Here is a 70249-nt window from a genome sequence, read left to right on the forward strand (position 1 = left end):
GCCAAGGGGCAGTGGCTCCTCCAGATGTGGCCCCAGAGCAGCGACACCCCTGGAACAGCCAGGCTTCCATCCCAGCACCAGTGGGAGCTGCTTTCCAGCGTGAGCAGTGGGTTACACTCTGCTGGGATGGGACCACAGTGACAAATCCCTGTCACTGCAATAGGGTGGAGGGCGTCCAGCTGCTTCCTGTGTGAGGATTCCTGTCGGGAATGTCATGAATGTGTCCCTGATTTATTTCTCTCGACAGTCTAACGGGGGTTTGACACTTCCCCCCTCGTTATCAGGCATTCCTGGGGCATGGCCGTGCCTCGGGACAGCTGCAGCCTCCAGGCCAGGGAAAAGGGGAAAGGCTCCAGGAAGCTGCAGCAGAGCTTTGGGCTGCTCCCAGTCCGGATTTCCAGGAGCGCTCATGGAGCGCAGCTGGCGGGATTTGAGCTCTTCCTGCCCTCCACCGCCACCGTGGGCGCTCCCACCCCGGCCCATAGCAGGGAATTGGGAATTCTCCTGGAGATGATGGATGGTGGCACGGAGGAAGGATAAAGAGCGCTGACCCGGCGTGCGTGGGGGCCGCTCGCTGACCCGGCCGAGCGCAGATTTTGGCCGGGGGCTGCCGAGTGCTCCCCCCGCGGCTCCCGGGGGATGAGGATCACGTTCCTGCCCGCCTCGGGGGAGCGGGATCCGAGCGGGGAGCGGGGAGCGGCCGGAGCCTCCCGCACAAGCCGCGACCCCGGCCCCGACCCCGGCTGGATGCTGGGGCGCTGGGGCGAACCGGGGGGAATGGGGGGCTCCAAGAGGAGGGGGCTCCGAGAGGAGGAGGCTGCAAGATGGGGGGGCTCCAAATGGGACTCTCCAAGATGGGGGGGTGTCCAAGATAGGGGTCTCCAAGATGGGGGCTCCAAGATGGGGGGGGGAGGTTTCCAAGATGGGGGGGATCTTCAAGATGTGGGGGGCTCCAAGAGAGGGGGGTCTCAAGATGGGGGTCTCCAAGAGGGAGTGGCTCCAAGATGGGGGTCTCCAAGATGAGGGGGGCTCCAAGATGGGGGTCTCCAGGAGGGGATCCCCCCCTCATTCCCGGGATGCCCCCGCGGGACACCCCCGTTCCCCCCGGGATGCCGTTACCGGGGGAGGGGGGCGGGGGCCTCAGCCCTGGCCGGATTTTGGGTGAGATCTGATTGGCCCAGGCCGGGGCCGGCCGCTGCCGGGCCCCGCCCCTCGGGCCGCTCGCCGTCCCGCCCCGCGGGGCCGGGGTCGCCCCGTCCGCTCCGTCCGGCCGCGCTCGGCTCCTCCCGCTCGGCTGCTCCCGCTCGGGGCTCCCGTGGCCGCCGCGGGGATGCGGGCGGCGGCGGCGCTGCTGGCGGCGGTGCTGGCGCTGGGGGCGGCCCTGCCCCGCCCGGGGCTGCTCCCGCACGGCCCGTCCCGCGGCGATGCCCGGCTCCGGCCCGGCGACGACGAGAGCTCCCCGGGGCTGCTGCTCCGCCGCGCCCTGCGCCTCTACGGCCGCGCCGCCCGCCGCCTCTACGTGAGTGCCGCTGGCTCCGCTCCCCTCGCCTTCCCTGCCCTCCTTCCTTCTCCCCGGCCGCTCTGCCCCTGCCCCGCTTCCTCCTCTCCAGCATCTCCCTCTGTCCCTCCGTCTTCACTCCGTCCATCTCTCCACGCTCTGTCCTTCCCTCCTTCCAGCCCTGTCTCTCTCCGTCTTCCCACTCTGCTCCCCTCCATCCCTCCTTCCCTCTGGCTTTTCACCCCTCCGTCTTTCCATCCTTCCTCCCACTCGCCCCCTTCCTCTCTTGCCTTTACACCCCCCCCTCCTCGTCCTCCTCCTCCTGCCCGCCCCTGCCCCTCCATGTGCACCTTCGCTGTCCCGCCGCACGTGTTTTCTCCATCCATCCATCCATCCATCCATCCATCCATCCATCCATCCACCCATCCATTTATCCCTCCATTTCCCCCTTCCCGCGGTCTCCAGCCCGGTGTCTCCGGAGGAACAAGAGGGCTTTCTCCTCAGTTTTCTCCCCCGCAGCTGTTCCCCGGCCGCAGCTGGGACGGCCCCCGAGCCGCAGCTCCCAGGGGGATGCAGAACCCCGAGGTCTTTGTTTTCTGCCCGGCCCGGATGGGGCCACGCGGCCTCGGGGCTCTCCCTGCCCCGAGCAGGGGGGACAGGGCCAGGGGACAGCAGTGGTGGCACCTCTGCTGTGGTGTGGTGGCACCTCTGCAGCTCCTGAGCGCCCTGCACCGCTCTCCCCGCAGGTGGGGACCAACGGGGTCATCTCCAGCCAGGATTTCCCCAGGGAGACCCAGTACGTGGATGACGATTTCCCCACGGACTTCCCGGTCATCGCCCCCTTCCTGGCCGACCTGGACACCTCTGGGGACAAAGGGAACATCTACTACCGCCAGGATGACTCCAGGGACGTGCTGGACCAGGCGCTGGGATACATCCAGGCCGGCTTTCCCCGCTCTGCTGCCGCCTTCGTGCCCACCAATGCCTTCATTGCCACCTGGGAGGAGGTGGGCGCCTACCAGGAGCTCTCCCAGGACACCGAGCCCTCCACAAAGGTGAGGCCAAGGGGCTGAGCTTGGTTCCCATCCAAAGGTGAGGCCAGGGGGCTGAGCTTGGTTCCCATCTGAAGGTGAGGCCAAGGGGTTGAGCTTGGTTCCCATCCTACACGTCACAGGAGGATGAGTTTCTCTTGCGTGGCGCCCAAAATTTCTTTCTGAGCAGCTTTGTGGTGGCTCCATCCATCCATCCATCCTTGGGTGAGCACCAGGAGGAGCATGGAGCTTTCCCCCTCTGCTCAGAGCTCTGGCAGTGGTGGGGCTGTTGGCCAGCAGACGTTTAGAGGTTGCCTTCATGGCTGGAGGTGCTTGAACAAGGACATGGAGTGATAGGACAAGGGAGAATGGCTTCATGTTGCTTGGATCAGGTGTTAGGAAGGAATTCCTGGCTGTGAGGGTGGGCAGGCGCTGGCACAGGTGCCCAGAGCAGCTGTGGCTGCCCCTGGAAGTGCCCAAGGCCAGGTTGGACAGGGCTTGGAGCAACCTGGGACAGTGGAAGGTGTCCCTGCCATGGCAGAGGTGGAATGAGATGAGTTTTAAGATCTCAACCCAAACCATTCCACGATTCTGATTCTTTTCGGACAAAGCTTTCCAGTGCTGGCTAATCTGGCTTTGCAGGGCAGAGGGTGGCTGGGGGCACCCTGGTTTAGGTCACCCATTGTGGTCCTGACCTTTACTGGTGGCTCAGGGTTGGTCTTTCCTCCTGCCCCGCGCTGACTGCGCTGCTGGTGAGCACCCGGCTCTGGAATTTCCACCGTGGGCTGGTTCTGTGCCTGGAAAACAAGCTCAGAGGTGGCCTGCCAGCTCGGGGGGCGACCTGTGCTCTCCACCCACGGGGCTGATAGGGCTCCTGCGTGGGTGGACCTCCAGCACTGCCTGTCCCTGTCGCATCAGGCCGATGACGTGCTGAGGAGGTGACAGCGACGCTCTGCCAGCTGCAGGGACTCCAACAGGGCTGAAAAGGATGAGGAAAACTGGTGATGGGCACCCAGAGCTGGGTTAGGGGTGCTGGGCTCTCCCCCAAAGCCCAGCAGCAGCCAGCAGGTCCCCAAGGGCCACCAGGAGCCATCCAGGGCCCTTCGGCAGTGCCTTGCTGAGAGGGAAGCCAAGCAAGGCAAGAGGCTGAGGTTTGGAAGGAGACAAGGCACATTTTTTCCTCTCATTTAAAAGTTGGGAAAGCAGCTGAAGAGATGCCATCAGGGGCCTCACAGCGACCTCGTGGCCATCGAAAACGCAGCCTCCTCTTCTTTGCTCTTCCCCGTTGTGGTTTTTTCCCCCCTCTGAGAAGTTTTGGATCAGGCTTTAAAATGAAACCGGTCTTGTTAGGAAACGAGGAGCTCCAGGGAAAGCTCCTGACATGCAGCTTGTGCCTGTGCTTTGCTGAGCTCCCCCTTCACCAAAACTGCTAAAAATCTCCCCAAACACCACTTTTTTCTTTTTTTTTTTTAATTCTTTTTCCCTGACCAAATGTGGTGTTTATGGAAACGCTGCCCTCCTGCTGCTCAGAACCAGGACTGACTCCAAAACATTTCCCCCTGCCCTGGAAAGTCACAGCTCTACTTTTTGAACCCCAAAAGTAGAAAACTGGGTTAGGATGGGGAGCAGAGGATCCCCAGACCCTCCTTTTGGGGGTCCTGCCTGGGTGGGAGCTCTGGCAGTGCCGTGTCCCCTCCAGCTCCTTGGGACATTCTCCTGCTCCCTGCAGTGACATTTTCCCGGGCTGCACAACGGGACAAGGCTGACCCTGCTTCTCTGGGATCAAAACTTGCCCTTTTGGGCTGGAATTTGCCCTTTGCAGCTCTTTGCTGGGGGCTTCCCCCCCTCCTTCCCTTCGCCCCGCAGTGCCAGCACATGGATGTCACCCGGCGTGTCCCCCCTGCCGCCCACCCCACCCCAGCCCTGCAGCTGCTGCTGCTGCAATTTGGCTGCGTGGGGGAGGAATCCAGCCCCGGGGGGGTTATTCCACCCCCCTTTCGGGGTCTCTGAATGCCCGAGTGTGTGACAGGCACAACAAGGCTCTTTATATCCCGCGGGGCTGCCGGGAAACCCAGCGATGCTCCGGGGGCCCTGCGCCCCAAAATCAGAGCGGGGGGAGCCCCCCAGCCTGCCTCCCTCCGTCTGCTCCGGGGGGTGAAACCGGGAATTCAGTCACTTTTCCTTGGCCCCAAAATCAGAGCGGGGAGAGCCCCCCAGCCTCTCTCTGCTCCGGGGGGGTGAAACTGGGAATTTAAGAGAATTCAATCACTTTTCCTTCGCCCCAAAATCAGAACGGGGGGAGCCCCCTAACCTCGCTCCCTCCCTCTGCTCCAGGGGGTGAAACCGGGAATTTAAGGGAATTCAATCACTTTTCCTTCGCTCGGGCGCCGTTCCCAGTGGGAAGGGCTGCTGCTCCCTGCTCGGAGCAGGAGCTCTGTGGGGTTGGTTTTTGGGAGATTGGGATGCCGGGTGGCTCGGGAGGAATGAGGCAGGAGGAGCAGGACCTCTGTCGAGTTGGATTCTCGGTGTTTTTGGGAGATTGGGTGCAGGAGGAGCAGGAGCTCTGTGGGGTTGGTTTCTCGGTGTTTTTGGGAGATTGGGATGCTGGATGGCTCAGCAGGAGGAGCAGGAGCTGTCTGGGGTTGGTTTCTCACTGATTTTGGGAGATTGGGATGCTGGGTGGCTAAACAGGAGTAGCAGGAGCTCTGTGGGGTTGGATTCTCGGTGTTTTTGGAGCGGGTGGGATGTAGTGGAGTTGGTTTTTTGGTGTTTTTGGAGCAGGGGGATGCCGAGTGGCTCAGCAGGGTGGTGCAGGAGCAGGAGCTCTTTGGGGTTGGTTTCTCGGTGTTTTTGGGAGATTGGGATGCTGGGGGTTCACCATGGCTGTGCAGGAGGAGCAGGAGCTGTCTGGGGTTGGTTTCTCGGTGTTTTTGGGGCAGGTGGGATGTTGTGGGGTTGGTTTCTCGGTGTTTTCGGGGCAGGTGGGATGCCGGGTGGCTCAGGAGAAATGAGGCAGGAGGAGCAGGAGCTGTCTGAGGTTGATTTCTCGGTGTTTTTGAGAGATTGGGATGCTGGGTGGCTCAGCAGGGCTGTGCAGGAGGAGCAGGAGCTCTGTGGAGTTGGTTTCTCGGTGATTTTGGGAGATTGGGATGACAGGGGGTTCACCAGGGCGGTGCAGGAGCAGGAGCTCTTTGGGGTTGGTTTCTTGGTGGTTTTGGGGTGGGTGGGATGTCATGGGGTTGGTTTCTTGGTGATTTTGGGAGATTGGGATGTCGAGGGGTTCACCAGGGCTGTGCAGGAGGAGCAGGAGCTCTGTGGGGTTGGTTTTTGGGACATTGGGATGTTGGGTGGCGCAGCAGGGCTGTGCAGGAGCAGGAGCTCTGTGGGGTTGGGTTCTCAGTGATTTTGGGAGATTGGGATGTTGGGTGGCTCAGCAGGGCTGTGTAGGAGGAGCAGGAGCTCTGTGGGGTTGGTTTCTCGGTGTTTTTGGGGTGGGTGGGATGTCGTGGGGTTGGTTTCTTGTTGTTTTTGGGACACTGGGATGCCAGGTGTCTCGGCAGGGCTGTGCCGGCTCCGGAGCCGCCCCGTCCGGGGCCTGTGCCCGCGGTGCCCCTGCCTGGCACGGCCCCAAGGCTCGCAGCGCTGGCAGGGCAGGCGGCCAGCCCGCCTATAGCGGGATGTATGGGAAGCTGGGATGTTTTTTCCGCAGGAAACCGAGCTAAAATTGTTCTCAGGGACGAGCGGGGGTGTGGGCTTTCCTCTGGAGCGGGGGGTGTGGGTGGGAGGACGGGAGTGAGGGGCTCCCAGTGCAGGGGTTGCATGGCTGGGGATGCTCCTGGGACAGCCTTGCCCTGAGGGATGGCCTGGCTGTGCCATGGGCTCCTAGGAGGATGCTGAGCACCTTCCCAGGATGTGGCATTGGGGTTTGGCTGGGCATGAGCAGCCCCAGCTCCTGCTCTTCCCCAGGAGGCCTCTGCTTGATCATGGAATGGGTTGGGTTGGAAGGGCCTTAAAGAACATCCAGTGCCACCCCTGCCATGGCAGGGACACCTTCCACTGTCCCAGGTGCTCCAAGCTGTGTCCAGCCCAGCCTTGGGCACTGCCAGGGATCCAGGGGCACCCAAAGCTGCTCTGGCAATTCCAGCCCAGCCAGGAATTCCTAATTCCCAATCTCCCACCCATCCCTGCCCTCTGGCACTGGCAGCCATTCCCTGGCTCCTGTCCCTCCATCCCTTGTCCTCAGTCCCTCTGCAGCTCTCCTGGAGCCCCTTCAGGCCCTGCCAGGGGCTCTGAGCTCTCCCTGGAGCCTTCTCCTCTCCAGGGGAACATTCCCAGTTCTCCCAGCCTGGCTCCATGGAGGTGCTCTCTGTCTCAGGGCCCTTTTGGGGTGTTTGCACGCCCTGTGGTGTGTGTGGGGCTGCCTCTCACATCCCTGCTCCCCTTCCTTCACTGCTCTGCTGTGTTCCTGCCCCTCAGTGCCACCCATCTGTCCTGCTCTCCCTTTGGCAGCTCAACACCTTCCAGGCAGTCATAGTCTACAACGATGAGGACACCTACAGCATCTTCCTGTACCCCGAGGGTGGCCTCCAGTTCCTGGGGACGCGGCCCAAGGAGTCCTACAACGTCCAGCTGGAGCTGCCAGCCAGGGTGGGCTTCAGCTGGGGGGACAGCGACGACCCCAAGAGGGACGGGCTCTTCCACAGCCTGGCCAGCAGCGAGCGGGCTCTGAGGGGCCTGGAGAGGTGGGTGCAACCTGGGGGGCCGTGCTGTGGGCAGGGGGAGCAGGGCCACCTTCCCCCAGCCCTGGAGCCTTTCAGAGCCTGGAAGAACCTGGAGAGTGACCTTGGGGTGCTGGGCTGCACCCAGGGCTCAGCCCCACGTGCACAGGGGCTGTATTGGGGTGCTGGAGGGGCGCTGCCACCTTTGGGGTGGCTTTTCCAGCATGGCTGTGGTGATGTTTGTGTGTGCTGTGTCCACAGGGAGAGCAACACGGGGATCCCCGGCGTGTGGGTTTTCCACGTGGGCAGCACGGAGCACGTGGAGCCGGGGGGTGGCCAGGGAGCTGCTCCTGCTGTGCCTCAGAGCCCCCCTGAGCCCCCCAACCCTGGCACGGCCAGCTACACCCACCGTGTCTCCAGCCACGCTGCCATGGCCCAGCGTCACAGCCACGGTGGCCCGGTGCTGCTGGGCTTTGTCCCTGCCAGGAGGGACACCCAGGAGCCCGGAGGGGACGGTGGCACCGGGCAGAGCTTCTCTGCCAACCCCTCCTCCTACAGCTCGGGCCAGCACGGCGTGGGCGTGGAGGAGGACGTGCATTTCAACCCTGATGGTGAGTGGGGACAATGACCCAGTGCGGACAGTGACCCCTAAAACGGCCCCTGGCTGGAATTTCACCCCATCCCAAGGGCTGGTGCTGGAGGAGGAGCTGCTCCTGCAAAGCTGCTGCCCTTGCAGCTCCTCTGAGCCCCATCCCGCTGCCAAGGGAGCCACACAGCCCTGCCTGTGGGCGTGCCAAGGGGAAGGAGGGAGGTCTGGAGCTTGGGATGGGGTGGGAAGCTCAGGGGACAGGTCCCAGAATTGGCCTTGCCACCCTCCCCGCCACCGAGCCAGCTGTGGGGCTGCCGTGGCACGTGCCTGGGGGAGCAGAGCCCCGTCCCAGCCAACTGTCTCCCAAAAATACCGCCAGGAATTTGATCTCGTGCCCTCTGTCAGATCCGTCTGAAATCAGGCAGCAGGTTCCAAACCCTCCACCCCCCTCTGCATCCCGGGTGACTCCCTTGGGAACCGCCACCGCCAGCTGGTTGTTTCTAGCTTTTGGTGCCAAGAGGGCAAAACACCCACTCCCCGTGTGAAGGGTGGCTTTGTCACCGCGTCCCCAAGCTTCTCCCCTTGTTCCCAGTGTTCACCTACAGCGCAGCCAGCAGGGAGACGTGCGCCCAGCACCACGGGCAGTGCTCCCCTCACGCCTTCTGCACCGACTACGCCGCCGGCTTCTGCTGCCACTGCCGGGCCTCCTTCTACGGGAACGGGCGGCAGTGCCTGCCCGAAGGTACGCGGGGCGGGCGGCGGGCACGGGCAGCCCCTGTGCCCCCCTGCCCGCTGCCAGGGGTGCCCCTCTCCCCACCCAGGCGCCGTGCATCGCCTCAACGGCAAGGTGAGCGGGAGCCTGAGGGTGGGACGGGCGTCCGTCCGCTTCCAGGACGTGGATCTGCACGCCTACATCGTGGGCAGCGACGGCAGAGCCTACACAGCCATCAGCGGCGTGCCCCAGCCCGCTGCCCGCGCCCTGCTGCCCCTGCTGCCCCTCGGGGGGCTCTTTGCCTGGCTCTTCGCTCTGGAGGAGCCTGGCTCTGAGAACGGCTTCAGCATCACCGGTGAGAGGGGATTTGGGAGGTGTGTGGCTGCTTGGGGTGGGTGGGGGATCAAGGTTCGGGGCAGCTCTGTGGTTTCTCCAATCCCGCTCACCTCTTGCTGTGACCCCCCCATGCTGGAGTGGCTGGGAAGGACACTTTGGGGTTAGTTTGGGGTTTGGGGTTGTCCCTACAAATGGTGCCCGTTCCCTTTTCCTGCTCAGGTGCTGAATTCACCCAGAACCTGGAGGTGACGTTTTACCCCGGCGGGGAGACGGTCCAGGTCACTCAGACAGCCGAGGGCCTGGGGCCGGACAATTATTTAAGCCTCAGGACACACATCCAGGGTGAGGTGCCATTCCTGCCAGAGAACGTCACCGTCCACATCACTCCCTACGAGGAGCTCTACTCCTACTCCAGCTCAGGTAAGACCTGTGCCCACCTGCCTTCAGCCCCCTGCACACACACCCAAAAACACCCGAGCCACATCGATGCTGACACCGTTTCTCCCACATCCCTGGGGTTCTCCGTGCCATCGGGCAGCCGTGACATCCTCGGGCCATCGGGAGTACGTGGTGGCGGCGGGCACTGCCAACCAGACCCTGTCCTACCGCCTGCGCCAGAACATCACGGTGGCGGGGTGCCCGCACGCGCGGCCGCCGGCGCGGCAGCGGCTCTCGGTGGCGCGCGCCTTCGCCCTCTTCGACAGCCACGAGCACGTCCTGCGCTACGCCCTGGCCGCCCGCATCGGCCCCGCACCAGGTGAGCTCCAGCACCCACCCCTGGGTGTCAATCTATGTGCCAACCCAGGCTACCAGCCCTCAGAGGGGTGCTGCCATCTCCCAGTGCTGTCGTGTGCTGGCTTTGCCCAAAATCAGCCAAAAAAGAAGGGTTTTCCAAGCAGTTTGAGTGCAGCGCTGCTGGCGCTGTGTGGCACAGCCATGGTTCCCTGCATGGGACAATGGTGTTGCGGCACATGGGGTGTAAGTGGGGATGGTCACTCCCAGTGTCTCCCAGATCTTTTATTCCCCCCAACATCCCTGTGTGCCTCTAAGAGCGTCAGGGATTTGCACGGTCGGGACAGACGGAGAACAGAGATCTCTGAAGCCAGGTCGTGGAACTTGGGGTTTATTGCAAAGGGCCTGGGAGCAGGGGCCTTTTGGGATTTGGGGTTTATTGCAAAGGACCTGGGAGCAGGGGCCTGCTGGGAGCTGCCAGGCACAGCTCAGAGCAGGACTCAGAGAAGAGAGGGATAGAGAGGATGAGAGGGTAAGAGTGTAAAAGAGGCAAGAGAGCCAAAGCATAAGAGAGTAAAAAATGTAAGAGAGTAAAAGGCAAGAGCTAAGAGAGCAAAGTTCCCATTACAATACCATAAATCATCTTCTGTGCTGAATATTCTGATTCTCACTAACCAATCCAGTACAAGATACAAATCCTATAGCATTTCCATATAGCCTATAAGAATCACTACATCACCATACTGTGCTACATTTTAAACCCTAAAAACTCCTCTTTGGGCCCCTTCTGCCAAGCTAGCGGGGTCTGTTCTGACCCTTGGACCTGCCTGCAAGCAGAAGGTCTTGTTTCATCAAAAGGGGATTACCTTCAGCCGGCCATACCATTGTTTTCCAGTTGTTCAGGGATCTCAAAGCTTGCTTTCATTTCAATCTTGCTTATAGCTTCTATATTCTCAAAATCTTTTGCCAGGCAATCATATTGATAAGGCTTTCCTGTTCCATTTTCCCCAACATGTGCCCACAGACGATGCCGAGAATCCCGGGGTGAGCCCGTGCCACGATGGCAGCCACGCGTGCGAGGCGCCGGCGCGCTGCCAGCCCGGCGTGGGCACCGAGTACACGTGCGAGTGCTCAGCTGGGTACCGTGGAGATGGACGGGGCTGCCGAGGTCAGCAGGGCTGGGGGGCAGCTGGGGGGGCGGCTCTGGTGCCCACAGAGCCACAGGTCCCTGGGCAAGCGCTCCAGGAGCAGACAAAAATAGGAGGGAAAGAAAGGAGATACAGGGAAAAAGCAAAACCAGTTGAAAAATAATTCCTGCGTTTCGTAAATCCAGCAAGCTTTGTTGTTGCTTTCCTATCACTCCAAGCTTTGCACTGCAAATTTATCTTCCAATTTTAGAGTCCCTTTCTACAAGAAGCTGCCCAGTGCCAGTGAGTTGCACTGCACAGTGATGATGGCGAGTAATTCGAGGATCCTGCCTTTCAATAAGGAATAGGTTTCCCTCTCCTAAAATCCCAGGTTAAGTGACCAATCTGATCACTTAATTTCAGGAGAAGGAAACCAAGTTTTAAACCACAAATACTTGAGAACATTGGTGTGTCTTGAACAAATGCTTCTTTGTCACAGCTATACACCAAAAGCGATTTTGCTCTTTTTTTCCCTCCTATTTTGAGCTGATTAGAAAGTTAATTCCGTAGCTGATTAAGTTCGGTGACAGACATGGGATGGGCAGCGTGGGGCAGGATATTCCCTGTCACACCACGAGCAGCCAGACCATGAGGATGGGGCATCGGGGTGCCTGGCGTCTCCTCTTTTCCCCAGATGTGGATGAGTGCAGCGAGGGCCTGAGCCAGTGCGGGCCCTTCTCCGTGTGCCTGAACGAGCCGGGCAGTTACCGCTGCGAGTGCCGCGGCGGGTACCAGCCAGCGGGGGACGGGCAGGCGTGTGTGCGTAAGTGCTGGCCCCACCGGGGTGTGCCCCACTCCCGTGCCCTATGGACGTGCCCTGAGCACCCCTCCCGTGTCCCCACAGCGCTGGCGCCGCCGAGTGACCCCTGCGAGGCCGGGCGGCACCGCTGTGCCCCGGGGGACCGGGCGCGGTGCCTGTCCCGCGGCGATGGCCGCGCCATCTGCGAGTGCCTGCCCGGCTACACCGGGGATGGCATCCACTGCTCCGGTAAGGCGGGCACGGGAGGGACCCCACAGCGCAGCTCTCGGGGTGTCCCTGTCCCTGCTGATCCTGTTTTCCCCTGCACAGACGTGGATGAGTGTGCTGAGAGCCCGTGTCACCCGGCCGCCATCTGCTACAACACCCCCGGCTCCTTCTCCTGCCGCTGCCGGCCCGGCTACGCGGGCGACGGCTTCCAGTGCACGTACGGTGAGGTGCCCGCCCAGCCCCATGCCCTCCCTGCCTGGCACAGCTTCCCTGCTCAGCCCCGTGCCCTCCCTGCCTGGCACAGCTTCCCCAGCCTCACCGTCCCCTTTTCTGGCTTTCCAGCAGCAGAGGGGAACCCGCAGCGCCTCACGCCGTGCCAGCACGAGCGGATGTACCCGCGGGAGGTGCCACCCCTGGGCGACGGCCACGTGCCCCAGTGTGACGAGCAGGGCCGGTACCGGCCGCTGCAGTGCCACGGCAGCTCCGGGCACTGCTGGTGTGTGGATGCTGCAGGGCAGGAGATCGCCGGCACCCGGACAGCACCGGGCACCACCCCACCTCGCTGTGGGAGCCCAGGTCAGTGACGCCCTCTGGGACTGGGTCCTTGGGCATCTGGGTGGTGTCCCAGTGGCTCCCCACTTTGGCCCAGCCTCCAGCAGTGTGGGGACAATGAGGCACAGTGAATGGAAGGGAGTCATAAACTAAACAGCCATAAACTAAAACTTGAGAGGTTTCATCTCAGCGTGAGGGAGAATTTCCTAATGCTGAGGGTGGCAGAGCCCTGGAAGAGCTGCCCAGGGAGAGTGTGGAGTCTCCCTCTCTGGAGATATTTCAAACCCACCTGGACACATTCCTGTGTCACCTTCGCCAAGTGACCCTGCCTTGGCAGGGAGGTTGGAGGCTCTCTAGAGGTCACTTCCAATCCTAAGGATTCTGTGACTCTGTGCCCAACCTCCGATCTGGGGCTTCACTGTGGGCAGGGTGCTGCCAAGTGGGTGCATTGAGGGGCTCCTGGGTGTTTAGGGTGCCCTGGCCCATTGGGTCACAGTGGCTGTGGCCATTGGGCCACCTCCTGTGTCAACTTATGACGGAGGCAACAGCTGTGGGGTATTGAGGGGGCTGGAGTGGGGCAGGTGCTGGTAGACAGGGGACAAGTGATGCCAAGGTGCCACGTGGCTCCAGAGGAGCTGGTGGCACCCCCTGAAGCTGGGCTGGGGGTATTTGCCGCCAGCAGAGTCCATCCAGCAGCTGACGCCGTGCGAGCACGCGCGGATGTACCCGCGGGAGGTGCCACCGGGGCCGTCCCCCGTGGGCGATGGCCACGTGCCCCAGTGTGACGAGCAGGGCCGGTACCGGCCCCTGCAGTGCCACAGCAGCTCCGGGCACTGCTGGTGCGTGGACGCCGCCGGACAGGAGATCGCCGGCACCCGGACGGCACCGGGCGCCACCCCACCACGCTGCGGGAGCCCAGGTCAGTGACACCCAGGGGGGACAGGGGGACACAGGGCTCTGCAACGCCCTGAGTCACCCAAATAGCGCGGTGACTGTCACCCTCCCTTTGCAGAGCCCACGGAGCGGCCCCCCAGCATGTGCGAGCGCTGGCGGCAGAGCCTGCTGGAGCACTACGGGGGCAGCCCCCGCGGGGACCAGTACGTGCCGCAGTGTGAGCCCAGCGGGGACTTCGCCCCGCTGCAGTGCCACGGCGACAGCGGCTACTGCTGGTGCGTGGAGCAGAGCGGCCGCGAGATCCCGGGGACGCGCTCCGAGCCCGGCACCACGCCGCCCTGTAAGCGCCCCAAAGGCACCCTGGGCACCCCCAGCTCTGGCATGGAGCTGAGCGGTGACACTGAGCCATCTGTGTCCCTTCTGACACGCCAGGTCTGCCCAGTGTGGCCCCACCCAGCGTCCGGCCCGAGCCCCGGCCCGACGTGTCCCCTCCGGCCTCAGGGACGTTCCTGCTCTACGCGCAGGGCCAGCAGATCGGGTACCTGCCCCTGAACGGCACCCGGCTGCACAAGGAGGCTGCCAAGACCCTGCTGTCCCTGCATGTACGGTACCCGTGGGGTGGGCAGGGGGTGCCGCAGCACCCAGGGCGGTGGGACAGGCTGGGGCCCTGGTTTCACCTCTGTCTGACGTGCTTGTCAGGGTTTGAGGGGTCACCTCTTGGGGACATTGGCTGTGCTGGATGCCTTGGTGGCACTTTGGACGAGTGACAGGATGAGGAGGCTTGGCTTCCCAATGATGGGGGATATTGGGATGTAATTATTGACTGGGGGGTGGGGAGGCCCTGGCAGAGGTTGCCCAGAGAAGCTGTGGCTGCCCCAATCCCTGGAAGTGTCCAAGACCTGGTTGGAGCAGCCTGGAATAGTGGAAGGTGTCCCTGCCCATGGCAGGGGTGGAACTGAATGTTCTTTAAGGTCCCTTCCAACCCAAGCCATTCTGGGATTCTATGGGTTCTATTTTCATCTTCCTCCAGCCATCCCCAGTATAGGGACAGGTCTCAGACAGGTCCCAGACCTGGGACTGCTCACAAAGATGCTCCCAGAGCTCCCCAGGGTTGGTTTCAGCCTGGATTTCCAGCTGCAGGGCTGGCCTTTTTCCTTCCTTGGACTCCCCTTGGAGCGTGGCCATGTGCCTCTCCAGCCAGGCCAGACCAAGGCAGAGGAATGCTGGAATCTGGGCCAGGACCCTCCCTGCTCCCTGGGGAAGTGAAGGACCTTGCCAAGTATTCCCTCTCCCCATCCCGAATGTCATTCCCTGGGCTGGCTTTGCTCTTGGAGCACCCTCTCCTTCAGGCAGAGGGTTCAAATCCATCTGGATGTGGGTGTGAGCTGGCCTAAAATCCTCTGCTGAGGGATTCAGCTGGGAGGGTGCAGTGGGAACAGAGCAGAGTCTGGCTGGGGAAATGGGATTTGAGTGTCATTCCCACTTTCAGCGTGTCCCAGGCAGCTCTCAGTGCCAGCTGATGGGCTCAGGTTGCTCCCTGAGCCTCCTGGCAGGATCTCACCCCATTTTTCCCTCCTCTCCTGACCCTGGCAGGGCTCCATCGTGGTGGGCATTGACTATGACTGCCGGGACAGGATGATCTACTGGACTGACGTGGCTGGCCGGAGCATCAGCCGGGCTGGGCTGGAGCCGGGCTCTGAGCCAGAGACCATCATCAGCTCAGGTGGGCTCCTCTCCCCAGGATTTGTTAAAAAATATGGATATTGATCTAGTACTGATATCCAACTGTGACAGACAAAAACTCTGACAGTTTAGAGTCAGAAAGTGTGTGTTCATTGTGGGATAGCTCCCAAATACACACCACAATTTACAGGTGATTACAGAGCCCTTTTATCTGTACAAGTATTGAATACCCAAAATACAAATCCATATTCATAACTTTGGTAAACCCCATTCCCAATATGGATATTAATCTAGTACGAATACCCAAAAAACTCTCTAACAGTTTAGAGTGAGAAAGTGTATGTTTATTGTGGGATAGCTCCCAAAAACACACTGCAATTCACAGGTGATCACAGAGCCCTTTTATCTGTAAGTATGTAAGAGTATCTATAAGTATTTAAAAAAACCCAAAATACAAATGCATATTCATAACTTTGGTACATCCCATTCCCAATATGGATATTGATCTAATACCAATATGAAAAACTCTCTAACAGCTTGAAGTTAAAAAATGTGTGTTTATTGTGGGATAGCTCCCAAATACACACCCCAATTTAGAGATGATTCCAGAGCCCTTTTATCTATAAGTATACAAGAGTATATAAGACTATCTATAAGTATATAAGAGTATCTATAGGTATATAAGAGTATTGAACACCCAAAATACAAATCCATATTCATAACTTTGGTACATCCCATTCCCCACCCTGTATGGTAATTAGTTCAAAAGCCATTAAGCATGCACAGTTTGTTCCTTGAAATGGGTGGGTGGTCCCTTTCATGGGGAGGGGTCCCAAAATGAGGAAGTAAATGAAGTCTTCCTCGTTCTGACCTTTCTGCCTTTTCAATGCAAATGTGACAAATGAACGCTTGGTAGAACTCCCATTCCCCATCTTCAATTGGTTTCAGAACAGAGGAGGCCACAATTGTCTGATGTTCCTAAAAGCAATTTATCAGTTTCTATATTCTTCATTAAAACCCAGCTCACCAAACATTGTGCTGACAAGCAATCAGTTATTAGTTAACTACTAACTCTTAACTTCATCAAGGCCTTTTATTTTAATTTATTTTCATTAACTCCAATAAAGGTTATCTTAGCTCCTCTAAAATCTCTAAATTCCTCAAGTTTATGTCTCACCCAGTGTCACCTGTCCTGAGCCACATCTGATCTTCCCATTCCAGCTCCGAGCTCCTCCCATTGGTGCCTTTTTAGGCTACCTAAAAACAGAGCCCAGGCAAAATTTAGGCAATAAAAAGCAGTTATATTTATATTTATTGAAGGACCTTCAGGTACATTTTGGGCAGACAAAGCCCATCCACGGGCTACACCCAAAAATGGACAGTTTTCACACTTTTATAAGTTTGGTCCATTTGCATATTGGGGGTTGATCTTTCAATTACAGCTTCAGGTAATGAAGTAATTTATTGGAATGTGCTCTCTGTTGACTGAGTGACAAAACCTTAAAAAGGAAATAAGTCTAGAAGTTTCTGTCCTCAATGAGGTGAAAAGACATCTCATAGGCCTGGGGGACTTCACCTCAAACTTAAGGATGGCTAACTGGACAGAAGCCAAAAAGTCCACCCTGGGCAATTTACTAGAAAAAGAAGAGAACAAAGAAACAAATCACTTTTGTGAGGTGTTTTACCAGGGGCAAGGACCTTTTGCACCTGGCTTGGGTTTTCTCTGTAAAGAGCTTTTTTATTTTGCCTTTTATTGAAACTTTTCTGTTTCCAATGCTGCAACAGAAGCCATCCTGCTGATTTTATGCCTTCTAAGGTAGCTGAGCTATCTTGGATGTGAAATAGATCTCCAAGAGCTTAGGAGACCTGGCTTGAGGAGACTCATATTTCCCAATTTACCCCAAGTGTTGAATTTGCGGGCATCCCCGACATGGGAAGAGATGAGAATCCTGACTACATGTTTCAGAAGGCTGATGTATATTTTATGATATGTATTATATTAAAAGAAAATGATATCTTAAAACTATACTAAAAGAAAGAGAAAGGAGACATCAGGAGGCTAGCAAGGAATAGAAAGGAATGATAATAAAATCTTGTGACTGACTAGAGAGTCTGAGACAGCTGACTGTGATTGGTCATTAATTAAAAACAACCACATGAGACCAGTCACAGATGCACCTGTGCATTCCATAGCAGCAGGTAATCATGGTTTACATTTCATTTCTGAGGCCTCTCAGCTTCTCAGGAGAAAAGATCCTGACAAAATGATTTTTCATAAAATATGTCTGTGACACCCAAGTTTGCTCCCTTCCCAGCTCCATTTTGTTTAAATCTCTCAGGGCCTGAGTCAATGAAGTGTCCTTGAGGAATTGTGTCTGACCAAGACGGGAAAGCAGCAGCTCATACTGTATATGTAGTTTAGAGTTTATATGTTGTTTATACACCAAAGAATTACAGGATTACAAGTATGTCACAGACATCTTTTATGAAAAATCCTTTCCTTAGGATTGTTCCTCCTGAGAAGCTGAGAGGCCTCAGGAACAAAACGCAAACATTGGTTATCTGCTGCTGTGGAATGCAACAGGTGCATCTGTGATTGGCCTCATGTGGTTGTTTTTAATTAATGGCCAATCACAGCCCAGCTGGCTCAGACAGAGTCTGAGACAGAGCCTTTGTTATCATTCTTTCCTATTCTATTCTTAGCCAGCCTTCTGAGGAAATCCTTACTTCTGTTCTTTTAGTATAGTTTTAATGTAATATATATCACATAATAATAAATCAGCCTTCTGAAACATGGAGTCAGATCCTCGTCTCTTCCCTCTACCTGAGACCCCTGTGAACACCGTCACACAAGTACATGAAACATTTAAAAGTTAAAACCTTAAGGCATCACCATCCTCCACCTTTGGGCTGGCGGTGCCTGAGGGCTCCTGGAGCAGCGTTTCCCCACCCTGAGCGTTTACCCCCCATCTCCCAGCAGGGCTGATCAGCCCCGAGGGCCTGGCCGTGGACCACCTGCGCCGGGCCATGTTCTGGACGGACAGCGGGCTGGACAGGATCGAGCGTGCGCGGCTGGATGGCTCTGAGCGCCGCGTGCTCTTCGACAGCGACCTCGTCAACCCCCGCGCCATCGCCGTGGACCCCGTCCGAGGGTGAGCACCACAAATTCCCTACAGGGAGCTTGGGCTTTGGGCTCTGTCTTGGTTTGGAAAGCCAGGTGTTTGCTGGGGAAGGCAGGAGGCTCCCCTGAAATGGAGAATGTAAAACCCTCAACCTGTGATGGAGTTCACAGGGGTCTTAGACCCTCATCTCTTCCCTCATCCTGACTCCATGTTTCAGAAGGATTGATTTATTATTTTGTTATATATATTATATTAAAACTATACTAAGAGAATAGAAGAAAGGATTTCATCAGAAGGCTGGCTAAGAATGGAAAAAGAAGGAATGATAACAAAAGCTTGTGTCTTGGACAGAGAGTCTGAGCCAGCTGACTGTGATTGGCCATTAATTAAAAACAACCACGTGAGACCAATCACAGATGCACCTGTTGCATTCCACAGCAGCAGATAATCATTATTTACATTTTGTTCCTGAGGCCTCTCAGCTTCTCAGGAGGAAAAATCCTAAGGAAAGGATTTTTCAGAAAAAATCATGGCTACATCCCCCTTTTTCCAAATTGCTATAAATTTTAAATTTAAATATGGGAGCAGGAATAACATTTCTTTAATGGGGAAGAAAATAAAAAGATAAACAATGCAGTAAACTAAAACAACACTGCCAGAGTCAGAACCCAACCTGACACCCTGTGGGTCAGGCTGTTGGCAGCAGTCCCATTGGAATTGTGGCTCAACCCTCCTGCAGTGTCAGGGCTGGTTCTGCTGGAGCAGGGATCCTGGAGAAGGGTGCAGTCTCTTCCTCTGGAGATCCAGGGGAAGAGGGAAATCCTCTGGGAAATCCAGTGCAGAAGCCGTGCTGGTGTTCCAGAATCTCCAGATTATATCCAGGCAGGAATGCTTGGCTGGTGTTCCAGAATCCCCAGATTATATCCAGGCAGGAATGCTTGGCTGGTGTTCCAGAATCTCCAGATTCTATCCAGGCAGGAATGCTTGGCTGGTGTTCCAGAATCTCCAGATTCTATCCAGGTAGGAATGCTTGGCTGGTGTTCCAGAATCTCCAGATTATATCCAGGTAGGAATGCTTGGCTCCTCCCTCTGGGCTCACATCTCCCAATGGGATGCTGTAGTTCTTATCAGCCATGCAGGGACATTCAAGAGCTGTTATCAGCAGGTGTCTCCCTGTGGTGGTGTTTGTAGGGGTCTCAGGATGAGGGAAGAGATGAGAATCTTGACTCCATGTTTCAGAAGGCTGATTTATTATTTTATTATATATATTATATTCAAAGAAAATGATATTTTAAAACTATACTAAAATAATAGAAGGATTTCATCAGAAGGCTAGCAAGGAATAGAAAGGAATGATAATAAAATCTTGTGACTGACTAGAGAGTCTGAGACAGCTGACTGTGATTGGCCATTAATTAAAAACAACTACATGAGACAAATCAAAAATGCACTTGTTACATTCTACAGCAGCAGATAATTACTGTTTACATTTAGTTTCTAAAGTCTCTCAGCTTCTCAAGAGGAAAACCTTAGGAAAAAGACTTTTCATAAAATATGTCTGTGACATCTCCCCAGTTGTGGAAGAGATAAGGAAAACTGCCCACTTAGCAGAAGACAACTGCCATACAGATGGCAAATAGAATACAATTTGCTTGACAATCCAGGACAAAGGTGCAGAACTTGGCCTTGCCAAGGCTCCTGTGGACACCCTGGGGAGGCATTCCCTGGTTTTGGGAGACACAAGAAGTGATGCGGCCGGGACAGGTTTTGGGGTATTGTTTCTTATCAGTAAAACTGTCTCACTACTGTGAGTTTGCAGCTTTTCATTAGAAGGCACAAAATGGCCAACAATCTCTTGGTACAAGGTCTTTTAAGACTAAACCATCCAATTAAGATCTGATCCCTGGATTATTTTCCCTTTTAACCCAATAACTGATCCCACAGAGCCCACAATGTGGATTTTTCCACCCAATTACAAAATGCCACCCAAACCCATGCAGAAGAAGGAAGAAGAATCATGAAGAAGAAACCCTGTGCCCTCCATCTTGCTTCCATCCCCAACATACTAAAAATCCCAAAACCTCAATTTCTCACCCAGTGACACACCTGCACTACTCTCCATGATCTATTTCACACTTTTGTGGATTCCGGTCTACCTTGAAATGTAGGAAACTTTCTCCATGAATGAGGGTCAGAGTCAGTGCTCCCCTGGGAGTCAGAGCACCCCAGAGCAGACAGAGAAATATTTCCAGTGCCCTGGGTTTCCACATCCTCCCTGTTCCCTGCCTGGCCCTCATCTTTGTGCTGCCCCAGGCCCCTGGGCAGGGAGAAACTCAGACTCTCCATGTGTGGTTGCTGGGACAGAATCATCTCACCACGGGGCTGAATTAAACATCTGTGGATGTTATGCAAAGTTCCTTTTTGCTCCCTTACCCTGGACTGTGTTAGCAGCAATTCAGCCTGCTGCAGGCCCCGTCCTGACCTTGTCCTGTAGGAGGGATTGGCTCTGCTCCCCAGCCCCTCTTTTTATTGAATTATTCGAGATCTGGATAAAGCTGCTGTTCCAGTATCAGGATGTAGATTATTTTGAAGAGCTGTGCCTCCAGGGTGCTGTTGGGATGGATACAGAATGTGCTGCTCCTCAGACTCGCCCTCATCGAGGAGCTGCAGTTTGGGTCATAAACATGTCTGATATCGTTCTGCTTTGTTTGGAGATGTTTTTTCCTAATCAAATAAAGATGGTTCAGGCACTGATAAGGGAAAAACCAGGCCTTGCTCCTGGCAAGAACCAAGATAATCTCCCACCACTCCTTACTCTTGTGCCCTGTTTGTGCATTATTTCCCAAGCAACCTTTACTGGACGGACTGGAATCGCGAAGCTCCCAAAATCGAAACTTCCACTGTCAATGGAGCCAACAGGAGGGTTTTGGTGCACACAGACATTGGTTTGCCCAATGGCCTGACTTTTGACCCCTTCTCCAAGCTGCTGTGCTGGGCAGACGCAGGTAATGTCCCCAAGGATGGATCAGAGAAGGTCACACTGGGTCTCAGAGGAAAATCCTGGGTGTCTTCAGCTCAGTGCTACCTGTGGGCTCCAGTGTTGTGCCAGATTGGATTTTAGGAAATATTTCTTCATGGAAAATATTGTTGCTCAGGGCAGTGGTGGAGTCCTTGTCCTTGGAGGGATTTAAAAGCTGTGTGGATGTGGCACATGGGCACATGGAGCAGTGGTGGCCTTGGCAGTGCTGGGAATGGCTGGAGTTGGTCTTAGGGAGTTTTTCCAACCCTGAATTTTATGATTCTACATCTTCAGGCTGAAAAGCTGTTTCAAAATGTAATAAATCAGGAAAGGCTCTTCCCTCAGAGGGTGCTGGCACTACTCAGGCTCCCCAGGGAATGGGCACAGCCCCAAGGCTGCCAGAGCTCCAGGAGATGCCCAGGGTGGGATTGTTGGGGTGTGCTGTGGTCCTTGTGACTCTGTGGAATACCAGGAACATATTTGGAGTGGCATTTCCAGTGGGACGGGGAACATTTTGTGTTGGAACAGGCACCAAGCACCTGGAATGCACATTCCCTGACGGCACCGGCCGGCGCGTCATCCAGAGCAACCTCAACTACCCCTTCAGCATCGTCAGCTACGCCAACCACTTCTACCACACGGACTGGAGACGGTGAGCAGGGAAAACCCCACGCCCTGCACGCCTGGGAATGCTCAGCTCCCCTCCCTGAGAGGAATCCCAGCCTGCTCCCAAACCCTGGAGCCTCCCCAGAGCTCTCCTGGATCCCCGAGCGCGGCTTCAGCAACACCTGCTTGTAAATCTCAGCACAGAGGAGTTGTTTAGACACAAGCCCAGCTCCCTGGGAGGGATAGAAACAGTGGTTTGGGTGGTTTTTTTTTTAAACTGAAACTTGGCTGAAGTCTCTGGATGTAGATGAGGTCCAAGGAAAGATCCTGTCCTCAGCCGTTCCCTCCAGCAGCAGGAACTCGCCTCTCTTCCCACTCCAGCTGGAAGCTCTCACAGCTCCCAGCCAATCTTGGGTTACAACAAACACTTAAGGGCTTGCCACGCTTGGAGGAGACTCTCAGGGAGATAATCTCTCCTTGGAAGGCTCTTTTCTGTGGCTGCATCACCACACAGAAATGCACTGACTGAGCTGGAGGAGGATTTTACGGAGCAGATTTCTTTCCACTTGTCCCGCAGGTGTTCAGAGCAAGATTTTCAGCTGCCTGTTCTAAATATGGGAAAAACCCTCAGGTTTCATAGGTGAATAAAACACTTCTTCCCTTTTTTTTCACCAGGGATGGGGTGATAGCTGTAAATAAAGAAACAGGCTCCTTCACTGATGAGTATCTCCCAGAGCAGCGATCCCACCTCTATGGAATCACAGCAGTTTATCCCTACTGCCCTGGAGGTAAAATCCCACCCAAACCCCATCCCCTTGTGAATTCTGGTGGCTGAAAAATCTCCACTTCACACTAAAAATCTCCATTTCTCCCCACAGCCAGGAAATAGTAACTCCATTTTCAAGGGAACGAGGATCTTTGCACCCAGAGGAATTTCAGACCCAGAGAACTGTCGCTGCATACAAGGGGGAGAAGTCCCTCACTGAGGCCAATGAAGTGCCCTGCTTTCCTGCAAAAGATTTTCAAGTATTTTTTATAGTTATACCTCAAGACTTTACTACTGTATTTTTGTACCAAATGGAAAATGTTGAGATATCACCAAAAAAAAAAACCTGGGAAGCTCAAGCCATGAGTCGAACTCTTGCTCATGCAAGATTTAAAATGTAGCTTTTTTTTTACTCCAATGTTTTATTTTATTGGAAGAAAAATGGATTCATTTTTCATACTTTTGACAATCTGACCAAGAGGTCTTTTAATCCAAAAATAAGAATTAAGTGCCTATGGGAAGCTGTGGATGCAGTTAATTACTGGGTCTAATTAACAAACAGCCCTGAAGACAGAGACTGTGTGTGCTCCAAAATCCTGCAGAACAGGGATGGGATGTGGCAAAGGCATTGAAGATTTTTCCAGAGGATGATTCTGTGTTTTCACCACTGCCTCCATGCATGTCTTTTAGTATTTATATTAGAAGAATATGCTAGAATTGATCTTTTCATGCTTGTTGGGTCTTCCAAGTGCCTTCCTAGACCTACCCAGTGTAGACCAATACATGTTCAGAAATACCAGTTATGTTGTAATGCTTCACTTTTTCTAAGTTACTTCAATAATTGAATAAAAAAAGGTTGGTTTCAAGTTGCCCTTTGGATTCAGTTTTTCACTATTTCAGTTGTAGGGGAATATTTCAGCAAGCAAGCCAGGAGCAAGCTGTTCCTAGGGCAGGACCTCAGGAAAAGAAGATTTTATGTAACACTCCCCTCCACACAAAGCCAAACACAATGAAAAAGAGACACACACACACACACACAAAAAAGTCCTATTTGCCAACTCAGAGCTCACCAGAACAATCTATTTCCCTCGATTTCATTTATTTCAAGAAAAAAAATCTGGTAATTCATCAGAAGTCAGAATTCAATTTCCTGTTTTCTTTCCCAAACAGGCAAATTAATCCCGTTCCAAGCTGCATGCCAGAGCGGAGCTGTCCCTAATTGCACTAACACACGGGGGGCTGGAAGCTTTTCTCCCTTCATCTGCCCACTTTGCCCAGTCTGTGGTCAGTCTTGGGGTCAGCGATGATGGCCTGCACGGCCACGATGGCTTCGTTGATCTTGGTCTGCAGCTCGCGGAGCTCCTCGATGTGCAGCAGGCGCAGGATCTGCGCAGCCTCGTTGATGACGGCATCTGGGGAGGGCACACAGAGGAAATGCAGTTATCCACAATTTTATTCAGCTTTTTATGCATCATTTTCAGCTCACAGGAGGGATTTAAGGGAGTTTTGGTGCCCTGCATGGTGTTGCTGCTGGTGGTTTCCAGGGTGGAAATACAGAACAGTGTTCCATGCTGCTGGAGAAGGATGGAGTGGCCTCCAAAGCTTCCCCACCATCCTGCAGCCCAGGGGCAAGGAATGAGGGAATCATAAAAATAAAGTTTTTTAATATAAAAAACCAAAAACCAAGCCAAAACCAAAACCAACAACCAAAAACACCAACAAAAAACCAAAATAAAACAAAAAACACCTCCAAACAACACAAAACCCAAAAAAACCCCAAACAAAAACCCCCAAACAAAACAAAACACCCTCACCAAAACAAAACAAAAAACATGAAAAACAAACCAAAAGAACCCCAACCCCCCAAAAAACCTTTCATAAACACAAAAAAATTAATTCACAACCTCTACAAACTTAAATATAACAATAAAATATATTTAATAAAATAAACTGAATAAAATTAAAATAAAATATATTTAATATAAAAATAAATATAGATTTTAAAATTTAAAATTTTCAAAAATAATAAACTTGGTACTTCTATAATTAGAAATAAAAATATACATTAGATAAATAAAAAAGATATCTTAATACTATAATAAAAATTATAACACAGAAATATGATATAAAATAATGAAAAATATAATAAAATTCATAGCATAAAATTATATAAAATATTAATTTAAATATCACAATAAAATTTATAATCTAAAAATATAATTATATAAAATAAGATTGTAAATATTACAATAAAATCTAATAAATTAAAATTTCAAATATTATAAAAAACATATACATATAATAACTTATTAAAATATCCACATTACAATAAAAAAATAACAAAAATAATAAATTAAAACCACAAAACGCTGAAAGGACCTTAATGATCTTCTCATTCCAACCTCCCTCTCCAAGGCTGGAGTGAAACATTCCAAGCAGTGATTTAAGTAATGTGGAGCACAAGTGAAGCCTGTGGAGCCCCAGGTCACCTGGCTGGCTGTTCCTTATCAATAACCCATCAGGTTTATCAATAACCCATCAGGTTTATCAATAACCCATCAGGTGCTGCCAAGCTGAGGTGCCTGGGTGGGATTTTAGGAAAGAGGAGGCAGCTGCAGTGCATGGAGCAGCACAGCTGTCCTCTGCTGGTAGCAGCAGGATTTACCAACAGCAGGATGCATTCAAAGCTGTTATTTCAACAGATTCCAAACAGATTGGATTGAGGCTTTGCTGTTCCAAACCCAAAATGCTCAGGGATGCTCATAAATAACCAGCTGGGAGGGAGGAATTCTTTCCACTGCAGGGTTTTTTACTGCCCACATCAGCTCTTGATCTGACAGTAATAACTCTGTCAAAGGCAAACATTCCCATTTAAAAGTCACATTAGGGGCAGTGCTCACCTCCCGTGTCAAATCCAAGAATGTGCTTTTCCAGAGCAACAGGCAGACCCTGGAAAAGGAAAAAAAAACTGTTAAGAATGTCATTTAAATGTTTGGTAAATCAAATCAACTACTACAGCAGGTATTGAGGAGAAAATATGGGTTTTGCTTAGACAAAGAAGTGTGAAAAGTTTGAAAAGCTGATTAAACAACTCCCTTTGTGTCCTGAAACACCAAACCCTGAGCATTATTACAGAAAAATCTTGCTGCTTAAGAATCTCTCAGTGGATACACAGTGCCTGCATTCAATCCTTAAAAGGCCAACAGCAGGACTGGGAGCCATCACCCAACCCTGCAGCTTCCCAGGAAAACAAAACTGAGCTTTCTTAGAAACTCCTGCCTTTCAACAGCTGCCAGCCTTGGAGCAGGGGCTGCCTGCAAAGAGCTGCAGAAATTCTCTGTAATCAGCTTTTGCTGAGCTCACAACATCCCCACAAGCATCTGTTCAAGTGTTAAGTTTAGGAATAAAGGGAAATATTCCATTTTCTGAACATTTTATCTATTAAAACACTCCAAGGCAAAATTTTATTAGTGGTGATTTCTGGAGCATTGCTGTGTTTCCTTTGTGCAGCTGCAGAGGAGTGGTCACACTAAATCTTTACTCAGGGAGCTTCAACATGCACTTAAAATTAGATTTAAACATTCCAAATGCCAGAATTTGCTTTTATTACCCTCAGCAAGTTTGGGGTTTTTTCAACATTTGCCAAAAGCCTTGCATTTTGCACAACAAAGACATCAGAGTTCAATACCATTAATTTCTGCAGGGATGGGGCTGTAAAGCTTTTAGACAGTGAAAATTTCCTTTAAAGGCTTTTATACCCATGGAAAAAAAAGAGAATCTGAGCTGATCAAAACACAAATTAAACACAAACTGGTGGCTGCAACTCATCTGCAAAAAGTGGGGTTTTTCCATGGCCTTTATTTTAAAATCCATGTTCTACTGCAATCTTAAAAATCCATCTCCACTGTTAAAACTGGGGATCCAAATGCCACTGAAGCCACTTCAGAAAGATTCCAGAAATATCAGACTTCCTACAAGGATTTTTTTTTTAAGAACTGAGGTTTGTACTTAAGGTTCCTGCCAGCCTGGGGGGCTTCTGAGGAAAAAATGTCATTTTTTGTCTTTTTTTTTTTCTCTCACAGTTCTTTGTGGATAAATTCCCCAAGGTTCCTCCAGTGTCACCTGGTAGCAGGGAATTCTTTACCCTCCCTTCTTCAGACTTTGGAGTCTGATCCTTTTTAGGGAACTCCCTTTGGAATCCTTCAGCCCATCCTACAACAAGCTCATGATCCTTCAAACAGGGAATGAACTAAAAAAAGGGCACTTTTACATCAGGAACTACACACACAACTCCACTTCCAGCCTCATTCCCTACAAATCTGATTTATGAATGCTGCACAAAAATGTGGCCATTTACAAATCAGTCAAAACCTGAAGAATAAATCTAATTTTACTTTTTTTTTTTTTTTAAGATGTTGATGGTCCCTCCTTGCACAGATTTTCCTGCTTCTCACCGCTCCCTTTTCTCCACACCCCTTGGAATGTGGCATTCCTAAGGAAAAAACACTCCCAGGTTATCTCCCAGACAGAGACCTCTCAGCCCTGCTGATGCTTTGGAGATCTATCAAAAATGAACAATTCCCTGAGATAAAAACAAAAGAAAATCCCATTTTGATCCCAGCTGTGCAGCTATGAAAACAACAACTAAAAGCTGCTTTTTATTAACATTACAGAACTTTAAAATGAAGACAACAGGCTCAGCTGTTTTCCTATTTTCCTGCTCTTTGAACAGTTTTATGGATTTGCAGGTCCAAAGCTTTGATTAATAAATAAAGAAATAAATAAATCATGGATTGTTGTGAGCAGCTGCCAACAAAAATGAAGGAATTTGGGTTCTTTGAGCAGATGCAGCTGCTTTAGCAGGGACATTCACACTCATACACCTGCAGGGCAGGTGAGGCTGCCTTTCCCAAATTCTGGAGAGATCTGGAATGATGAGGAAATTCCAAACTAAAAACCCACAGTCATCCCCTGGAACATCTTCCTGTGGTTAGCAAAGAATTCTGCAAAAATCTGACTTTAAGGGCAGAAATTTCCTTCACTGCTCCTTTTTTTTTCCTTGGGAAAGAGAGGAGGGAGGAGCTGCATTTCCAACGTCCCATTCCTTGAACAAATATGAGGTGACCATATGAAAAAAAATCACTCCAAACAAGGAAAATTCAACTTCTTTATGGAGCCTAATTCCAGGCCATGCATTTCTCCTCACTCTATAGGCCAGTCAGGACAATCCTGTGGAAAATAACTCAGGGAAGAGCTTTTCCATGATTTCTCACACAGGTGTGTTTGTATTGACATGGAACAAACCCAGCTTTGTGTCCTGCCCTCCACAATCCCCCAGATCTGCTGGAACCAGCATGGTTGGGATAAATGAAGCTTCTTCCATCATCCTAAATGAAGTGTTGGAACAGAAGTGGTTTTGACTGAGGGGAAAAGAGCTTTATCTTCATTAATTAGCATGGATAATTAATTCTGGCCACGGGTACAAACCTCCTTGGACTGGCTGGCTTTGGCTATGGCATCCTGTGTCAGGCGCTCCTGAACCAGAATCCGAATTGCCTGGGAAAAACGTGGAAAGGGAACAGGAATTAATTCATGTCCTGAGGCATTTCTCAGTAATTCCAAGGGAAAAAGAGCCAAAATTATAACCTCAAACCCGGTTTTGTGACAGGTATTTTTTTAAAATATTTTTTCCAGGCCTTAAGCCTTTCCATTTAGGAATAATCATGGCATGTAGGATCTCACCCAGGTGACAGAACCAGAAGTGACAAGGACATTGATTTCACACCAGTAATTCCTGCCCTTCCTGGGACAGAAGATGCAAAATACAAGGAACAGCCTGGAAATCTTGGGATTTTTAGCCTGGAGCAAGGGAGGCTCAGGAGGGTGACAGGAGGGAGGAGGCAGGAGGGGGTTTGGGATTTCCTGACAGGGAACAAGAGACAGGACAAGAGGAAATGGCCTCAAGCTGTGCCAGGGGAGGTTTAGGTTGGATATCAGGGAAAATTTCTTCCTGGGAAAGGTGGACAGGCACTGGAAAGGGTTTCACAGTGGTGAAATCCCCATCCCTGCAGGGATTTCAAAGCTGTGTGCATGTGGCACTTGGGGACACGTGGCAGTGCTGGCAATGGTTGGGCTCGATGGTTTCAAGGTCTTTTCCAAGCTAAACAAGTCCATGATTCCAAAATGAGCTGATCACAGCCCCAAAGCAGCAGCACCAGTCTTCTTCTTCTGAATTCTCACACCTTTAACTCTGCAGCAATGCAGCTCCTCTGGGATGGAAATGCTGCATTGGGATGGAAATCCTGCCTTGGGAAGGAAATGCTGAATTGGGAAGGAAATGCTGCCTTGGGAAGGAAATGCTGAATTGGGATGGAAATCCTATCTTGGGAAGGAAATGCTGCCTTGGGAAGGAAATCCTGTGTTAGGAAGGAAACGCTGCCTTGGGATGGAAATGCTGCCTTGGGAAGGAAATCTTATATTAGGAAGGAAATGCTGCCTTGGGAAGGAAATCCTGTCTTAGGAAGGAAATCCTGCCTGGGATGGAAATCCCATCTTGGGATGGAAATGCTGCCTTGGGAAGGAAATGCTGAATTGGAAAGAAAATGCTGCCTTGCTATGAAATTCCTGCTTTGGGAATGAAATGCTGCCTTGGGAAGGAAATATTGCTTTGAGATGGAAATCCTGTCTTAGGAAGGAAATGTTTCCTTGGGATGGAAATCCTGCCTGGGGAAGAAAATGCTGCCTGGGGATGGAAATGTTGTCTTAGGAAGGAAAAACTGCGTTGGGATGGAAATGCTGCCAAGGGAAGAAAATTCTGTCTTAGGAAGGAAATGCTGCCTTGGGATGGAAATCCTGCCTTGGGAAGGAAATGTTGCCTGGGGAAGGAAATGCTGCCTGGGGAAGGAAATGCTGCCTGGGGAAAGAAACCCTGTGTTAAGAAGGAAATGCTCCCTTGGATGGAAATGCTGCTTTGGGATGGAAATGCTGCCTTGGGAAGGAAATCCTGCTGCCAGCATCTTTTGGAGGTGCTGAACCTCCTCCCACATGCAGAGAAACCTGGAGCAAGGCTTCCCAGGCAGGCTTGGAAAAGACTGAGAGCAGAAAGGAATTAATGTTTGAGAGCAGAAAGGAATCAATTTTTGAGAGCAGAAAGGAATCAATTTTAGCCTTGGGAACAAGAGCAGCCTTGACTTCGACAATCCTGGTGCTCATCTGTTTTCCCTGGCTCCAGCACATGGGGGGAAATCTTATCAGAGCTATCAGTTACTGATACCTCCAGCTCCAAATGCCTCCAAAAATAACTGCAGGGACACCATGCAGGCAGATTTCCACAGGAAAGGAGAACTGGCTCTGTCAAACACATTGCTCAGACTCTCCCTGATGAGCAGCCAAAAGTGACAGAAGCAGCTCCGTGTTTCTCCCCCAGGATTTCTCCCAGTTTTGGTCATGATTAAAGTTGAACTGATACCAGAAAGTTGTCACTTAAATACTTCTAGAAATCTGTCACTGAAGGAAGTGGCCTGGACAAAGGAATGGTTGGATGGGGAGTTTCATTCCAGCAGTGAAACCAGACCTTTGTGGAAGAGAATTCCAAGTGCTTTTGGCATTAGGAAATATCCAACTGTGTCCCACAGATGCTTTCTGATCCACTTGCCAGGTTTAAATGGGATCTAAATCTCTGCCCAGATGTCTGTGCTGTGCCTGCACCCTCTGGCTCTCCCAAAAATCCACTCCTGAGTGTCCAAGCCTGGACAGGGATCAGAAATTCCCTGCAAATCTGCTTATTGTGGGGGAGAATTGAAGATTGACACCTTCTAATATCATCATCTCAACCCCAAAAGCAGCTTTGCATTGCTCCTGGAATGGGGATTTTTACTACAGGATTCCACTCTTGCTGGAATTAAAAGCAAGAAAATTCAGGCTGGTTTTGCCCAAATCTGTCTGAAAAAAAGAGACGTGGAAATACAAATACATTTATGCAGAATTATAAATTCTCTAAAGTTTCCTTCAAAGAAGATCTGAAGGAATTTTGATACGAGCTGAGCTCATTCAAGCTGCAAATCCTCAATATCACCACACCCAGAGTCTCCTCTCCCTACCTGATTCCCTTTTCACTGATTTTTGGGGGTTTTGAGTTGTTTTTGGTGGGGGGTATGAGATCTCCATGCTCCTTAAAGATTGAAGAAAAATATTTTGGGAAGGGAAAGTAGGAAACCATACTGGAGAAAAGGGGAAAAAATGGATGGAATAACTGCAGGCTGAGAATTCCTTAAAAAACCAGATTATCATTTCCAAAAGTTACAGACTAACACTAAATAAACCTCAATACCCACAGCTTTTGGTTTCTCCAAAATAACTTTAGCAAATATCACAACTATTGCCATGAACAGAACTTTATGGGGTTTTTCTAAAAGTTAAATGCTTTTCTTTTTATTCCAAACCAAACAAAGTTTATTCCCACAATATGACATGATCAAGTAGGAACTTGGGATTTTACACTCTCATCAATAATGTATTTTTTATTTTAATCCCAAATCCATAAAGTTCCACCAGAAAATCAGAAGATTTCTTAAAGACATAAAAAAGATGGTTTAGAAAATGAATAAGCTTATTTGGTGCACTTAAAAGCACTAATTAATTATAAAAACTAAATTAAATTAAATAATGAAAAAGAGTAAACAGTTCATAGGACCAAAGGAAAAAGGAAATTTTTAACAGTGGTTCCTTCCTTGGATGTTGTTTTAAAACATCTTTGGCATCACTAACTTTTAAATTTTCAAGTTTCTCTTAATTTCTAGCACTGAACAGAACTTTCTCCTTTGAGGATGTTCCTTAAAGAACTCAGCTAAAATTGTTTACCAGGATAATTCTCCCTGCATGAATTTCTATGAATTGTGTTTTTATCTGCTTGAAAAGACATAGAAATGTTTTTTTTTTCCTATCTTTGCTTAAAAATTCATATTTATCAGTAACTGCACCTCAAGCTATGAACACACACCAGGCACTGGGGAAAAGAAGGAAAAAATAGAGGTGGGAAAAGTGTGAAACTCACCTTGAGCATCACCAAGTAATCATCATGTCTCTGGATCTGAAGCAGATTAGCCAAAGCCATCACTCCAGCCTTGAAATCAGGATTATTCACTGGAAAAAAGAAGGATTATTGGAAAAAAATAAGCATTATCATTCAAAAAATATGATAATTTACTTTGGTTTCACTGATTCCAGCAGGCAGAAGTGTCTCCCTGATCCATGGCATTGGATTTCTCTTCAGGATGGACAAGGGCAATTCCTCAGCACCCTTGAAGTGTTCAAAAAACAAGGATGTGGCACCTGGGGACATTATTTAGTGCTGAACGTGGCAGTGCTGGGTTTATTGTTGGGCTCTGTGATCTTAGAGGGCTTTTCCAACCTTAATTCCATAATTCCAAGCAGTGAGGAAACAATTTGGCTGCAGAGGAATCAGCACTGGGCTACACAACCAGGTAAAGTGTTTGAAAATATAAATTACAGGCAGATATTCTCTTCTGTAGATTATTTGTACATTTTTATTATTTTGTATCTATTTATTTTTCCTGGTGAGGGCAGATCAATCCCTGCCTTTTTGGAGATGGAGGAATGGAAGAATATTGGAAGATTTAGGGTTGATTTTTAGCAGCTCTTTCCCACCACTTCCATTTATTGTGGCTGTGCCTAGCAGGGAAAAAAAATTAAAATTATGATGACAGAACAGCTGGGGAAGACTGAGCCAACATGAAATCCCTGACAGCATGGAAGTAACCAGCCTGCCACCACCTTTCCTTGGATATTTTTACTTTTTAAGGAATCTTGCTACTTCTCCCTCACTTACAATAAATAATTATGATTTACAGAGCAAAGCTGTTCATGTAAATGTTCAGATCTGCATTCCTAAAGCTTTAAATGGGGCTTTGAAAAATCTACAACATAGGATGAACCAAGTGAGGGACACCCAGGCCATGGAGCCCATCCCCACCCAGGAGCTTGTGGCACACTCACCATCCAGGTTAATCAGGGGCTCTGCATTTTTTGCTGTGTTGTCTGCATTTTTAGCACCATCAGGGGTGGAATCCTTGTATTTATCAGCTGCAAAATGAGGAGGCAAACACAAAAATCATCAGCATTAATAGCAAAAAGAAATAACTCCAAGTTTAGCGAGTGGTGTTACAGCTGGATTTTTGGGCTGTGGTTGTTGCTTGTGGGATTATAAACTGAGATTTCTGCATTTATAAACTGAGGTTTCTGGGCTTATAAACTGGGATTTTGGAGCTCCCCGTTAATGATACCAAAAGCTGCCACTCCTGTGAGCTGCTCCAGGAGCTCCCAGCCTCAGAGCCTGCTCCAGACTTTCATTTAGGGCAGGATCCTCTTCATTACAGCCTCACCCCAGAAGGCTGAGCAAGTGCTGGAACCCTGGGAATTGCTGAGAATTCCAGACTTTCTGTGCTGCCAGGCTCTGACCCCCAGGAGAACACTGCACTGACCTGAGGTGTGGAGAAGCTTCCAGAATGGAATGACAGAACTGGGATTGTGGGTGTGGGGTTTGGATAGAAGTGTGTGATATCACAGAGTAGAAAACTCAAAGTTTAAGAGTTTAGAATATAGAAATAGATATAAAACAAGATGGAGGTTTTAGGGTGGAGGCTGCTCCTTCTTCTTCACCTTCTTCTCCGTGGGTTTGAGTGGTTTTATGTCATTGGATAAAAAGTCCCCATTGCAGCCATGAGTGATTGGATATTGGGTTAAAAGTGAAAATAATTGAGGTGTCATTTTTAACTGGACACCTAAACTAATTGGACACTTAATTCTTAAGTTTATCCTTAACAGGCCTTGTAGAGAGAGAGAGTTGGGGCCCCATTTTTAGTTTGTTAGAGTGAAGTGCTGCAGAACTCAGGGTTTGTGAGACTGTGACAGAGATAAGAACTGATAAACATCTGAGTCCCAACAAGAAATATCATGATGCCCTGTGCAGGCTGCCCCAGAGCAGAGGCTGGATGGAGCTCCACCATAAAGCAGGGATTTATTCAAAGCATCTCCTCCATGGATCCATCTTGGGTAGCACAACCCAAAATGGCCACAAAAATGGACAACTGGTCACAGGTCTCTCACTTTTATAAGTTTTGGTCCATTTGCACCTTGCAGTTCATTGTCCCATTCCAGCTTTAGCCCCTGCAGTCCCACCTTGCTTGTTTTTCTCTCTCCAGCCCACGGTGTTTGTGCTCCTGGGCTGAGATTTGGATAATTTGTCCTTGGTGCCCAGCTGGAGCAGGAATTGTTTTGTCTCCCTGCTCTGTGCACAGAGCTCAGAACTGCACCTCATCAGAACCATCCCCGATACGAAGCCCAGACCCTCACACTAAAGCAGCACAGAATGTGAAAAATACAAAATCTAAAACCTGAGGCATCACTGTCCTGCAATTTAATCCTAACCCTGGCAAAAAAGAAGCAAAAATTTAGCAAAAAAGCTAAATCTCCCAGATCTGCCCTTCTAAAATCCATCAGTTCCTTTGCCTTGAGCAGGGATCAAGAATTAAGAGATGATGTTGGTCCTGATGAGTAAATAAAACATTTCCAGCTCAGGGTTTGTTTCACAGCCCACACTGGGGATTTCCAAGCCTTTGGAGGATGGAATCTCCTGAACTCCTCCTTTTTCACACAATCCCAAGGCATAGTCAGCTCATTTTGCCCATCCTGAGGGACTGAGGATCACAGCACAGGTATTTGTATCCCATCCCTGCAGGAATTACAGGAAATGGAAAAGCAGCACTTTGGCTGTTGTTATTTTGCCATTAGTAATTACATTTATATTCCCACTCCCTCCACAAGGAGATGGAACTGCTGTGGCTTGGGGAGATTTACCTCCACTTTTCCAGAACTTTGTCCTAGTTCCCAAGGCTTCCACATCCACTCCTTGTTAAAAACAAAAAAAGGGGGTCTAAGAATAACTTCTCTGAATAAATTCAGTACTAAATATAATGCACTTAATACCTTTCAGAGGAAGTTCTCATCAAGGCAATCCCACAGGGAGAAAGAGGGTAAATATCTACAATGGGATTGGCTCTATCCAGAAATAAAATAAAATAAAATAAAATAAAATAAAATAAAATAAAATAAAATAAAATAAAAAATTAAAAAAAAAAAAATTAAAATAAAATATGCAATTATGCTGCTCCAGTCCCATGGGAGCTGAAAAGAAACAGTTCCTCTGAGCAGGGGGTGGAAACAAACACACAAAATTGTGGTTTATCTTTTTAAGAAGTGAAATATCCTTTTGACACTGATTTTGATGAAAATTGAAACCATGCAGGGGAAGGTGTCCCTGCCTGTGGAACCTGGCGTGTGCAAGGGCACTGTGACATCACAGCACATTTGGTGGCACTGCGGGGGTGACAACTGCCGTCCCCAAGGTGCAGAGCTGCAGGTGCCACCCAGGGATGGCCTGAGCAGGACCCCAGAGGGATGCCCAGCCTGGAGGAGCTCCTGCTGGTGGCCTTTGGGCTCAGCTGTTTCTACCCCGGCAGCACCTCCCGCTCGTGCCCACCCTCCTGGGCCACCCTGGTGTGGGATGTGCCCCAGCTGGAGAAGGGCAGTGCCCCCAAGGGCACCACCATGGCAGAGGTGCTTTGCTGGAGCATCCCAGCCCTGTGCCTGCTGCTCCTGCTGCTCTTCCTCAGCAGGACCTACTGGAGGAAGGTGAGGGAGGGCTGGTGCCACAGGCCAGGAGCCCATGGGGACAAGGAAGGGACTTCCCAGAGCGTGCCCAGCCCCTGTGGAGAAAACCAGGACAGGCTCAACATTCCTGGGGACTGGAATGAGGTGGGGTTTAAGGAACCTTCCAAGCCACTCCATTCCATGATTCCCACACAAGCTGCTCCCTGGGACAGCCCTGAGGTGTCCCTGTCCCCCTGTCCCTTCCAGAGATGTGGCAGGAAGCCTGGATGCTCCTGCAAGACCTCCAAGCTGCTCTCCAAGCTGAAGGAAGATCCTGACTTGCTGAAGCTCTACCTGAAGCACCTGCAGAGGTGCAGGACATCCTTTGTGGAAGTGTTCCAGGTCAGGCTGGATGGGGCTGGGAGCAACCTGGCCTGGCTGGAAATGGCCCTGCCCAGGGGGGTTGGACTGGGAGATCTTTACAGCTTCCTTTCAATCCAAATCTCTCTGTGATTCTCCAGAAAAACCAGCAAGAATATACAAGAGGACTTCGAGGAGGAGGGGAAGACACACTTGGCTGTTTGCCAGTGAATTCCCAGCTGCAGCAAGGATCTCAGGAAAGCTGGGCAGTGGATGGAGCTGTCCCAAAGCATAGGGACAGCACAGCTTTGCAATAAAGGTTTCAGGTGAAATTGTCTCCAAGGTAAATGGAACATGGAATGGATGCAAGGAACACAGGGAGTGACCCCACACTGGGAATGCTGCAAAATTCCTCCAAACCAAAGTTCCTCCAAATCAAAGGGAAGGAATTCCTGGCTGAGACAGAATTCCCAGAGCAGCTGTGGCTGCCCCTGGATCCCTGGAAGTGCCCAAGGCCAGGCTGGATGGGGCTTGGAGCACCCTGGGATAATGGAAAGTGTCCTTGCCTGTGGATCCTTGAGGTCCCTTCCAACACAAACCATGTGAATTTCACACAGGATTGTGTGAAATGAATCAGAATTCCCCATTTTGAGGTATAAAATGGATTTCCTCATACCATTATCTCCATACTCCAGCCTCACAGCCAAGCCAAGCAGCCAATCCACAGTTTCCTGTCGTTCCTGTATTTTGAAGGGACAGTTCACATCTTTCATGTACTGGGGAGCAAAAAAAAAAAAAAACAAAAAAAGAGAAAAAAAAAATAGGATTTTAGTGGATGAATCAGTTGGGAGCACAGAAATGTTGTCACTTTCCCACAGGTCTCACAGAAAATGTTAATTAACAAGAGGTGTCACTGTGAAATTCCTGCTGTGGCATCTGATCCGTGTTGGAGTGTCCCAAAGCACCCCCAGCTCAAGTCTGACACCTGAGAATGGAATTTTATTTTTAATGAATGCTTTTTATTGCCAGACTGTACCAAAATGCCCCTGCTTCACTCTCTGCTCATGTCACAGAGCAGATGGAACAAGGGAAGGGGGAACAAGTTGGAACAAAGCTTTCCCACCTGGAATGAAACCACCTAAGGCTTCCCCACACCAGAGCATTCCCTGCAGCAGCACAAGTAAATTCTCCTTTTTTAGGGATTTTGTACAACAAGAGAGAACAAAACCAGGCTGAGGTTCTGTCCCAAACCACGAGACCCAAAAACCAGGACATGGTGACATCCTGTCATGTCCCTTTGCTGCAGGGACAGAAGTGCCACACAGCTGGGAAAAGGAATTTCTGCTTTCCAGGGGCTGGAAAACAGGAATTCCTTGGGAATGATGGAGAGGACATTGTCACCAAGCCAGGAAAGGCACCACAAGCCTGGAATTCCAGATATTCCCATTTCCCTCCAGGATATTGGAATAATTCACTGAGCAAAGCAAGAGTTTCCAGGAGGGGAAAAAAATTTGGGATGGATGGGCACTGGGAATTACAGGGGAAATGGGAGCAAGAGGAAAAGCTCAAGAGCTTTGTGGGGGCTGCAAATGCTCAGGAGCACAGAGATCACCCAGAGTCCATCTGGATGCAGAAAATCCATCTGGATCCAGAAAATCCATCACATTTCCAGCTCAGGAAATCCAGAAAAAAAAATTCCATCTGGGTCTAGACAAAAAAATCCATCTGGGTCCAGACAAAAAAAATCCATCTGGAACCAGAAAAAAAATCCATCTGGGTCTAGAAAATCCATCTGGAACCAGAAAAAATCCATCTGGGTCCAGGAAAAAATCCATCAAGAACCAGAAAAAAAAACCAAAACCATCTGGGTCCAGAAATCTACCTGGATGCAGAAAATCCATCTGGGTCCAGAAAAATCCATCTGGGTCCAGGAAAAAAAAAGGATCTGGGTCCAGAAAAAAAATTGCATCTGGATCCAGAAAAATCCATCTGAATCCAGAAAAATCCACCAGGAATGGCAGGAGGTGCAGGGATGAGCTTCTCCCACATGCTGGCAAGGCCTGCAGGAGCCTCATCCACCTCCTTTTGGGACAGAAGGGGCAATAATGTAGAAAAAATTTGTTTATTTGCAGTCTTCTTTCTGCTTCAAGAGCTGAATCAAATCAGGCAAAAAAAAAAAAAAAAAAAAAAAGAAAAAAACCAGTTTGGGATGGGCACTCCACCTATTAAACAAACAAAGCTGAGGGAAAACTATGCACAAAATTCCCCCATTGTCATAAACTCCTCCAGTTTGGCTTCAATACCACATTTAAATTCCTAGAAATGTAACAGGACAAATATTCAGTTATTTATTTGTGCTGCACAGCCACAGCAGCTGTGAAATATCATTGACAGCAATGTGTGGAGCAAGGAAATACCTTCTCAAAGGATTTGGGCCAGTCCTCACTGTGGATGTTCCTCAGATTCCCTCGGTCCTCGATCTTGTAGTGTCGGATTTTCTGGTCCTCCAGCCAGACAATGAAATTCCTGAACTCTGTTTCATCTGTGGGGAGGAGCAAACAGAGCAGGAATTCAAAAATATCTCAAGTTTTCATCGGATTCATACAAATCTTGATGCCTCTGAGCACTTTTCCCATTAAAATCCCCACATACATATATAAACATATAGAAAACCCACTAAATAGGTATTTAGTGGGTGACAAATATATATATTTAGTGGGTATATATTTAGTTAATATATATTTACTAGTTAATATATATTTATAATACACATTTACTTATGTATTTAGATAGTATATATTTCAGTCAGCATATATTTATATATTTATAATATATATTAATTTATATATTTCGTTAGCATATATTTATTTTAGCTAGCATGTATTTATATATTTATAATATATATTTATTTATATATTCAGTTGGTATATATTTATTTTAATCAGTATATATTTATACATTTAGAATATATATTAATATATACTATACCTGGTATATCTTTATTTTAGTTAGTATATATTTATATATCTATAATACATATTTATTTATATATTTAGTTGGTATATATTTATTTAGTCAGTATATGTTTATATATTTAGAATATATATTTATGTGTTTAGTTAGTAAATATCTTAGTTAGTATATATTTATATATCTATAATATATATTTATTATATATTTATTTTTGTTAGTATATATTATATATGTTAGTGTATATTATATATTTATGTATTTAGTTAATATATATTATAAATTGTTATTTATAAATTATATGAATATATAAATAATATATAAATATATATTATATATTATATGTTGTTATATAATATACAAAATTATATTATGTATGTAAATTATTACTTATATATTTATTTATTTTTATATTTATTAATCTATATATTTAGTTGGTATATATTTATTTCAGTTAGTATGCATTTATATATCTATAATATATATTTATAACTTAGTGTATATTTATTTGAGTTAGTATATATTTATATATTATTTATATATTTCAATATATATTATATATTTATTTTAGCTAGCATGTATTTATAAATATATATATTTTAGTGGGTTTTAAATATATAGACTTATATAAAAGACCCCACTGTATATAATATATATATAAATGCACTAAAATTGTGCATTCTCTGACCAAAATTCAACCCTGAGTGTTTTTCATTTTTCAGCTGACTGACCTCATTAAAGGCATCAGCCAGCAGATTCTTTTTATTGGGAATATAATTATAACTTAGGGAGCGCAGAGAGAAAGGTGAAAAACCAGCAGAGAATTTGAGTTTCTAACTCTGTTTTCAGCACACACACGACACATGCAGCACTAATCCCCAGTTCCTGTCAAAAACAGCATAAATATCATGGCTGCACATTTTCCCATTCACTGCTGACTCCTCCTGACCCCAAATCCCGATTTTTGGGGGCTGGAATCCCACAGTTCCCAGGCTGTGAGCACACAGGGATGTCCAGGCTGGGTGACACGGGAGGTGACAGCTCTGCGGTGTCACCGCTGCCCAAAGCCCAGCTGGGCCATGCTGGCTCTGGGTGAGCTTCAGCCATGGAATGGTTGGGGGGGAAGGGACCTCTTCCATCCCATCCCAACCCCAGCCCATCCCATGGATCCCATTCCAAACCCAATCCCATGGATCCCATCCCATCAACCGCATCCCATCCCATCCCATCTCATGGATCCTATCCCATCCCAACCATCCCATCCCAATCCCATCCCCTCCTATCTCATGGATCCCATCCCAATCCCAATCCCAATCCTGTCCCGTCCCAATCCCATCCCATGGATCCCATCCCATGAATCCCATGGATCCCATCCCATCTCATGAATCCCATCCCAATCCCAATCCCATCCCATGGATCCCATCCCATCAACCGCATCCCATCCCATCTCATGGATCCCATCCCAATCCCAATCCCATCCCATGGATCCCATCCCAATCCCATCCCCTCCTATCTCATGGATCCCATCCCAATCCCAATCCTGTCCCGTCCCAATCCCATCCCATGGATCCCATCCCAGGAATCCCATCCCATCCCATCCCATGAATCCCATGAATCCCATCTCATCCCATCCCATGCCATGGATGCCATCCCAATCCCATCCCATGAATCCCATGCATCCCATCCCTTCCCATCCCATCCCATCCCATCCCATCCCATCCCATCCCATCCCAATCCCCTCCAATCCCATCCCATGGATCCCATCCCAATTCCCGTCCAGCCTCCCCCGGTCCCCCGCAGCTCCCTCACCCCTGCAGTTGAAGCCGGCGGGGTTGTGGTAGTCGAGCGCCGAGAGCTTGCGGCGGAACATGGTCCCGGTCACGGAGCCGGAGCCGGCCCCGATCCCGACCCGGATCCCGGATCCCGATCCCAGTGCCGGCGCCGCCTCCCCCGTTCAGGCCGCGCCGACGGCACCGCACGGACCGGAAAGAGGTGAATGCCCACCCCCTGGGTCGCGTTTTGCTCGTTCATTGGTCAGCGCGCTGAGCGGCGGTCATCTTCACCAATCAAAGAGCGGAATGGGCTGCCGGGAGAGGAAGTGGATGCTCTGCCTAGGGTATGGACGCGGCAGCGGAGGGGGCGGGGCCTGTTTGGCGTGTAACGGGCGGGGTCTGCGTGTAGGGGCGGGGTCAGCGAGAGGGGCGGGGTCAGTGGGGGGGGCGGGGTCGGCTAGAGGGGCGTGGCCTGTGTGGGGGCGTGGCCTGTATGAGGGGGCGGGGCTTTGGCGCGGTGTCCGCCCAGTGGTGAACTGGGGCGTGCGCTGCGCTGTACTGGGAGCTGTGCGGGGGGTTCTGGGAACATTGTGTTGTAGTGGGAGTGCTGGCAGCTGTACTGGGAGCGCTGAGAGCTGTACTGGGGGGTACTGGGAGCACTGGGATCTGTACTGGGAGAGCTGGGAGCTGTATTGTGGGGGTACTGGGAGCACTGAGATGCACTGGGAACACTGGGATCTGTACTGGGAGTACTGGGAGCCGGCGTATAGGTGGAAGTATAGCTGGGAGCTATACTGGGGGGTACTGGGAGCGCTGGGAGCTGTACTGGGAGCTGTACTGGATGCTCTGGGAGCTGTACTGGGAGGTCTGAGAGCTGTACTGGGAGTACTGGGAGCACTGATCTGTACTGGGAGCTCTGGGAGCTGTATTGGCAGCTCTGGCAGCTGTACTGGGAGGTCTGGGAGCTGTACTGGGAGCTGTACTGGAGAGCTGTGCAGGGAGAAGTGAGCTGTACTGGGGAGTACTGACTGGGAGCATTGCACTGTACTGGGAACACAGACATCTGTACTGGGGAGCACTGGAGAGCACTGGGGAGCAGTGGTCTGTACTGGGCAGCACCGGGCAGCACTGGGGAGCAGTGATCTGTACTGGGGAGCACTGGGGAGCTGTGATCTGTACTGGGGAGCAGTGATCTGTACTGGGGAGCAGTGATCTGCACTGGAGAGCAGTGATCTGCACTGGGGAGCAGAGATCTGCACTGGGCAGCACTGGGAAGGCTCCAGTTGAAGGTTTTTTCCCTGGGGAAGGAAGGGATGAGCTCCGGCTGGGAGCGAGGCCGCCCCCGTCCCCATGTCCCCCCCTCCCGCACGGCTGGGGTGGCACTTTGCAGGCAGCCAGGCGGTGACAGCGTGACGAGCCACTGCAATATTCATGCTGACATTTCCTCCGTGCCAGCCCTTCCCTTTCCAGCTGGCACCGGCTGCAGGATGGCAGCGGGAAGAGCCAGCCCCCGCCATGGCCTCAGCGGGATCCAGGGGGCTCTGCCTCCCTTCCCCTTCAGGACATTCCCCTCCCATCCACTGGATCTCCTGCAGCTCCTTCCTGGAGTGGTTTCAGCAGGGCAGGGGCTCCCTGGCACCTCAGCCTCCTTCAGCTTTTCTGGAATTCCAGAATTCCAGAATGGTTTGGGTTGGAAGGGACATTAAAACCTATCGAGTTCCACTCCTGCCACGGCAGCGACACCTTCCATTGTCCCGGGGTGTTCCAAGCCCTGTCCAGCCTGGCCTTGGGATCCAGGAGCAGCCTCTGGACACCCTGTGCCACCACCCTCCCAGCCAAGAATTCCACAAATCCAACCTAAACTTCCACTCTTTCAGTCTGAACCTGCCCTGTGGCTGCAGTTCCTGAGGGAGTGTCTCTTTCCCACCCTACAGCTGGAGCCAGCAGTGACATTGAAACCAGCAGGATGGGCACAACAACTCCAGCATGGAGAAAAGGAGCTTGGGCCTGTCCCCACGGTGCCCTCAGCCACACGAGTGTGGCTTGTCCATGCCACCAAGAGTGACAAGCAGTGACATTGAAGTGAGCAGGACACGGACAACAACCCCAGCTTGGAGAAACGGAGCTCGGGCCCATCAGCTGCCCACAGTGCCCTCAGCTGCACGAGTGTCACACACTGTCTGTGCCACCAAGAGTGACATTGAAGCCAGCAGGACAGGCACAACCCCAGCATGGAGAAAAGGAGCTCAGGCCCATCCCCACGGTGCCCTCAGCCACACGAGTCCGTGCCACCAAAAGTGACAAGCAGTGACACTGAAGCCAGCAGGACGGACACAACAACCCCAGCATGGACAAAGGGAGATGGGGCCCACAGTGCCCTCAGCCACACGAGTGTGGCTTGTCCATGCCACCAAAAGTGACAAGCAGTGACACTGAAGCCAGCAGGACAGGCACAACCCCAGCATGGAGAAAAGGAGCTCAGGCCCATCCTCATGGTGCCCTCAGCCACATACTGTCCATGCCACCAAGAGTGACAAGCAGTGACATTGAAGTGAGCAGGACAGGGACAACAACCCCAGCATGGAGAAAAGAAGCTTGAGCCTACAGTGCCCTCAGCCACACAAATGTGGCTTGTCCGTGCCACCAAAAATGACAAGCAGTGACATTGAAGCCAGCCAGTTGTGCCAGGACAGGCACAACAACCCCAGCATAGACAAAAGGAGCTTGGGCCCACGGTGCCCTCAGCCACACGAGTCTGTGCTACCAAAAGTGACAAGCAGTGACACTGAAGTGAGCAGGACAGGCACAACAACCCCAGCATGAAGAAAAGAAGCTTGGGCCCACGGTGCCCTCAGCCACACAAGTGTCACACGCTGTCCGTGCCACCAAGAGTGACAATCATGGAGGCAGTGACACCTCCGCTCTCCACCCCTCCTGCCATCCTCGCCCTCAGAGCAGCCCTTCCCCCGTTCTCTGGTGGCTCCAACCCTTCCTGCAGGAGCACAAACCCATCCCCAGGAGATGAGTTGTGCTTCTCCTCTCCCCGCTGCAGCTAATGAATGCAATTAGTGCAGATGGGTTTATTCTTATTAGGGAGCCGGGCCTGGCTGCGGCCTGCGCACGGAGCAGCGCCTCGCCCACGCTCTCCATGGAAGCTCCTCACCTCCTCCTGCTCGGCAGATGCTGCTCCAGAGCCAAATCCTGGATGTGAGGATGGAAGGGAGAAAGTGTTGGAGCTGGAGGGGAGCCAGGGAGCCATGGAACAGCTGAGCTGCCTGGCAGGCCAGGACAGACTTGGCTCCTTCCTCCCCAGCAACACCATTTTGCTTTGGAGCTGCTGTGAGGGACACAGAAAAGGATGGAGGGGCTGGGAGTTGAGCTTGGTGCTTGGAAAAACTGGAATATCAGCACAGATCCATGCTGGGCTCTGTTTTGGTGATTTTATTTCAGAACCTATGGTGATACCTTGCTTGGAGCAGCCTGGGATAGTGGAAAGTGTCCCTGTGAATGACAGGGGGTGGGACTGGATGATTTTTAAGGTCCCTTCCAACCCAAACCATTCCAGGATTCTGTGAGTCCATCATTCTTACTCTGGACCACCAAAACACCTCCTGATCACAGAATCAAACATACTCTGCTCCTGCCAAATTCCCCACATCCTGAATTTTCCCTCCAGTTTCACAGGACCTCAGGGGTGAGTGTTTGATTCTATGATCAGGAGACATTTTGGTAGTGCAGAGTAAGAATCATGGAATCACAAAATCCTGGAATGGTTTGGGTTGGAAGGGGCCTTAAAAGCCATCCCGTTCTCCCCCCTGTCATTCACAGGGACACCTTCTGCTATCCCAGGCTGCTCCAAGTAAGGTTCTGAAATAACGCCATAGGTTCTGACATAAAACCACCAGCACCCAGCCCAGCGCAGATCTGTGCTCATATTCCAGTTTTTCCAAGCACCAAGATCAACTCCCACCTCCTCCATCCTTTTCTGTGTCCATCAGAGCAGTTTCCAAGCAGAACCCAGGAGTGAGCTGAGGCCAAGCAGCCTCAAACTGTGTGGGCAAACACTCACCCCTGAGGGTCTTGTGAAACTGGAGGGAAAATTCGGGATGTGGGGAATTTGGTAGGAGCAGAGTTTGATTCTGTGATCAGGAGGTGTTTTGGTAGTCCAGAGTAAGAATGATGGAATCACAGAATCCTGGAATGGTTTGGGTTGGAAGGGACCTTAAAAATCATCCAGTCCCACCCCCTGTCATTCACAGGGACACTTTCCACTATCCCAGGCTGCTCCAAGCCCTGTCCAACCTGGCCTTGGACACTCCCAGGGATCCAGGGGCAGCCACAGCTTCTCTGGGCACCCTGTGCCAGGACCCCACCACCCTCCCATTAAAAAATTCTTGCTTATATCTGAGCCTGAACCAACCCTCTTTTAGATTAAAACCCTTTTTGCTGCCCCTCCAGGCCCTATAGAAATCTCTCCTTCTTTAGAAGGTTCCTTCAGGCCCTGCAAGGGGCTCTGAGGTTTCCCTGGATCCTTCCTTTCTCCAGGTGAACACCCCCAGCTCTCCCAGAGCATTCTCCAACCCCTGGAGCAGCTCCATGGCCTCCTCTGGATTTGCTCCTCTGCTGAGTGCCAGGACTGGGAGAAGATGGAAAGAGAAAGGAGAAGGACGGACAATGAAATTGAGAATTTTAGGTGTCTCTCTCAATTTCTGAGGAAAGAGCAATGTCCCACCCTGAACGAGCCTGTTCTCCCCTGACCTGCCCCATCCTGTGGGGCTGCTGAAACCCCAGGCCCAAAACTCCTGCTAAACCCTCCCTGACAGGGAGAACCCCTTGGGAACTGCATGCAACCACAACCAGGACGGGATCCCACCTCCCCAGGGAGCACAGAGCAGCATCTCCAAAGGCTTGAAACAAATCCAAAAGTTTATTTCCAACGAGTACACAGACCATGTGGGATGGGGATGCGCTACACCACGACTGGCTTTCGCCTACAGCCACCCCCTCCCCAAAATCCTGCTGCTGGCAGGGTGACAACCCATGGACAGAACTGCCACCAGCAACCTTTGCAGACAATAAAAGTCCTTTTTTCAGTACTCCAGATATTTTTTTTTTCTTTAAAAGCCTGGGGGTAGTGGAATGTCGTTTGAGGCCAGGCTGGAAATCCAGCATGGGGATGGAGGGATGGGTGGGATTTTTGTTGTGAGGAGGGGAAACAACCTTGGCAGGAGATCTCTGCTTGGCTAACAAAGGCAGATCTGTGTAAATAGAAATACTGGGGTGAAATACCTGGCAGCACACCAATGGCAACACTACAACCAACAGAAAAATCAAGCCCAGCAACATAAAACACCTTCAATGAATAGTTTGGGTTAATTCAAAATCTCCCCCTCCCCGCTCCCCCATATTCATGCAGGTTTATTTTGTCCTCTAAGGTATTAAGAATTCGAGTTGTAAAATAGGCAAGTCATTAAAAAAATTATTACAAACCACTTTTGTGACAGTGTTTGAGAAAGGGTGGGGTGGGAGCCCCGGGTCAGACCGGCTGCACATCACTCTCTGTGACAATAAATCAGATTAAGAAGAAAAGACAGAACTCAGGGTGGGGTTTTTACATCTCTGCCTGGTAACACCAAGAGTGAAACCAGCTGCAGAGCAAACCACTTCATCCACCCTTCATCCAAAAGCTATGGGAGCTGTAGTAAAAACATCAAAATTGGGGGAATTAGGGGGGGCTGGGACCATCTAGGTTACTTGTGGCTTACAAACATTCCCAGGTGCCAAAAGTTTGGAGTCCAGTGTGAGAAGAACTGGCCTTCTCTGTAGAAGAACTAGAAAAAGAGTATGAAAAGGTAGAAAAACCAAAAAGCACTTTTTTTTTATGGGCTAGAAAGAGTTACCAAAAGGTACCTAAAGACTTTTCCCCTCCCAGATCCACAGGGATTTTTAAAAGCTCTCACACCTGATTCAGAACTGCTTCAGCAGGGTCACCACAGACCCCTAAAAACCCCTTTGTGACCCCCAGCTCATTTTGTACATAAATCCCCACATAATGATTCCCAAAGTGATGGTTCCCAAAGTGATGGTTCCCAAAGGGATGGTTTCCAAAGGGATGGTTTCCAAAGGGATGGTTCCCAAAGAGATGATTCCCAAAGTGATGGTTCCCAAAGGGATGGTTCCCAAAGGGATGGTTCCCAAAGTTTCCCAAAGGACAGATGAGCAGGGGAAAGCCAGGAGGTGTTTAGCAGCAGAAAGGAGAGACAAGCCACATCCACAGAAGCATGGGCCCGAGGAGGAGCCCAGAAAGGTGGCATGTGTCCCCCGAGAGCTGGGAGCAGATGAAGCAGACCTGGGAATCACTGCACAGCCTGGCAGGAGCCCAGACTGTGTGTAAACAGGGAATCAGGCACCTCTGGGAAGGGGCAGCCCCACGGCTCCCAGGGCTGCTCCCCTGGCCCTTCCCAACGTGGGGAGGGGACAGTGGGAATGGGAGGGGAGGTGGGGGCAGGAAAGGGCAGGAACATCCCAATGTAGGGCAGCATTCCATGGTGGGACAGCATCCCATGGAGGAGCAGCATCCCACCATGGAGCAGTATCCCATGGAGGAGCAGCATCCCATGGTGGAGCAGCATCCCACCACGGAGCAGCATTCCATGGAGGAGCAACATTCCATGGAGGAGCAGCATCCCATCATGAAGCAGAATCTCACCATGGAGTAGCATTTCATGGAGGAACAGCATCCCACCATGGAGAAGCAGTCCATAGAGGAGCAACATTCCATGGTGGAGCAGCATCCCATGGAGGAGCAGCATCCCACCATGGAGCAGAATCCCATTTTGGAGCAGCATTCCACTGTGGGGCTGTATCCCACCATGGAGGAGGTGGCATCCCATTTTGGAGTACCACTCCACCATGGAGCTGTATCCCACCAAGGAGCAGCATTCCATGGAGGAGCAGCATCCCACCACGGAGCAGAATCCCACCCTGAAGCAGCATCCCACCACGGAGCAGCATCCCACCCTGAAGCAGCATCCCAGCAACATTCCAGACCAGCCCCAAGGGAAGGAAGTGCTACCAGGAACTGGGAAAAGAGCAGGACCAAGCGAGGAGAGCAGAGGCACAGAGGTGTAGGAGGAAGGAAAGACCCAGAAAGAAGCGGTCGACTTTGATTTTCGGATTTCTGGCTCGCCCTGCACCCGGGCTGGCACCTGCCCTGTGGCAGGAGGCATTTCAGGCACGTCTAAGGCATCTCAGGAGCTCTCTTTGCTTTCAGAATGGCCTCTGTTCCCTCCCTACGGCTTCTTCCACCAGCACGTGGTGCCAAACGCTGGAAAAGAAAAGTCTGGAGCGGATGAACGGAATTAAACTCTCATGCACTACCACTGAATGTCATCACAGGGCTAGGAAGCACCAAGCACGACACAGGAACCACTTTTACTTGCAGAACCAAAGCTAACCATAGAGAGAATGGTAAAAAGTGGGGTTTGCTGGGGACACAGAGCTGCTGGTGTCCCCTCGACTCCCCCTGCTACGCTACGGCCAGAAATGAAAAAGCACAAGACCAAACATTGAGTAACAGCACAGCCACCTAACCTGTCTGCTATATATCTGACAACTTAAATCAAAAATATTAGCTTGGAAAGAAACCAACAATATCATTCCAAGAAGGTTATACACATCCTTAGCAGTTAACTTTGCTCAGCACAGCTCTGGTGCTTTAAATATGGAACAATCGAACAATTTTGTGAGCAGAAAAGTGACACAGATTTATTCTTTACATGGGTTTTTTTTGTTGTTTTTGTTTTTCTCTTTCTAGGCAACTCTACAGACTTCAGATCTTTTGCCTTGCAATGCAGATCATCTGATTCCCCCAAAGGTGGCCAGGTTCTTTAAACATGCACTTCTCTGTAGCTTCCAGGCCGTGTTTTTTACTTATTTTTGTTTAAATTCTGCGGACCAGCAGGTCGTCCCCATTCCTAAAAACTCTACATCAGTGTTCAGGGTGGCCTGAGTGCCCGTCAGGCTCCTCCTGGGATTACAGGATCACACAGAAGAACTTCTTCTCTCTAAAGGGGTTTTCTGAGGCCGGGACGGGGGTCAATAGAGGGTCCTCCTTGGCGTGGGCTTCACAGTACGCCATCAGGTCTGCTGCTGCTTTGGACACCTGCAAAAGGAGGAGCCCTGGGTTAGGGACAGGCTGTGCTGGGGACATCCCACCTGGAGAGGTGCCACCAGGCTGGCAGCATCCCTGGGCAGGGACCCCTTTGGACACCTGCAAAAGGAGGAGCCCTGGGTTAGGGACAAGCTGTGTGACCGTGTTCACAGGGGTCTCAGGTTGAGGGAAGAGATGAGGATCTGACTCCATGTTTCAGAAGTCTTGATTTATTATTTTATGATATATATTACATTAAAACTATACTAAAATAATAGAAGAAAGGATTTCATCAGAAGGCTGGCTAGGAATAGAAAAAGAAAGAATGATAACAAAAGCTCTGTCTCGGACTCTTTGTCTGAGCCAGCTGGGCTGTGATTGGCCATTAATTAGAAACATCCACATGAGCCAATCAAAGCTCCACCTGTTGCATCCCACAGTAGCAGATAACCATTGTTTACATTTTGTTCCTGAGGCCTCTCAGCTTCTCAGGAGAAAAAATCCTAAGGAAAGGATTTTTCATAAAAGATGTCTGTGACATGGCTGTGCTGGGGACATCCCACCTGGAGAGGTGCCACCAGGCTGGCAGCATCCCTGAGCAGGGAATATCAGATCTGAGATGGGAGCCTGACTGACAAATACTGAATCCCTGCTGGGGCTGGTTCTGGGCTGGTTCTTCACCTCTGGGCTCTGAGCTGCTCTGTCAGCCTGAATTCCCATTGCCAGCTTTCCCAGCCTTCCCCCATTCCCATCCTTCACCTGACAAGGACTGACTTCAGCATCCCTGCTGGCTCTCCCACGCATCCCTTGGCAGGAACATCCACAGCAGCGTTTCCTGCCCTCACCCACCAGCCTCTCTCTTTATTCCAGACATGGCAGCAGCTCCCGAGCCACCAGAGCTCATCCCAGCCCTGCAGCACTTCTCTCCCTGGATTTAAGCTCTTAGCAAGGAGCTGAGATGCCTTGGGGACAGTCACTCCTTCCCACCACCCCACAGGGCTCCAGGGGATGCTTCCAGCTGCCTCTCACCCCTGGCAGTGCCCAAGGCCAGGCTGGATGGGGCTTGGAGCAAGCTGGGATGGTGGAAGGTGTCCCTGGCAGGGGGCTGGAACAAAAAGGGCTTTAAGGTCTCCTCCAACCCAAACCATTCCCAGATTCTATAATCTCATCTCCCACTGCCTCCTGGCTGGATCTGCACCCCCAGGGCCATGGCTGAAGGTTTATCTCACCTCTCCCCTTGTTTTTTGGCTGGAGAAAGGTTTGAGCAGCAGAGCACAGCCCTCTTTCAATTTCCCTCTTCTTTTGATTTCCTTAATCTGGGGCTCTTAACACTGATGACTGAATGGTCTACTTAAAGCAAGAGCATCCCCCACAAACACCACCTGGCTCCACCTCCCAGCTCCCTCCACGAGCTTTGGGCAGCAGCCACCACCTCCCAGCCTTCCCAGAGGGATCTCCCAAGAATCCCTTACCTTTATCCTGTCGATGTTGGCCTCCATCTTCAGCTGCTCCACCAGCTTGCGGGCCTGTGCTATGCTAGCAGTGTTGTTGCTAGCCATGGGCAGGCCAGGAGGGCTCTCGGGATGGGCTGTGGGCAGGAACACACCAGGATCAGCTGCTGGGCTGCTCCTGCCAGCTCCAAAATGGGTTTTTTACGGGATTTAAAAAAAAAAAAAAAAAAAATATATATATAAAATATAGATCATATTATATATGCCAGCCCCCAAAGGATGGGCTGGGGTTGCTTGTGTGGAGGGTCAGAGCCATCAAAATGAGGGGGTGAGGATGGGAAATGCCAATCCAGGGCAGGGACATGCTGCCAGTGCTGTCCCCAGAGATGGGTGGCACTGGGACCGTCCAGAGCCCAGCCTGCAGCAGCAGGAGCCCAGCTGAGCTGTGCTTTGCTCTTTGCTGTTCCACGACAGCCTCTGACAGCAACAAAAACCAGGGAACAGGATTTCTGTGCCAGGCTCATTCCCTGCCCATCCTCCAGCCCCTGCCGGTGCCCAGTGTGTGTCCAGTGTCCCTCGGCCTCCCTGCCTTTGTCCCTGCTGCCAATTTGCACATTGAGATGCTAAACAGGATGCTGGAGTTTCCTGTTTCTGGAGATTTCTACCCCAGGCAGGCGGGGGATGCTCATTAAGGTTACTCCAGGCTGGATCCCGGATGTTTTTCCAGCACCTTCTACCAGCAGTGAGCTCTGGCAGAGGCAGCAGAATCCCAGCATCCAGCTCCTGCAGCAGCAAGGGCTTTCCAGCAGTGCTGACGCTGACTGGGGCTGCCTGCCAGCTTCAAAATGGGTTTTTCATGGGATTTAAAAAAACATATATAAACATTTTAAAAAATTATATATAATAATTATATATAATCTATGTAATCTATAATATAAATATAATCTATATCAGATAATAGATATTATATATTAGATAATTGATATTATATTAGACAATAGAGATTACATAAATAATATAATATAATATAATATAATATAATATAATATAACACAATCTGCATAATATATAATGTTATATATTATAACATTAATATAGTATATGTTATATAATAATATATAACATTATATATTATAATAATGTTATAATAATGTTAGAATATATAACATTATAGTTTATATTATATTATGTTGTTATACTATATATATTATAATAAAGTTATATAACATTATTATAATATATAATGTTATATATTATAACATTATAATTGTAATTATAATATAAATTACATAATATATAATGTTATATATTGTGTAATTTATATTATATTAATGATATATTATATTATATTCTATTAATGATATATATTCTATTCTATTCTATAATATCATATCATATCATCATATCATATTATATTTATTATATTATATATTTTTATGGGGTTTTATGGGATTTATATGGGATCCCACTCAAATCTGTGGGATTTCTAGAGGAATCAACCTGGCACTGGTGCCTGTGCTTGGAGCCAGGGCCAGCCAGGTTTGAGGATGAGGAGGGGAGCACAGGGAGGGGTTGTTTTTACCAGAAGCTGATCTCTCCGCTGATCTGTGCCTCTAAGGGAAGCTCTGCTCCTCTTGGCCCTTCACTGCCCTTAAATAAAGAGAACAGAAAATGAAACTCAGCTCCGTGGGACGATCATTTCTGGCACCAGGGACCCCACAGACGCCGGGTGCCACATCCCCAGGTCCCCGCCGTGTGTCCCCCTGCCCTGTGCAGTGCAAGCCCAGCCCCCAGGGACATTTTTTGTTTGCATTCAGCGAGGTTTTCAGCACAGGAAGAGGTTTCAGTCATGGGCAAGCAGCCCAGGGCTGCTGGCAGCCCCGAGCAGGCTGGAGGGCGCACAGGGCATGGGTTGAAGGTCTGGTGCACAGGAGGAGCATCCATCTCCTGGGGAGTGCTGCCAAAATGCTCCAGCCCAGCTCCTGCCTGGATCTGCTCCCCAGGCCATGGCTGGAGGTTCAGCTCAGCCCTTGCATTGCTTATCTCACCTCTCCCCTCGTTTTTTGGTGGCTGGGGAAAGGTTTGAGCAGCAGAGCACAGCTCTCTTTCGATTTCCCTCTTCTTTCGATTTCCCTCTTCTTTCGATTTTCTTAATCTGGGGCTCAACACTGATGACTGAATGGTTTACAAAGGATTCTGAAATGAATCTTTTGCTTCACAGGGCACCATTTGTGTTGGGGAAGTTTTTTCTCTTTCACAAACAGAATGAGACTAGCGAGAGATGTTCCTTGGAATCTTATTACAACATAGGCCTCATTTTCTCAACATTAGATAGCTGAGACAATAGAGAAATAGCAAAAGCTCACGTCCTGCCAGCAGCAGCCAAAGATTTCTTTGTTACAGAACATTTGAAAACTTTTCTGACCAATAGCATATTGCTAAAGTTTACAAACAATTGTTCTAACCAATCACTAGAAGTACACATACTTCACACACTTATTTCTAAGTAAGAAATACTTCTTACTTAATAGAACTTCTATTAACAATGCACAGTACACCATTATTGAGCTTAAAACCTTCTACTATCTTACTAAATATATTTTTTCTACACTCTTAAAGTCTATCTTAACCAAACCTAAAACTCAAGCTATTGTTTCAGGTCCTTATTTACTATTTACTTTACTTACTATAATATTGTAACTTTTCCTACCTTCAAACTTTACAACTACAACTAATTCTAATTTCTCTACTCTGTCTATTTTTAAAACCTACTTTCCCAACTTTCTCAAACTCTTTTTACCTTCACTATTCCCCACACCATGGAATGTGCTGTGGTTCTGGCACAGCAGCAGGTTCAACCAAGACTGGCTTGGGTGCCACAGAGACTTTCCCAAGGCAGCAAATGTCACCCCTGGGAGGGTTCCAAAAGTGTGTGACTGTGGCACTTGGGGACACGGATTAGTGGTGGGATTGGCAGTGATGAGGGCTCAATTTTAGAGCACTTTTCCAACCTAAACAATTCCATGTTGTGCCCTTTCATAGCGTGTCTTAAGCTGCACCAAGGGAAATTTAGGTTGGATATCAGGAAAAAGGTTTTTTACAGAAAGGGTGACAAAGTTCTGGAATGGCTGCCCAGGGAGGTGGTGCAGTCCCCATCCCTGGGTGTGTTTAACAAAGCCTGGATGTGGCACTGGGTGCCAGGGGTGATTGAGGTGCTGGGGCTGGGTTGGACTCCATGATCCTGAAGGTCTCTCCCAACCCAGTGATTCTGTGAATTCTGTGAATTTTGTGAAAGGATCTGCTCCAGTGGCAAAGAATCACTTCAGGGACTTCTGTTTAGGACCCATAGGAGCAGGGAGGGCAGCTGAGAGCATCTGTATGGCTGTTACAGCCCTGATATTTTAAATAACTCTGTACATCCAACCCTGCTGCCACCCTCCTGCAAGGAAATCCTCCCTTGCTCTTACTACAGCCAGCCCTAGGGACACTAAAATGGGGAAAACAGCCCCAAAAATAAGGTGAGGGAAGGGTGGGACCCTCCTGAGAGGAGCACAGGCCTGTTGGGACAATGCTGGGGCACCTCACAGGAGCCTCCCAGGAGCCACCACACCCTGGGCCACGCTCAGCCGCTCTGCAGGTGCTTCAATTAGAAACAAGAAGCATTTTGGGGCCAGTGATGGGTTTAGAGCATTTCCACCCCTGGGGAAACCTGGGGCGTTTCCTCCACCACAAATAACAAAAAAAAGCAGCAGGTGACACTTCAAAATGAGCTGGTGAATGTCCCACTCTGGGCAGCAGCCCTGGTGGAGCTGCTCCAGCACAAATGCAGCTCTTAAATCCCAGAGAGAGGAGACCCCACTGTGCCCTTGGGAAGGTGTGGAACCCCAAAATTCCATGGGTTTTTTGGTTTGGATTAGATTTATCATAGAGAGATGGAATGGGTTGGGTTGGAAAGGACCTTAAATGCCATCTCATCCCACCCCTGCCACGGGAGGGACACTTTCCATTGTCCCAGGCTGCTCCAAGCCCTGTCCAACCTGGCCTTGGGCACTGCCAGGGATCCAGGGGCAGCCACAGCTGCTCTGGGCACCTGTGCCAGGGCCTGCCCACCCTCATATTCCATCCCAAAATCCCATCCAGCCCTGCCATTCCATGTCCTGTCCCTCCATCCCTTGTCCCAAGTCCCTCTCCAGCTTTTTGCACCCCTCTGAACAATCCCAGCCCTTTCCACACACAATAAATAACCCAAGGCCCCTATGCACTACAGACAAACATCAAAACAAGCTGGCAAGATCCCGAGCTGTAATTACAGTGCAGAGCCCAAAAGAGACACTATCCATGTCCTGGCCCTGTAAAACATCATTAGCGTGAAAATAACGAGGAAGGGCTCATTAACCTGTGGGCTCCAAGGCAGGAATCCCATTATCCAGGCACACACGTGCCATTAAGTGAGGAAAATAAGGCACTGCCTGAATTCCCTTGGGAGGGCCATAAAACTCCTCTCATCGCAGGCAAAGCTCAGCACAACAGCAGTGGGTGGGTGTGAGAGCAGCCCTGTGATAATGGGAAGACCAGGAAATGAAGTAAAAATAAATAAAAATGAAATTAAAATTTAAAAAAACTTAAAAATAAAATAAAATTTAAATATTTTTAAAAATAAAAGTAAGCTCAGCACAACAGCAGAGGGTGTGAGAGCAGCCCTGCGATAATGGGAAGACCAGGAAATGAAATAAAAATAAAATTAAAATAAAATTAAAATTTTTAAAAATTTAAAAATAAAAATAAGCTCAGCACAATAGCAGGGGGTGTGAGAGCAGCCCTGTGATAATGGAAAGACCAGGAAATTAAATAAAAATAAAAATAAATTAAAAAAATTAAAAATAAAAATAAGCTCAGCACAACAGCAGAGGGTGTGAAAGCAGCCCTGTGATAATGGGAAGACCAGGAAATAAAAATTAAAATGAATAAATAAATAAAATTAAAATTATCCTAAAACAAAACCTATAAATAGAACTATAACTGTAAATATAAATAAATTTATAGATATAATAAAGGAAATTATAAAATAAAAAAGAATATTAAAATGAAAATGTAAAATTTAAATTTATTCTATATATTTCTTTATAATATATAAAAATAATATAAAATATAAAATTAAAAGATATATATTTTATAGATATATAGAGATACAGATATATATAATCTATTTTGTATAAAAACATAAATTAAAAATTATAAATCAAAATTCAAAATCCAAAAGGATTTTGCTGCCTAAGGGCAGGAGCTGAGCTCTGATGGAGGACACCTGGAGATTAATTGGGCTGATGCTGGCACAGCTCCTCAGTGAGCTGTATCCAAGTGCTGCCATCACTCCACCAGGCTGGGAATTCCCAGATTCCCCAATGGGGTCAGGCACTCTCCCTGCACCCACCACATCCCAGCCCTGCCTCTGGAATTCCCATCCCTGTGCTGGCCCAGGGAGGGAGGTCACTGCCAGGAAATCCAATGCCTGGAAAATAAACTTCCCTCTAAACGCCATGCTCAAATATTTTGGCTTTTTTCCTTGGATCTGAGGACACTTTCCAGGGTTTTGCTTGCTTGACTGCAATGAGTAAAGAGGAGCTGGGGGTTGGAGGAGAGGAGGATGCTCCACAGCTTGGCTTGGCTTAAATCTCCTCCCTGTGAGGGTGGGGAGACCCTGGCACAGATTCCCCAGAAAAGCTGAGCCTGACACTGAGCTGAGCTTTGTGTCCAAGGCCAGGCTGGACAGGGCTTGGAGCAGCCTGGGATAGGGAAAAGTGTCCCTGCCATGGCAGGGGTGGAGTGGGATGGGATTTAAGGTCCCTTCCAACCCAAACCATTCTGGGATTCCATGAAAATGCTGGCAATAAATGTCTGGACATGAAAATTTTGCTGCTGATCTTTGCTATTTGAAAAAGCTCAAAAAAACCCACCTCATTTGTTGCTCTCTGCTGAATGAAGAGCTTTGGGTACATTTGAATGACTTTTTTTTTTCTGTCACCAGCAGCACCCAGCCTGAACAGGCACCAAAAATTGGAATTTAGGTGAGCAAACAGCGAGGCACATCCCTGATCCCTGGTGCAGCTGTGTCAGCTCTGCTCATTCCAGCTTTCCCAAAAACTTCCCAAAGAATGGTCAAATACTGGAGAATTCAGGGCTGCCCAAATATCAGGGAATAAAGATGCCCAGATACTGAGGGATAACAAAATCCAAACAGAGGGAAATACAGATTCCCAGATATTTGAGAAATAAGGATGCCCAAATACTTGGGAACAAGGATATCCAAATTTTGAGGAATAAGGATGTTCAAATACTGAAGGATAAGAAAGTTTATACAGAGCGAAATACAGATTGCCAGATATTTGAGAAATAAGGATGCCCAAATACTTGGGAACAAGGATATCCAAATTTTGAGAAATTGAATAAGAATGTTCAAATATCAGGGAATAAGGATCCCCGGATACTGAGGGACAAGAAAGCCCATGCAGAGGGAAATACAGATTGCCAGATATTTGAGAAATAAGGATGCCCAAATACTTGGGAACAAGGATATCCAAATTTTGAGGAATAAGAATGTTCAAATACTGAAGGATAAGGGTGCCCAGATATTGAAGGATAAGAAAGCCCATACAGAGGGAAATACAAATTCCCAGATATCTGGGAAATACAAATGCCCAAATACTTAGGAACAAGGATATCCAAATTTTGAATATCAACAATCAAATTAGAAATAGAATGTTCAAAAACTGAAGGATAAGGATGCCCAGATACTGAGGAATAAGGATGTCCAAATATTAGGAAATAAGGATGCCCAAATACTGAGGAATTAGGGTGTCCAAATCCTGAGGAATTCAGGGATATCAAAAGACTGACAAATAAGGATGTCCAAATATCAGGGAATAAGGATGCCCAGAAACTGAGGAATAAGAAAGCCCATACAGAGGGAAATATGGATTCCCAGATATTTAGGAAATAAGGTTATTTATTTCCAAATACTTGGGAACAAAGATGTCCAGATTTTGAGGAATAAGAATGTTCAAATACTGAAAGATAAAGATGCCCAAACATCAGGGAATAAGAATTCCCAGATACTGGAAAATAAAGATGCCCATATACTGAAGAAAAAGGATGTCCAAATATGAGGGAATAAGGATGCCCAGATACTGGAAAATAAAATGTTGAAATACTGAGGAATAAGGATGTCCAAATACCGAGGAACATGGACACCCAAATCCTGGGGAATTCAGGGATACCCAAATTCTGAGGAATAAGGATGCCCATATAAAGGAAAAAATTATTCCCAGATACTTGGGGAACAAAAATGCCCAAATACTGGAGAATAAGGATGTCCAAATATTGTCCAAATATCAGGAAATAAGGATGTCCAAATACTGGAAAACAAAGATGCCCAAATACTGAGGAATACGGATGTCCAAATTTTGGGAAATAAGGATGCCCAAATACCAGGGAATAAGGATGTCCAAACCCTGAGAAATCTCCACCAAAATCTTCACCTCTTATCTGTGATGTGGAGCAACAAATGTGGATGTGGAGCAGCTTGATGGGCTGAAATTGGGATTTAAAATGCTCTGAGCTAAAATCCACCACTGCTCTGGGCCAACCAGCCCTCCTCCATCCCACCCTCCTGGATTCCTGGAAGCATTTCCACACCAAATGGCACATCCAACCCAAAGCAGGCACTGCAAAAGGAGCATTTCTCGATGCTGAGCCCTCCTGCTAAGCTGCCATGCCATCCCTCCCTCCCAGCCCAGGCTCCTGTGGGGCTCTGGCACCCCAGAGCTGCCAGCTCTGCTTGCAGGAGTAATTAAGCTTCATTTGCCAGCTCCTCGTCAGCAGCAGCTGCTGCCTGCTCTGCACAGAGCTCAGAGGCTGTGGAGCACAGAGGATCCTGGATTTGGGCGCCTGGCGCTGGATCCATCCCCAGCTCCAGCTCCAAACCCATGGCATCGGAGCTGAACCACCTCCAGAAGTTTTTTTCTCCTCATTTAGTTGGGTTTTAGCTCAAGGTGTGCGTGGGTGGAGATTGGAATTCTCCTAAATGGCATTTTCCCATCCCTGGAAGTGTCCAAGGCCAGGCTGGATGGAATTGGAAGCAACCTGGGATAGCAGAAAGTGTTCCTGCCCACAGCAGGACATGGAAAAAGATGAGCTTGAAGATCCCTTCCAACCCAAACCATTCCATCATTTATGGGGGAATAACCTTTTCCAACCTGGATGATTCCATGCTTCAATTTTCCAGATTTTTTTCACCTCCCAGCAAGCTTTTTCTCTGCTTTCCATCTCTCCCCTCTGAACCAAAAGGAAAAGCAAGAATGAAAGTGCTGACATTGGCCAGGCTGAAACCTCTCCCTTCCCTCACCACAAAGACTGAAAGCAGCATCACCCACCCCGAAACCAGCTCCTTTTTGGGGTGAAAGCAGCAGCCTCCCCGCTCCTTGCCTGCAAAAAAAAAAGTCATATTTTCCATCCCTGATGCATTTTCCACTCAGTTCTAGCAAAGTGGATGAACCCCACTGGGACAGGAAGGATTTTGGGGAGAGCAGGGATCAGGGTTGTTCCTACCAGGCAGGCATCACCCATGTGGGGGTTTGAGCCAGAAAAGAGGGGATTTTTGGACAGAAAAGGGTTTTTGGACAAAAAAGGATTTTTTTGGACAAAAAAAAAAAAAAGTGGGTTTTTGGACAGAAAAGGGGCCATGCTGGGTATTATAATGAAGAAATTAGTCCCAAATCTCATTCACTCTGGGATTTCTCCCTGTCCCTGTGCTTCCCAAGAGCTGAGCCCAGCCCAGCTTGCTGAATCCCCACTGAGACAAGCAGGATCTCCCAAAAACTGCCTTTTTTTCCCCAAAAGCAGCCAGGATGCAGATCCAGAAGGGATAACTGGGAACAGGGTCACTGTCTGGCTGGAGTGTGGGAATCCCTCGTGAGGGGCTGGATGCCTTTGCCAGGCATCTTGTGGCTTTTGCTAAAAGCCATGGCTAAAAATAGGTGGCTCAGCTGAAAATAAAAATTGCTAAATATATCCAGAAAAGTATAAAAATACAACAGGCAAAATAGAAAATAGCAGAGCCACGTTTTCCAGGGGGTGGGAGATGGGATAGTCCCACTGATCCCAACAGGAGTTGCAGATCTGGCTGGGAAAGGAGACTTAACACACCCAAATTCCAAATGTTTCACTTTTTCCTTAAGGAAAGAAAATTATCTGAGCTTGATTTGTTCCATGAGGCAAAAAAACCCTTAATCCTGAGTGCTGGTTCCAGCCCCAGCTCCCAGCCCCTCTCCACAGGGATTTTATTCCTTTTCCCAGTCATTTTTAATCCTGGATGTCCAATCCAGTGTTTAAATCCCTGGGAAGCAGCTTGCAGGTCAGAGATGGTGCTGGCAGATAAATAAATAAATAAATTAAAAGACAAGGGAGTGGAAAAACCGAGCCTGTTTCCATGGCAACAGCTTCCTTATCCCTTTGGCTGCATCCCATCCCTCCTGGCAAAGCCAAACAGGAGAGCTGGGATGGGCACCTGGTTCAGCCCCAATTGCTGATCCCAGAATGGTTTGGGATGGAAAGAACCTTAAAAATCATCCAGTGTCACCCCCTGCCATGGCAGGGACACCTTCCACCATCCCAGGCTGCTCCAAGCCCTGTCCAGCCTGGCCTTGGACACTGCCAGGGATCCAGGGCCCCACCACCCTTCAATTCAAAAATTCCTCCTTATATCTGAGTCTGAATCAACCCTCTTTAGGATTAAAACCCTTTTTGCTGTCCCTCCAGGCCCTATAAAAATCTGTCCTCCTTTAGAAGGTTCCTTCAGGCCCTGCAAGGGACTCTGAGCTCTCTCTGGATCTTTCCCTTCTCCAGGTGAGCGCCCCCAGCTCTCCCAGAGCATTTTTAAGGATGGGAATTATCAAGCCAAGACAAAAGCACATTTTGCTCTTCCCTAATTTTTGCTTTAAAGGAAGAGCTCAGCATTGGGATTGGCTCTGTCAGAGGTGGGATGTGCCCTTCACTCACCTGGTGGGAAGCTCAGATGGAGTCAGGAGGCTCCAGCCTCACATTCCTGCTGTGCCCCCTCTCCCTGGAGCAGCCCATGGGCAGCACGTGCAGGGCAACCTCAGCTGCTTTTGTTTTCTCTCAGGCCCCAACTGAAGGCTTAAACTGTAGCAAACAGGAACCAACCTCAACTTCCTTTTTTTGTTTTTTAGGGGTTTTGTGGGTTTTTTTTTGTTTTTTTAAATATATTGTTCAGGTGAAAGATCAGCAGCTCTGGTCCCTCCTGCCACCGTTCCTACAAGGTTTCGGCTCTCTCCATCCCAGTGCCACAGACCTGCTCCAGGTCTGGAAAAAGTATCCAGAGCCATGGGAATGCCACAAGGGAATACACTGGTAGTTGAGCAAACCCCCAGGCTGCTTTAGGGTTGTTATCTGGGGGAAAATCCTGGGAAAAAGTGCTGGTGCACAAGGGATAATCCCAGTGGTGGGAGCAGATCAGGCTCTGGGTGTTCCCTCACCTTGGCCAATTACTGGGGAACAAAGATGCCCAAATTCTGAGGGATAAGATGGAATAACATGCCCAAATACCAGGGAACAAGGATGCCCAAATTCTGAGGAATTATGTGGAATAACATGCCCAAATACCAGGGAACAAGGATAGCCAAATTCTGACAGATAAGGTGGAATAACATGCCCAAGTATCAGGGAACAAGGATGCCCAAATACCACAGAACAAGGATGCCCAAATATCAGGAACAAGGATGCCCAAATTCTGAGGGATAAGATGGAATAAAATGCCCAAATATCAGGGAACAAGGATGCCCAAATATTGAGCAATGCCCAGCTACTGGGGAATTCAGGGTGCCTAAACACCAAGGAATACAAATGCCCACATAAATGAGAAATAAGGAATTCCCAGAAGCGTGGGGAATAATGATGGCCAAAGGCTGAGGAATAAGGATGCCCATAAAGAGGGAATAAAGAATTCCCACCTACTTGGGGAATAAAAATGCTGAAATATTGAGGAATAATGATGTCCAAATACTGGGGAACATGGACACCCAAATCCTGGGGAATTCAGGGATACCCAAATCCTGAGGAATAAGGATGCCCATATAAAGGAAAACATTATTCCCAGATACTTGGGGAACAAAAATGCCCAAATTCTGGGGAATAAGAATGTCCACATACTAGGAAATAAGAATGGCCAAATACTGGGGAATTCAGGGCTGCCCAAATATCAGGGAATATGAATGCCCAGATACTGGGGGATAAGAAAACCCATACAGAGGGAAATATGGATTCCCAGATAGTTGGGAAATAAAGATCCCCAAATACTTGGGAACAAGGATGTCCAAATTTTGAGGAATAAGAATGTTCAAATACTGAATGATAAGGATGCCCAGATACCAGGGAATAAGGATGTTCAAATTTTGGGGAATAAGGATGCCCAAATACCAGGGAATAAGGATGTCCAAATCCTGAGGAATAAAGATTCCCAGATCCGGAGGAATAAGAATGCCTAAATACCAGGGAATAAGGATGCCCAAATACCAGAGAATAAGGATGCCCAGATACTGGAAAATAAAGATGCCCAAATACTGAGGAATAAGGATGTCCAAATTTTGGGGAATAAGGCCGTCCAGATCCTGAGGAATAAGAATGCCCAAATCCCGAGGAATAAGAATGCCCAAATTTTGAGGAATAAGGATTCTCAGATATGGGGAGCAAGGCTGGCATCTCGTCCTGCTGTGACTCAGAAGGGAAGGGGCCAGGCTGTCACATGCTGTGACACCCCAGCAGGGCAGATAAGGGCACACATCCTGTCACACCATCTCCAACCCCAACCCCTGCTCTCCACCAGGGCTCAGCCCTGTCAGGCTGCACTTGAGTGAAAATGAAAATGCCTTAAGGTTTCATGGGGTTTTTTGGGGGGTTGGGTTGGGTTTTTAAGGTTTAATAAAATGTTAAACAACACCCAGAGGTCACCAGGAGGCTGCTGCAGCACAGGGGTGGAGGAGAGGAGAACACACAGCTTGAGAAATTCCCCAAAATCCATGGATGGACCAGAGTATCTCCAGCACACAGATCACAGAATCCCAGAGTGCTCTGGGTTGGAAGAAACCTCCAAGCTCACCCCATTCCAACATTCAAGCTCACCCCATTCCAACCTCCAAGCTCACCCCATTCCAACATTCAAGCTCATCCCATTCCAACCTCCAAGCTCACCCCATTCCAACATTCAAGCTCATCCCATTCCAGCCTCCAAGCTCACCCCATTCCAACATTCAAGCTCATCCCATTCCAGCCTCCAAGCTCACCCCATTCCAACCCCCAAGCTCATCCCATTCCAACCTCCAAGCTCACCCCATTCCAACCCCCAAGTTCATCCCACTCCAACCTTCAAGCTCATCCCATTCCAACCTCCAAGCTCACCCCATTCCAGCCTCCAAGCTCATCACATCCCAATCCCCAAGCTCATCCCATTCCAGCCTCCAAGCTCATCCTATTCCAACCTTCAAGCTCACTCCATTCCAGCCTTGAAACTCATCCCATTCCAGCCTCCAAGCTCATCCCATTCCAGCCTTGAAACTCATCTCATTCCAACCTTCAAGCTCATTCCATTCCAGCCCCCAAGCTCACCCTATTCCAACCCCCAAGCTCATCCCATTCCACCTCCAAGCTCACCCCATTCCAGCCTTCAAGCTCATCCCATCCCAATCCCCAAGCTCATCCCATTCCAACCTCCAAGCTCACCCCATTCCAGCCTCCAAGCTCATCACATCCCAATCCCCAAGCTCATCCCATTCCAGCCTCCAAGCTCATCCTATTCCAACCTTCAAGCTCACCCCATTCCAGCCTTGAAACTCATCCCATTCCAAACCCCAAGCTCACCCCATTCCAACCTTCAAGTTCACCCCATTCCAACCTTCAAGCTCATTCCATTCCAGCCCCCAAGCTCATCCCATTCCACCTCCAAGCTCACCCCATTCCAGCCTTCAAGCTCATCCCATCCCAATCCCCAAGCTCATCCCGTTCCAACCTTCAAGCTCACCCCATTCCGACCTCCAAGCTCATCCCACTCCAACCTTCAAGCTCGTCCCATTCCACCCTTCAAGCTCATCCCACTCCAAACCCCAAGCTCACCCCATTCCAACCTTCAAGTTCACCCCATTCCAACCTCCAAGCTCACCCCATTCCAGCCTCCAAGCTCATCCCATCCCAACCCCCTTCCACCATCCCAGGTTGCTCATCCAGCCTGGCACTGAACTTTTCCACAGATTGGGAATCCACAGCTTCTCTGGGCATTCTGTGCCAGGGCCTCACCTCCCTCCCAGTCAGGAATTTCTCCCTTATCAGCTCATCCAGCTCTGAACTCCTGACCCTTAATTAAGGGAAGCAGGCAAGAGCTATTATTTCATGTTAATTAACATATCCAGCCATGGGTTTCAGTTTTTTAACATCCTGCTCTTAAGTACTGGCCAGGGTGAAGATAAGGATCTTGATGGGAAGATGGGAAATGAGGATTGAAAGGGAAGGGAAGATGAAGGGAGAGCTGCAAATGGAGTTGTTTCTCCCAGCATCACATTTCCAAGAGGATTTGGAAAAGGACAAATCCACCTTGGAATGGGTGGAAAAGAGGGGGGAAAAAGGGAAAAAGAGAAGGGAAAAAAAAAAGAAGAAAAAAAAAGAGGGAAAAAAAGAGGGAACAAAGAGGGAAAAAAGAGAAAAAAAGAGAAAAAAAAGAGGAAAAAAAGAGAAAAAATGAGAAAAAAAGAGAAAAAAAGAGAGAAAAAAGAGAAAAAAAAGAGAAAAAAAGAGAAAAAAGAGGAAAAAAAAGAAAAAAGAGGAAAAAAAAGAGGAAAAAAGAAAAAAAGATGAGAAAAAAAAGGGGGGAAAAGAGGAAAAAAAGAGAAAAAAGAGGAAAAAAGACAAAAAAAAAGAGAAAAAAAAAGAGAAAAAAAAAGAGGAAAAAAAAGAGGAAAAAATGGTATGAAAGGAGGGGGAAAAAGAGAAATAAAAAGGGAAAAAGAGAGGAAAAAAAGAGGTGAAAAAAGGCAAAAAAAATGTCCCCTGTGCATTCTCTATTTCCACAATCCATAACTCTGAAAAGGCATTTTCTGCAGCATGCATTCCTGCAAATCACCCCAAATTCAAGGCTGGGGAATGGTTTGACTCCATTATCTCAGGGATTTTCTCCAACCTAAATCATTCCATGATTTCCCAATCCCTGCTTATTGGTGTGGGGTCACAGCCACTCTGGAGGAACTGGGACAAGTCCTTGCCCTGATTTGGTTAAAAGATTTTATTTTAGGGGCATCCTCTATGTGACTACAAGAAATGGGGAAGAAAATGTGGATTTTGCCATGGCTCGTGCCAAGCTGCTGGGCCCAGCCCTCTGCAAACCAATTTTCATCTCAAATAAACCCCAAATATCTTTTTTTTTTTTGCTAGAGCCTCATCATTTTCCCCCAAAAAAACCCTCCTGCGGCAGGCAAAGCTTTGGGCTGCAGAAATCCTCGTGATGAGGAATCATCCCCCGATGATTTCACCCCCATCAAACCTTTATTAGAATTTTATTTTAAGTAACACTCACAGGGAGCCCAATGACCCTTTCCAGCCTCTGGGAATCACCCAACAAGTGACATCAGCACAGAAACAACCCCGTTAAGCAGCCCCATTAATCTGAGCCCCTCTCCCCTCAGGAATTACCTGAGACTGCTTTAATTAGGTATCCAGCGTGCAAAAGAATTAATTAATTGGTGATAAGCACCTGAACCACATTACTCATAAGGCTCTATTTCAAGCTTCAAATACAGCAAACAGGTCACAGCCCAGCTGAGAGTGTAGACAGAATTCCCAGGGCTCCTGCCTGGTATTTCTCTTCCCATCCTTGTGGTGGAAAGAACAAGGCTGGGAATTTTTTTATCTTTTTTTTTTTTTTTTAATTATTATTAATTTTCCTTCCATCCTTGGAAGTGTTGGACAGGGTTTGGAGCAACCTGGGATGGTGGGAATTGTCCCTGTCCACGGCAGGGGGTGGGACTGGGTGATTTCAAGGTCTCCTCCAACTGAAACCATTTAGGGATTCCATTTTTTTTTCCACGTTTTCCACAGCTGCTGCCTTCAGAACTACTCCAATAGCGTCTGCACCACATGGAGATGGAAGTTCTGGGATAATTTTTGGGGGGGTTTGGTGTGTTTTAGGTGTGGGTTGTGGGGTAAAACACACCAAATCCCCCAAAATTATCACAGTTATCCTGGGGCTGTGAGGGTTTCACATCCCTGAGAGAGCAGTGAATTTATAAAGCATCTGCTGAGGGCCACAGCACAATGTGCAGGGGGAGAATCCACGTGGAACAGGGCAGGGTTTAGCAGGTTTTTGAAGGGGAAAAAAAGAGGAAAAGGAGAGGAAAAATGGGTATAAAAGGAGAGAAAAAAGAGAAATAAAAAGAGGAAAAAGGAAAAAAAAGCTAAAAAGGAGGGAAAAAGTGGGGCAAAAAGAAGGAAAAAAAAAATATTTTCCCAGTGCATTTTGTATTTCCCCAATCCATAATTTTGAAAAGGAATTTACTGTGGCTCGTGCTGGCTCTGACATTTCACAGCCTGGCAAAGCTGAGGCTGTGAGAGGGATTCTCCAAGCTGAGGGGGATGAGGGCAGGGATGAAGGCAGGGATGGAGAAAGAGGTGTAGGCAGGGATGCAGAGATGTGGGCAGGGCTGCAGAAACTAATGCAGGCAGGGATGTGGACAAGATCTGGGCATGGATGTGGGCAGAGATGTTGTCTTAGGCTGGAAATGGGGGTTTTTATTCTATCCCCACCTGTCAGAGCTGGGGCAGTTCTCTGCTGTCCATGGGGCAGTTTTTTCTTTCTCTCTCCCCCAGCCAACCCTCCCTCCAGGAGATCTCTGCTGTCCACGGCCACTGAGTGTCCCTGCAGGGCTGATCCCATCCCAGCATCCCATGGGGAGATGCTCCGCCCAGGGGAGGAGCCAAGCATTCCTCCCTGGATCCAATCTGAGCCTGGCACAGCACAGCAGCCTTTGCCCCCTGCATGGCCAGAGGAGCAGCTTTCTGCTGCCCTGCATGGCCAGAGGGAGCCCAGGCCCATCTGCAGCAGCCCTGGAGCTGCAGAGGAAAACTCCCCCCTTGTGCAGGATCCCTGCTGCAGCAGAGCCACAGCTGGCACTGCAGGAGGGCTGAGCCCCCCTGGGATGGGGCTGGGACACCCCCTGACACACAGGGGGCAGGTCCATTTCTGATTCTGTCAGTGGTGGTGTCTTCTTTTTTTTGTACTATTGCATTTGTATTTTTAATTTTCCTAATAAAGAACTGCTATTCCTATTCTGCAGGAGGGCTGAGCCACCATTGAATGGCACTGCTGCCAGCACCCTGACCCACAGGGGGTCAGGTCTATTCTGACTCTGTCAGTGGGTTTTTTTCTTTGTTTGTACTATTGCATTTGTATTTTAAATTTTCCCAATAAAGAACTGTTACTCCTACTCCCTTATCTTCGCCTGAGAGCCCCTTAATTTCAAAATTACAATAATTCAGAGGGAGTGGGTTACATTTTTCATTTCATGGGAGGCTCCTGCTTTCCTTAGCACACACCTGGCTTTCCAAACCCAGAGTGATGCACACAGGGATGTGGTGGGGATCTGGGCAGGGCTGCAGGAGCTGATGCAGGCAGGGATGCAGGCAGGGATGTGGTGGGGATCTGGGCAGGGCTGGAGCCCTGGCAGAGCTCAAACCAGGTTATTCGGGCGGGCTGGCAGAAGTAGGTTGTTGGTGCTGCTGCTCTGACCCATATTAACCCAATTAAATTTAACTCCCTGCCCCTGTGTCCCCTGTGCCCTGCTGCATTCCAGGCTGCAGCTGGCCCTGTTTTTGGAGGCAGGGTGTACACCTGGGTCCTGCCCAGCAATGAGGAGAGGAGGGCACGGCCAGCGTGGCAGAACTGGGGCAGCATTTCTGATTCAGGCTTTTCACAGCATGCACAGCTGCTCCAGCAGTGGCTGTATCACAGGATGGGATTTCTGGGATAATTTTGGGGGTTTGGTGTGTTTTAGGTGTGGGTTGTGGGGTAAAACACGCCAAATCCCCCCAGATTATCACAGTTATCTTGGGGCTGTGATAATTTCAGGTCTCACATCCCTGAGCGAGCAGTGAATGAGTAAAGCATCTGCTGAGGGCCACAGCACAATGGGCAGGTGGAGAATCCACATGGAACAGAGTTTAGCAGGATTCTGAGGGGGAAAAAGGAAAAAAAGGTATAAAATGAAGGGGAAAATAAAGATAAATAAAAAAGGGGGGAAAAAAGGGTATAAAAGGAAGGGGGGAAAAGAGAAATAAAGAGAGAGGGGGAAAAGGGTATAGATGGAAGGGGAAAAAAAGAGAAATAAAAAGAGGACAAAGAGAAAAAAAGGGTATAAATGGAAGGGGGGGGGGAAAGGAGAAATAAAAAGAGGGAAAAGAGAGGGAAAAAGGGTATAAAAGGAAGGGGGGGAAATGAAAAAGAGAGGGGGAAAAGGGTATAGATGGAAGGGGGGAAAAAGAGAAATAAAAAAGGAAAAAGAGAGGAAAAAAGGGTATAAATGGAAGGGGGAAAAGAGAAATAAAAAGAGGGAAAAGAGAGAAAAAAGGTATAAATGGAACGGGGGGAAAAGAGAAATAAAAGAAGAAAAAGAGAGGAAAAAAGGGTATGAAAGGAAGGGGGAAAAAGAGAAATAAAAAGAGGAAAAAAGGGTATAAATGGAAGGGAGGAAAAGAGAGAAATAAAAAGAGAGAAAAAGGTATAAAAGGAAGGGGGAAAAGAGAAATAAAAAGAGGAAAGAGAGAGGGGAAAAGGGTATGAAAGGAAGGAGGAAAAAGAGAAATAAAAAGAGGAAAAAAGGTTATAAAAGGAAGGGGGAAAGGAGAAATGAAAAAGAAAGGGAAAAAAGGTTATTAATGGAAGGGGGAAAAACGAGAAATAAAAAGAGGAAAAAAGGTATAAATGGAAGGGGAGGAAAACAGAAATAAAAGGAGGGAAAAGAGAGGGGAAAAAGGTATAAATGGAAGGGAGGGAAAGAAATAAAAAGAGAGAAAAAGGTATAAAAGGAAGGGGAAAAAAGATAAATAAAAAGAGGAAAAAGAGACAAAAAAAGGGTATAAATGGAAGTGGGGGGGAAGAGAAAGAAAAAGGTATAAAAGGAAGGGGGGAAAAGAGAAATAAAAAGAGGGAAAAAGAGAGGAAAAAAAGGTACAAATGGAAGGGGGGGAAAGAGAAATAAAAAGAGGAAAAAAGAGAGAGGAAAAAAGGGCATGAAAGGAAGGGGGAAAAAGAGAAATAAAAAGAGGAAAAAGGGGTATAAAAGGAAGGGGGGAAAGGAGAAATAAAAAGAGAGAAAAAAAGGAAAAAAGGAGGAAAAAAAAGGGGAGCATGTGCTCAGCAGCTTCCCTCTGCTCCAGGCCTGACCCACCTACATTTTCCCTGACCATGCTGCTCCTGCCAAACAGCAAAATTGGCTTTTCCCTGCCCAGCTGCTCCCTCAGAGCCTCTCCCACCCCATTCCCTGGCCTGTCTCCATCCTCACCTTCCCTCATCCCTTACTGACCTCCACAGAGAGCTCCTCACCTTCCCCAGAGAGCCCTCACCCCCCAAAACCAGCCCATTTCTCCCCAAAACCCTGGCAGGGAACCCTTCCTGCTGAGTCCAGGGGGCTGCTTTCCCAGCTGTGGGTGACACGAGCTCAGCACACACCGCTGCCTTTACACTCACACAGCAAAAAAATAATAAAAAGTAAAAAATTCCAAGCCTGAGGAATGCTGGAAAGGCTGGATGAAGCAGCCCAGGACAGCTGGATCCCCTCCCTCCCCATGCAGGGATCCCTCAGGTGCTTCATTTATCCCAGTCCCAGAGCTTTGAGCCTTCTGGAATCACTGCCTTGGCACGACGAGTTTTGTCTTAAATATTCTATATGTGCTTTTTTAATATAATTTATATAAATTTACATAATTTATATAATAATATCTTTATATGATTCACAAGTTTGAGCTTACTAGTTTAACATTAATTTCTCTTTTTCCATAGTTTGCATGTTTTTCCATCAACTACTGCATACCCTGTATTTTCTCCTTTTGCAAGGAGTTGTATCTCTGTTAGCTAACATCACTCCCAAAGGCCTATTTTGGAGTGTCTCTGCTAGTATGCTTTTATTATTTTATTTTATTTTATTTTATTTTTCCTGTATCCAACTTTCTGGTTTTCTGTCCCATTTTTTCAAGATTTTTATCTATTCATCCCCTCTCTCTGTTTTTCACTTTTCTCTAACAACCTAAATACCACTTTTCTTTCTACTATACACACACAAAAAATAAAAAACCTTTTTTCCACACTACTTTTCAATACAATACACCTCCCTCCAAGGAGATATAGTGAAGCTTAAAATGCACAATCTATATTATGCACAATATACGTTACTATACATTACACAATATACACAACTTACATTACATATACTTTCATTTGTCTATATTCACTCACTTTTATTTGTCATTCCCCAGGGTTACACACCTTTCCCTGCCTACCTGCTACTGGGAAATCTCTGTTTCACTATTTTCTGTATTTTTCCTGAGCTGTGAAGTCACAGAAGCAGCTGCTTTTTAGGAGCTCTCAGTTCCAGGCAGGATGTGGATTCCAAACCAGCCTAACTTTTCCATCATTTAATAGAAACACTCACACAGGGCTTAGATTTTCAAGCTTAAAAAAATAATAATAATTTCCTCCCTTATTTGCTGCTTATACCTCTCCTTAAGCCTGGCTGGCTGCATTAAAATAATCTTTTTATTCCCTTTATTCCCCGTTTTTATTCACAGTGTGGAGGGAGGAAGGAGGAGGGAGAGTTTCCCCCAGCTCTGGCATTAAGTGGGGAGTGAGGGAAGCACCAGAGGTGGATGCAAATCCCTGAGCAAGGATGTGAGGCTGAGCAATTCTATTAAATCAGCTGATAAATAATGCAAGGGATTTTGATGGGGCCGGCCCTGCCAGCACCACACAAACACCATCAGGTCTCCAGGATGTTAAAATCCAAGGAATGCAGCAAGAACTGACCCCAAAGCCTTTCCCAGCACGTAAAGAGGAAAAAGAGGGTCACTCTGGAGCTCTGTCCCCACCAGGGCCTTGTCCTTTCCCAAGGTTCTGCACAAAGCCACGGAATCCACCATGGAAGGCCTGGCCAACGTTCAGCATTTCCCAAGGAGGGGAAGCTCTGCCTGGGCCCTTCCCAGCAGCAGCCTCAGGCCTGGGGGTTCATTAGAAATTAGAAGAGGTTCAGGCAGGTTGTGATGGTTCCCAAAGTGCTGCAGAACCAGAGAGGGGCAGGAAATCCCTGAGGAGGAGCCTGGAGCATGGAGAAAACCCAGCCATGTTCCTGCAGGACACCCTGGGCCTAC

The 70249-nt window shown here is 48.9% G+C and overlaps 3 protein-coding genes across 3 annotated transcripts in view; 1 reads left to right on the plus strand and 2 right to left on the minus strand.

The window, feature by feature from the left end:
- Nucleotides 1-1330: 1330 nt before the first annotated feature.
- Nucleotides 1331-23405, plus strand: NID2 (nidogen 2). Its single transcript, XM_054286870.1, has 22 exons — nt 1331-1519; nt 2245-2553; nt 7039-7271; nt 7509-7858; nt 8429-8578; nt 8658-8903; nt 9104-9304; nt 9423-9641; nt 10641-10784; nt 11438-11566; nt 11648-11791; nt 11873-11992; nt 12116-12346; nt 13005-13241; nt 13335-13556; nt 13649-13818; nt 14810-14939; nt 17880-18051; nt 20869-21026; nt 21569-21692; nt 22322-22434; nt 22525-23405. The coding sequence occupies exons 1-22, from the start codon at nt 1331-1333 to the stop codon at nt 22533-22535; spliced, it is 4002 nt and encodes a 1333-aa protein (XP_054142845.1). The 3' UTR covers nt 22536-23405.
- Nucleotides 23406-23489: 84 nt separating this feature from the next.
- Nucleotides 23490-40413, minus strand: RTRAF (RNA transcription, translation and transport factor). The gene is made up of 8 exons (XM_054286906.1): nt 40218-40413; nt 37856-37980; nt 36115-36214; nt 32427-32513; nt 31465-31553; nt 27900-27968; nt 25313-25361; nt 23490-23824 (listed from the first exon to the last, which is right to left on the minus strand). The coding sequence occupies exons 1-8, from the start codon at nt 40276-40278 to the stop codon at nt 23670-23672; spliced, it is 735 nt and encodes a 244-aa protein (XP_054142881.1). The 5' UTR covers nt 40279-40413; the 3' UTR covers nt 23490-23669.
- A 7418-nt stretch (nt 40414-47831) lies between these two features.
- Nucleotides 47832-70249, minus strand: part of GNG2 (G protein subunit gamma 2) — a 30979-nt gene continuing 8561 nt past the window's right edge. Inside the window, exons 2-4 of the mRNA XM_054286915.1 lie at nt 51366-51433; nt 49805-49920; nt 47832-48344 (exon numbers count right to left, since the gene is read on the minus strand). Of these exons, the coding sequence (XP_054142890.1) occupies nt 48216-48344; nt 49805-49891 (216 nt within the window). The 5' untranslated portion in view covers nt 49892-49920; nt 51366-51433 and the 3' untranslated portion in view covers nt 47832-48215. The remainder of the gene's footprint in view (nt 48345-49804; nt 49921-51365; nt 51434-70249) is intronic.

Source organism: Melozone crissalis, unplaced genomic scaffold (genome assembly GCF_028551555.1).
Source record: "Melozone crissalis strain CALT ecotype California unplaced genomic scaffold, PUWL_Pcris_2 ptg000056l_1, whole genome shotgun sequence".
Lineage (NCBI taxonomy): Eukaryota > Metazoa > Chordata > Aves > Passeriformes > Passerellidae > Melozone > Melozone crissalis.

Excerpts from the sequence above, each read along its gene's own strand:
- NID2 (XM_054286870.1), top strand. The coding sequence starts at position 1,331 with ATGCGGGCGGCGGCGGCGCTGCTGGCGGCGGTGCTGGCGCTGGGGGCG. Across the intron at positions 7,859-8,428 it reads CGTGCATTTCAACCCTGATG|TGTTCACCTACAGCGCAGCC; the intron begins GTGAGTGGGGAC and ends CCTTGTTCCCAG. Across the intron at positions 11,792-11,872 it reads GGATGGCATCCACTGCTCCG|ACGTGGATGAGTGTGCTGAG; the intron begins GTAAGGCGGGCA and ends TCCCCTGCACAG.
- RTRAF (XM_054286906.1), bottom strand. The coding sequence starts at position 40,278 with ATGTTCCGCCGCAAGCTCTCGGCGCTCGACTACCACAACCCCGCCGGC. Across the intron at positions 25,362-27,899 it reads AAGCCAGCCAGTCCAAGGAG|GGTCTGCCTGTTGCTCTGGA; the intron begins GTTTGTACCCGT and ends TTCCTTTTCCAG. Across the intron at positions 23,825-25,312 it reads TCTTGGATTTGACACGGGAG|ATGCCGTCATCAACGAGGCT; the intron begins GTGAGCACTGCC and ends TGCCCTCCCCAG.